The sequence below is a fragment of the Watersipora subatra genome, chromosome 11 (assembly GCF_963576615.1).
Source record: "Watersipora subatra chromosome 11, tzWatSuba1.1, whole genome shotgun sequence".
Lineage (NCBI taxonomy): Eukaryota > Metazoa > Bryozoa > Gymnolaemata > Cheilostomatida > Watersiporidae > Watersipora > Watersipora subatra.
The window spans coordinates 4,181,235-4,253,323 of NC_088718.1; the positions used below are offsets into that span (position 1 = coordinate 4,181,235).

At 34.8% G+C, this 72,089-nt stretch overlaps 3 protein-coding genes across 3 annotated transcripts; all 3 read left to right on the top strand.

Moving 5' to 3' along the window:
* The first annotated feature begins 21,985 nt into the window (after positions 1-21,985).
* Positions 21,986-34,119, top strand: LOC137407738 (elastase-1-like). Its single transcript, XM_068094118.1, has 8 exons — positions 21,986-22,024; positions 22,869-23,115; positions 25,274-25,469; positions 26,383-26,479; positions 27,047-27,221; positions 28,004-28,084; positions 28,864-28,934; positions 33,880-34,119. Exons 1-8 carry the CDS (start codon positions 21,986-21,988, stop codon positions 34,039-34,041), a joined length of 1,068 nt encoding a protein of 355 aa, XP_067950219.1. The 3' UTR covers positions 34,042-34,119.
* A 1,408-nt stretch (positions 34,120-35,527) lies between these two features.
* Positions 35,528-35,974, top strand: LOC137407739 (general transcription factor II-I repeat domain-containing protein 2B-like). Its single transcript, XM_068094119.1, has one exon. The coding sequence runs from the start codon at positions 35,528-35,530 to the stop codon at positions 35,972-35,974; it is 447 nt and encodes a 148-aa protein (XP_067950220.1).
* Positions 35,975-36,055: 81 nt separating this feature from the next.
* LOC137407740 (protein FAM200A-like) lies at positions 36,056-36,840 on the top strand. Its single transcript, XM_068094121.1, has 2 exons — positions 36,056-36,498; positions 36,702-36,840. The coding sequence occupies exons 1-2, from the start codon at positions 36,056-36,058 to the stop codon at positions 36,838-36,840; spliced, it is 582 nt and encodes a 193-aa protein (XP_067950222.1).
* The last annotated feature ends 35,249 nt before the right edge of the window (positions 36,841-72,089 follow it).

Genomic DNA, 72,089 nt, shown 5'->3' on the forward strand with positions numbered 1-72,089 from the left:
GAAGTTCGAGTTATCCATGTTTGACTGTATATCAAGACTGAACCACATGTTTCTACAATGTGGGGTGCCTCTATGCTTACTGTATCTCCACTGCTTATAACTTTTCTAACAGCTAGTACTCCTGTTTGTATGCTTTGTATAATCTTGTGTTTCTAGTATTTGCTATTCTTGTATCTTGTTTACTTTAGAAATTTTGTTTTTGTCTATTGTTTTATCTTTTAAATGATGAGTGTATAGCTTTGTTCATACCAGCCAATTTGCAAACCCAGTTTATGTGGCCGATCTCTGAACGATTTTACGCGAGCTATCAGCAAGATTTTTTTTCTTTACACTTGATCGATTTTGGGCTGAGAGTGGAACATTTGGCCATTTGTTATTTGCAGGGTCAGATAACTTTAGCTGATATATTTTTAGTAGGTCATGCTTTACATTTTGCTTACTTTTTCTCACCAAGTTTTTGGTGAGTGTTTTAGCAAGTTTACTAACTATTTTGAAATGCCCAGGACATCACTAACAGTGCATAACTATAGAGGAACAATATTTAGCTAACATCATCTCAGTTCAGTACTAATAATTGATACCTACAGGCGGATGATCTTTTGCTAGCATAATACGACTCAACTATCATACACTATGTTTCCATGATGCGCAGTGCTTCGGAGATAGCGCAACTCCGAAGCACTGCGCATCATGGAAACATAGTGAATAATTAATGCAGATGCTTCAATGATTATGCTGTTGCTATAGCATGTTGCTGTTGATTGCACCCTTCAGAGGTTATCAACAGAATTATTACTCATGAGTAAAGCTATGACAAAAACCTAGGCAAATGTGAAGAAAAATGTGGCGATAACTTAATATGACAATGTGTGACTTGCGATGACAGCGATTTTATTGGCTACTCAAAGTGGAAATCAGCTTAAAATCAGCCAATGACCTGGCATTGCCCAATAAATTATTTTTCTGAACAAAGTCTGTCTCGGGCTCATATGCTCGGTTAACAAGATACAATTCTCAGTCATGGAAAATTTGATACCAGAGAAATGGCTTCAAATAGGCGGGTGTGAATGCAGTTTTACTCAAACATTTATTTGCAACAATGACCCAAAAAGAGCTGAATTACCAAGCTGTATAACAATGAACAAAATACACATCACAGCTAATGGTTGACTCTCTATATAATCATTCATAATCAATTGGCTCTCAGCTAACATGATCAATTACATAATAAGACAAATACTAACACAAAGGCTATTCCTGATCTACCACCATGTTTCCATGACGCTTATGATGCATATTGGGAGTTGTGAGTAAATGGACAATCACATGTTGCGGATTAACTGCGTCATGGAAACACAGTGATTAATACAGACACTAGCATATAAAGTTCCATTCTTGTTTCTTAAATAATAAAAGTTGATAGAAATATTATGTAACAACTGCAGCATCATTGAAGTCACATGTGTTTTTAAACTTGCCAAAATAATGAAAATTATCATACAACAAAAATATTATTTATGCTAGACTGGTTTAAGGAAAATACCGAGCTTATTTTCCAACATTACACGGGCGCATGATTGTTATAAAGTTTTAGTGGTCTACACATTCTCTTGCAGTAACATTCACATAATCAGAGCCAGGGTTGGTAACAAAATCCCCTTTATTACCCTGATCAATATCATCATTCAGTGTACACATGCCACAAGATTGTTGGTAGTTAGCTATATACTAGTTTAGTTAGTAGTTTAGTAGTTAGCTATATATAGTTAGCTATACTATATATGATATACTATATACTAATTATATATACATATATATACAGAACAGATAGCGCAGTTGGTAAGGTATCGGGACAGTGATCATTAGGTCTTAGGTTCAAACCCCAACAACTGCACTTTTCTGGCCGTCCTTAGACAAAACTCTTGCTTGTATAACGTCTACAACCTCTATGATGAGTGCAATAACTAAAGCACGCTAGTGCATGCCAGCTCGAACGTCGCCCGGTCAGACAAGGTCTGCTCTGCCTGTAGCTGAACCATGACAAGGAAAACATGAAACATGTGCCCTGAATTACCAATAACCACTTAACAACTTGTAGCTCAGAGGAGTAACATAGTCAAGCGGCACCTCATATCGGAACTTGAGGTAGATGAAATTAGGGAACAATTCACCCAGGTAACCTCGACTAATGAGGAGTGCATATCAACACACACTGTCACACATGCACAATCTTGTGTTGACTCACGGGTCTAAGAAGACATGCACTTTGACCTTGACCCAAGGGTGAAAGAGCTTGCGGAAAATATCATCAACAAGATGCTAGCTGCTAATGATTACGGAAGCAGGGTACCACTACGAAGAGTTAGCTAGGCCATACCTAAGAAGCTGTTAGAAGACATTAACTTGGCACTGAAGTCAAGCTCAAATGGATCGATCAGTGAGACTAATGCCTTAATTTACAGTACAGCAACCGTCATCTTTGAGGAGATGGGTATTAAGCCACTGCCAACAAGGCTTCAAACCATTCCATCCTGGCAGCTGAGGCTACAAAATAAGATCAAGGACTTGCGCAAGAAAGTTAGTAGGCTCAGTGAAAGATCTAACCACAGTTTTAAGCGTCCAAAAAGGGAATCCACAATAGACGCTCTAGGATCTGCCAAACAGCAGCTAGTAGCACTTTCGGCACGACTGAAGCAGTACACCAAAGAGCGGGATAATAGGAGAATGAACAAACTGTTCATCAATAATCCATCTAGAGTGTATTCCCAGTTCAAAGGTGAACTGCAGAGGTCAATGTCAGATCCTCCCCGATCCAGCACTTCAAAGTTCTGAAAGGACATCTGGGAGAAAGAGACTACTCATAACACCACTGCCAATTGGCTGAAGAGGCTTAAAGAAAGCCATCAACACACTGTGGCTCAGCAAGGACTCATCGTCAGCGAAGTGGACATCAAATGCAGAGTTCAGCGTATGAAAAACTTGGCAGCACCTAGCCATGACATGATTCAAGCCTTCTGGTTGAAGAAATTTACATCACTTCACACTAGAATGGCTAAGCAGATGGAATGCCTAATAGAACAAGGTGACCATCCACAATGGCTGACCAAAGGACGAACTCTACTTCTTATAAAAGATCCAAAGCAGGGGCCGATTCCCAAAAACTATCGGCCAATAACGTGCTTGCCCACCACCTAGAAACTGCTCTCAGAAATAGTTGCAGATAAACTGGAAGAGCACATGAGTCACTATATGACCAGTGCTAAGAAAGGATTTGGGCGCAACACACAAGGGAGGAGCCAAACATCAGTTACTGGTGGATCAGACGGTCTGTCAAGACAGCAGGAGAAAGCAAACCAATCTTGCCATGGCTTGGATTGACTAGAAAAAGGCCTATGACTCAATTCCCACAGTTGGATACTTGAGTGCCTCAGTGTGTACAATGTTCACCCTGCTCTTGTGGCATTCATCAAGATGTCAATGACCAAATGGAAGACGAAACTGGAGGCGAATGGCAAAAAGCTAGCGAGTGTAAAAATTAAGCGAGGCATCTATCAAGGTGACTCCTTATCACCGCTGCTTTTCTGCATATGCCTAAACCTTCTAAGCAAAATGCTGGAGAAGACTCGATATGGCTAATAGTTTAAGAGTGGCACCAAGATAAACCACCTCTTCTACATGAATGACATCAAACTGTACTCTAACAAAAAAAGGGACATTGATTCGCTAATACCCCTCACTCAGGTATACAGCAAGGACATCGGAATGACCTTCGGTATTGAGAAATGTGGAAAGCTAATTCTTAAGAAAGGCCATTCTATGCTCACAGATGGCCTAAGAATGCCAAATGGTACCATCAAAGATATAGAAGAAGGGTACAAGTACTTGGGGATTATGCAAAGCAACATCAACCACGAAGTCGAGGTATGTCACAAAGCCATTACCAAATACAAAAGACGCCTTCGGCAGGTCCTACGGAGCCAGCTTAATGCCAGAAATCAAGTCATGGCAATAAATACCTACCCACTGCCAGTAATAAGATATCTAGCAGGCATAATAAAGTGGACTGAGGAAGCCATCAAGGAAACAGATAAAGCAACTCGTTAACTGCTGACCATGCATGGAGCACTCTACCCAAAATCTGATACTACTAGATTGTATCTCAATAGGAAAGATGGCGGTAGGGACTCAAAAGCGTACAGCGGGCAGTGAAAGAGGAAAAGCAAAGCATCAAAGCCTATGCAGCCTCCATGGCAATTTCAGATAAGTTGCTAGCTGAATTTCAATCAGCTGCTCTTACAATGGAGCTTCGACCTGATGATGAGGAAATTGACTGGCACACGAAACCTCTTCATGGTGCTTACCACCAAAAATATCTAAGGTTGGCGATTTTCACCAGATATATATGTGGCTGAACAAAAGAAACCTAACGGCCAATACAGAGTCGTTAATCATGGCAGCTCAGGAGCAAGTGCTCCTAAAAAGGCAACTCCAAACAAAAATCTATCATCCTTGAGACGATCCTAAATGCAGACTATGCAAAGATGCATCTGAGACCATCCAACACATCATCAGTGGATTCAAGCAGCTAGCAGGAAACGCATACACTGAGCGACATAATCATGTCGTAAGTGTTGTGTATAGAAGTCTATGTAATGAGTATAGCCTTAATAAACCACAACACTGGTGGGAAACTCCTGGTAAAGTGAATGAAAATGACCGCGCTAAGATCCTCTGGGACTTCTACATCCGGACTGACAAGCATGTCCTAGCAAACCAATCAGATATAGTGGTGGTAGACAAGGAGAACAAGAGGGCTACTATAATAGATATAGCAGTACCCAATGACTACAATATAGCCAGCAAAGAAAAAGCAAAGGTAGAGAAATATCTCCCTCTTGGAGAAGAGATTGAAAAATGCTGGGATGTAAGAACAACTGTAATCCCAGTAGTCATTGGGGCACTGGGCGCAATAACATCGGCGCATAAAATGTGGCTTGCCCAAATACCAACAGCAATCAACTCAGGTGAGTTGCAGAAAAGTGCTCTATTGGGAACAGCTAAGATCTTGAGGCGATTGCTCAAACTCCGAGGTCTCTGGTAGGAGACCCGAGTTAGAGCAGAAATTACTACCCATACGGGTTAACCAGGGTGAAATAAACAATCTTTTTTTACATATATGTATATATATATATATATGTATATATATATATATATATATATATATAAGTTGGTGAAAACTTAGATAATGTACTTGATAGTAAATAGATAGACCCACTTGTTAACTTATACTGCTCCATTCTATGTTGAGCACTCTGACTTTAGTTCTAGATATGATTAAATTCAGTATATAGATATATAGCGGAGTGTCCGGCGTAGCATATACATATCTATGCTAGATATATATATATATATATATATATATATATATATATATATATATATATATATATATATATATATATATAGATATATATGCTCATTAGATATAAAAAAAATTGTTTCCTCACCCCGAATACCCCGGATACCCCGTATGGGTGGTAAATTCTGCTCTAACTCGGGTCTCCTACCAGAGACCTCGGAGTTTGAGCACTCGCCTCAAGATCTTAGCTGTTCCCAATAGCGCACTTTTCTGCAACTCACCTGAGTTGATTGTTGTTGGTATTTGGGCAAGCCACATTTTATGCGCTGGTGTTATTGCGCCCAGTGCCCCAATGACTACTGGGATTACAGTTGTTCTTACATTCCAGCATTTTTCAATTTCTTCTCCAAGAGGGAGATATTTCTCTACCTTTGCTTTTTCTTTGCTGGCTATATTGTAGTCATTGGGTACTGCTATATCTATTATAGTAGCCCTCTTGTTCTCCTTGTCTACCACCACTATATCTGGTTGGTTTGCTAGGACATGCTTGTCAGTCCGGATGTAGAAGTCCCAGAGGATCTTAGCGCGGTCATTTTCATTTACCTTACCAGGTGCTTCCCACCAGTGTTGTGGTTTATTAAGGCCATACTCATCACATAGACTTCTATACACAACACCTGCGACATGATTATGCCGCTCAGTGTATGCGTTTCCTGCTAGCTGCTTGCATCCACTGATGATGTGTTGGATGGTCTCAGGTGCATCTTTGCACAGTCTGCATCTAGGATCATCTCTAGTGTGATAGATTTTCGTTTGGAGTTGCCTTGTTGGGAGCGCTTGCTCCTGGGCTGCCATGATTAGCGACTCTGTATTGGCCGTTAGGTTTCCTTTGTTCAGCCACATATATGTCTGGTGAAGATCGCCAACCTTAGATATTTGTTGGTGGTAAGCACCATGAAGAGGTTTCGTGTGCCAGTCAATTTCCTCATCATCAGGGCATAGGTCCATTGTAAGAGCAGCCGATTGAAATTCAGCTAGCAACTTATCTGAGATAGCCATGGAGGCTGCATATGCTTTGATGCTTTGCTCCTCCTCTTTCACTGTCTACTGTACACTTTTGAGTCCCCTACCGCCATCTTTCCTATCAAGATACAATCTAGTAGTATCAGATTTTGGGTGGAGTGCTCCATGCATGGTCAGCAGTTTACGAGTTGCTATATCTGTTTCTTTGATGGCTTCCTCAGTCCACTTTATTATGCCTGCTGGATATCTTATTACTGGCAGTGCGTAGGTATTTATTGCCATGACTTGGTTCTTGGCATTGAGCTGGCTCCGTAAGACCTGCCGAAGGCGTTTCTTGTATTCGGTAATGGCTTTGTGACGTACCTCGGCTTCGTGGTTGATGTTGCTTTGCATAATCCCCAAGTACTTGTACCCTTCTTCTATATCTTTGATGGTACCATTGAAGAAGTAGATATATATAGATATATATATATATATATACATATATATATATACATATATATATATACATATATATATATATATAATACATGTATATCGCAAAAGTTTGTGGTGCATCTTCCTTTATTATGTTATAAACAAACCAGTTATCTATGCTCAAATATGTGCTTATTCAGAAATTCTTTCAAAGACTTGGAATCTATTATCTAACTATGCAATTATGCTAAAATAACTTACCTTGGCACTCAAATGTCTCATAATGGATGTGAGAGGCACCTTGTTGAGACAAAGTGTTCCAGTTGACAACATTTCCTTCATCTCTACATCTCAACATCTTGATCTCCTCATCACTCATAGCATAGTCCCACATATTGACCCAAGAAATCTTTCCTACCGCAAGTTGTCTGATGTCCAGAGATCCGACTGTTGATATCAAGTCAAGTTGTAAATCCTATCCGTGACTTAGCTGGGAATAGCCCATCGAAACTAACTAACGTTACTATGTGGATTCATTAAATTGATGAGCAATGTTCTGAAGAGAACAAACCAGAGTGCAGACAATTCATAATGCTTAGTATTGTAATTTTGAGTGGCTTCCAATTTTATGGCAGAAAACAAAATATAAAAATAATCATAAATGGAGTTTAGTTTCATAATTGCACGCCATTTTATATTTAACAGAAATCCCCAAATATTTAGAGCTACTGATCATATATCTTCTCAAATTTTGAGATTTTTACAGTGAATTAAAAAGGTCATTAAGTCATTGTAATCATTTTTCTAAATGAATGGTGAGTTTGCTTGTTTAGCTGCGGTAAAACACTTTTGTATCTATGGTGTTTAATAAGGCTATTGCCAATCAAACAGTACTTCTGTAAGCCGTGATTTAGGTAGGCCTGAAAAGATTTTGCCTACCCTGACATATCACACCTGTAATATTTCAGGGTAGGCAAAATCTGATTACACTTCTAACAGCACAGAAAAACCTCAACTAACAATTGCCTGAACATATAAAATTTCAAACGTACCATATATAAACTCAGAAAATATTTAATGCTACAACTCAAATAACTTATATATATATATATATTTCTCAAAGTTTGTGTGTATGTGTGTATGTGTGTCAGTGTGTCTGTGTATCTGTGTGTCTGTCCTTCGATATATCCGATTACAGCTATTCAAATCTTAAAATGAAGAATCTGTATCGACAAAGATTTGATCGCGGATCCTCCCATTCGGCTTACCAATTGAACTACACCCGCTTGATGGATTCCTAAGGCAATATATGTTGTTATATGGATGCAAGTATGCTACCGCTCTCTATTACAGCGCAACGCCATGGAGAACGGTGGCATAATTTTGTGCGTGATCAATCTTGAGAGCAATTCATTAATTCTTATTAGTAAGCTTACTCAAATTAGCCATTGACAATGTGTGAGGCTAATAGGAAGTGGCAGGCCATTACATTAACTCTCATTGTTTATAAGCTGATTTTTAATACCCGTGCAACACCAGAAATTCCACTAGATTTAATAAGCAATGTTTAAAATTGTTTATAGCGTTGCACTTTTGTAAATGAAAATGAAAAAGGTGTTAAAATTAAATGTATAATCTAAAAAATATGAAAGTACGTTGGTAATTGATATTAGTATAAAATTTATTAGTAAATTGTGTTGCAAGAACTCGTGTCACAACTTGTTGTGTCGGTTAATACCAGCACTATCTCCTAACTTACGTTTCACCTACACTTCTTTCTGTATGTCTCTAAAGTAAAAGAACAATGTAAACCGTTTTTTATTGGTTACTATTTTATTACTTTAGTTTTTTCTCACTTAATTTGTCTTTTTACCATGTAAGTTGAGTGAAACAAATCTGGTACAAAGAAGGACACTAAATGTGTCTTTTTATACTAGATTTGATAGCTGTTTGTATGCTAACATTTAGCTGATATACTTAGTTTTTATGTCTTTGTGTTACTGACAGATGCAATTACCTGCAGTATTTTCTAGATAATTAACATAGTTTTTGGGCTAAGAAGTTGCAGTGTATACTTATATGAACAATTGATCCAACATTGACAGCCTCAACATATGAATCAACTGTTTGAACATATTAACTTTATATGTAGAGGGTTGGATGCATCTAAATTTCAAACCTTTAAAAGTGATACTCCTTTTCATGGTCTGTACTGTAAACCTTGTTTTGATTAAATTGTTTTTTGAAGGTCAGAACAGGAACAGGAAACAAGAACAGATCAACAAGATAGTATCTTACAGTGGGCATCTTGCTCTTGCATAAATATCAAAGCTCCTCTTGCGGTAATTGTGTGAGCAGAGATTTCTCCCTTGCTGAACAATTCAAAATTGACAGGTGTGTTTTCCTCCGTATACCACCGAAAAAAAATTCAATTTTTATTTTAAATATTTTTGTAGACATGTAGGTATAGTTTATGAAGCAATTTAAATACTTGCCAACACACTTCAGGTAGGGAGGTACACAATGAATGAGATTGAGAGAGGTTGAGCATAATAGCCAAAAATAAAAAATCAGCTCCTGCCTAGACTTTTACAAGCCTAGACTTTACAAGCTGTACTTAGCAACCTTTTAAATGGCAGTCTATACTTGGGTACCAACTGCTATACTAGTATATACTCAACTTAATGTAATACTAGTCTATACTCTATCTACTGCTGTCCTAGTCTATACTTTACCTACTGCTGTACTAGCCTATACTCATACAACTGCTATACTAGTCTATACTCTACCTACTGCTATCTGAGTCTATAGTCTATCTTCTGCTATTCTATTCTATGCTCTACCTACTGTTATATTAGTCTATACTCATCTTACTGGTATACTAGTCTATACTCTATCTACTGCTATACTAGTCTATACTCAACTTACTGTTATACTAGTATATACTCATCCTACTGCTATACTAGTCTATACTCTACCTTCTGTTGTACTAGTCTATACTCTACCTACTGCTATCTGAGTCTATAGTCTATATACTGTTATGCTAGTCTATGCTCACCTAATATTATACTAGTCTATACTCATCTTACTGGTATACTAGTGTATACTCTACCTACTGTTATACGAGTTTATAGTCTATCTACTGCTGTACAGTGCACCCTCAGAATACGATTACCCTTATATACGACTTTTTCACCTTACAAAGTTGAACATGGTAAGGATTTTACCTCATCATACAAATTTCATTTCATCATACGAATTTTAAAAAAATCTTCGCCCGAGTTCAAATTTGGCAGTTGGTGGGCTTATTACGTACGCCGAAATAACAAAGACGCGGAAATTCGATTCGAAGAAAATATTTTCACAATGTTTGGAAAAGATACGATGACCGATTTCTCTCAGGTCTCTCAGGAAATTTTGTGAAAAGTACCTAAGCGAGAGCAATTATCCATTTTTAGCGTTATATTCATATTTACTACAAACTTTTATTCAGCATACGTATATAACTACAAGTATCTATATTTAATTTGTTAGCTATGAAATCTAAGACCGATCCAAGCATTACAGGATGAGGGAGAAAAATTATTTCCATGACAACAAAATTGGAGATCCTAAATAAATAGGAAGAATGTGCCGTATCGTTAATGTTGCCAAGGAATATGGTCGCAACCAATGAACAATTGCAACTATTATTAAAACCAAAAAATACATTAAAGCAAACACAGAGAAAAGCTTCATGCGCCATGGCATGCGCAGGATCAGCATTCAAAAGGGGTAACAATTTAATGGTGGTGAGAAGGTTAAAGAGACAAAAAACCTACATTGGCAGAAATCAAGGAAGCTATAAGTTGGTATGAAAACTTTACTAGGTTCGTTGAAGATAAACATCTACAGAAAGGTTTTCACAGGCCGTCTTATGGACAATGTTAATAAAAGGTGCATGAGATATTTTAGAGAAATTTGGAAGAGTTGTCAGAAAAAGATTTCATTAGATATATTTTTTTCAAAAAAAGTTTTGAAAAGCACAGATGATAACAGTGAATCTAACAAAAAGCTAGAGATAAAAGCGCGCCTGAAGGAGTGTTATTAGATTAAGTATTTTGAAAAGAATTTTTAATTTCAAGTGTTTACTTTACTGAAGTGAACTTGTACATAAAACAATACTGTACAATGTATGTCTAATATACATCATTATTTTTCCTTTTTTGTGTCATATTTTTTATGTTTTAATCATTTCATTTCGTGTTTTATTTTATTCCATGTTTTATTTTATGTTTTGTTTAATCATGTTTTGGCAGGCGGGCCTGTTTTCTACTATGTAAATACGAATCATTGTATGTATTAAACTTATATATAACTAGCTACTCAAAATAGTTAACGCATCCACATAACCTTCTAGAACTTGCTAAAGCCCTGCCTTCTAGGGTATAGATACGTACAACTTCTGTATGCATGGCTACATTGATTTTTGTGCACATTTCATACAAGACAAACTACAACCTTCTCTGAATCCTTTTTTAAGCGTTAGCTAGCTAGCAATTGTCTGCATTGCACCAGCATTTACAATACATAAGCGAGCATCATCCTCAATAAGTGATCAACTAGGCTATTTTCTATATTGCACCAAGTTAGTTTGTTTTTTTTATCCCTCTCTGCACCAGCAGAAAAGCTGTGTCTTCCTGGCCATTTTTGCTTTTCAAGACCCAAAAGTGGCCAATTCTTGTTTAACTCAGTGGAAAGGTTGGAGTTGCAATCCCTTCGACAGGATTAAACAACTTCTTTTAGACTGCTAAACAATTTCATTTCATTACGTTTTAACTTTATTTTCATAAGTTTACAGTAACAGAATCAGCATTGATAGGTATTTTTGCCTCCTCTCTGCTCTACTCGCTACATGTACCAGCTCAAGTCACATTACTCCAAAAGTATGTACGTACTGTATAGTAAATATAATTTCATTTTTCTTTACGATAACCATTCAATGGTCAAGTGTACGAAGGTTGCGTTTGAGACTTGCTTCGCTTGACCGCACTTGCCAAGTTAGGTTGAAAAAGGTTTTAACCCGACGCGCTAAATGTTATAGTGGAAGCAAAGACAAAAACTGATAAGTGATAAAATTTTAGTGATAAAAAATTTAAATTCAGTAAATTAGTTAAAAATACATACTAAAATTTACTTTTACGTGTGTTTAGTAAGCTAAACTTATTTGAAGTGAATTCAAAGCTTATGTTTACATCTTGAAGGTAAAAACTCTTTACCATAAGTAATGCATTTGGTACACACATTATAATGTTGCATTTTTTGCAGATCGTAACCACTAAATACACTGAATACAATACAGTTACTGTAGGTCACTATAGTTATTAAAGCTAACATACTATTTTGTTACTAATTTTCAATATGTACAACATTTTTATAAACTTTTGACGATTTTTACCAGGGGATGTTTGCTTGTATAATTACAGTGGTTTCTATACTCCTACACATGAATTTTTCATCATACGATACCAACCCTAAAACGAATCAACCTTGTATCCTAAAGGCGCCCCGTACTAGTATATACTCAACTTACTGTTATATTAGTCTATACTCTACCTACAGCTATAATAGTCTACACTCTACCTACTGCTATACTATTCTATATTCTACCTACTGCTGCACTGGTTTATACTCTGCTCACTGCTTTTCTAGTATATATATATACTGCGTATATATATATATATATATATATATATATATATATATATATATATATACATAAATCTCAAATTCTGTTTTCCAGCTATATATCTAATGTAGCTATCGCAATTAAATTCTAGTAACAAAAAACGCATTGCATTGGATTAGAACTCGGAACCACCAGTTCAGCTTGTGTTCTGTCAGTTCAGCCACAAAAGCTGCTTGCAATTCATGGTATTGTAAGATGCTTGTGTGACTTAATCCGTTGAGCCACACACCTATCTTGCGATTCAATGAATTAGATGTGCAAATAGTCATTACTCCGGTTAAACGCATAAAGACGCTGTGTGACACATAACGTCACTGAGTTATCATCACTGAGCTATCAACACTTCATGACATGACACATTGTCTTGAATCATCAGACTTCATGGCCTATTATAGCAAGTCTAGCAATATACATGTACCACCACTAACATACTGATACATATAATTTTTTTCTTATTGATGCATTATGAATCACGATCGCATTAAACTTTTTTTAATTCTGAAGGGATTATCAGATTCACTTATAACAAATTGTCGAATCACGTGCAAGCTTCAATTGCTGCTTTCAAAACCATCTTGAGCATAACCAAAGCCATTTAGCTACAATATTTTCTGCATTATATAGCACAAGAAAAATATAAGATAAGAAAGGAAACACAAATGTAAATTTTATTTTTTTGACACTTAGGTTAGCTACAGCTGAATAAAAAATGTCTGTACTTACCTTAAAATACTCTCCACTCAGCATTGTAAAGCAATTTTTGTGCCAACCAGTAAATAATTTAATAAGATTGCCATCATAAGCATTCTTAGGGTAGTAGAATTTGTCATTACAGTGCATAAAAAACTCATCACTAAATCCAAACATGTAAGCATTATCAAAATCTACAATCAGTAGGAAATAGTCTAAATTCTTCAAAACAAAAACTACTGTAGGGTCTATTCTAATTGAAATAGAAAGTTGGAGGTATCAAATTATAGCATAAAAAAAAAATTAATATGAACGTAAAAAAGTTGAAAAATTAGACATTCAGGATGAGCAATTTGGAGGAAAAATTAGAGGTAGAAAAAGAGCATATAAAATAGTAGGAACCCAAGCTGAATAAATAAAACCTACATATTAAATTCTAAAAGGCAGACACTAGGTTACTGAGTCTAGAAGGGAATGTATGTAATTTTGGTACTATGTTAACAGACTAAGTGTAGAAGGGAAGGTATGTAGATATGGTAGTATGGTAACAGTCTATGTCTAGGAGAGAAGGTATGTAAGTATGGTATTATGTTAACACACTAAGCATAATGATTGTTCTATAATAATGTCCAAGATTGTTCAGGTATGAGTAACTAGATTATGACAGGCTGCTGGATTATGGTCTTCTTTAACCAATTATGAATGATATCCGTGAGAATCAAAAGTTGTTGTACATGTTCTTGTTATTTATCTATATAGTGAAATATTGTTACTTGTAATTATAATATATATATATATATATATATTCTAATTATAATATATATATTCTAATTATAATATATATATTCTAATTATAATATATATATTCTAATTATAATATATATATTCTAATTAGAATATATGTTAAAGACTAGCTGTGCCACCCGGCGTTGCCTGTGTAATAGAAGAGTCTTTGGACAGAAAATTGATTTGTATTTAACATATGACAACATTTGCCATTCTAACTTTCAACCTACATATCATGAGAAAAGTGTTTTGTCTTATAAACAATGAGAAGTAGTGAGAGTTGTTCGCTATTAGCCAGTTTAATAATGTGAGCGAACAGCTTCTCGTGTCATTATGCTATGACCCGCGTCATACGCAAAGCAGTTAGGTTTTGCTCTGATATAATGACATATTGGCAGGCTAGCAATTCGATTATCAGACTGGTGAATGGCTTGGTCCGAGATCGAATCCTCTTCTGTACAGAATATTTATTCGAGGATTTGAAGATCTATAGATGGAAAACCGACGGCGACACACGGACAGACTTTGAGAAATATATAGATGAATAGAATTCTTAGCCTTTTCATTGTAAAAAGTGACTCACTCTATGTGCTGATACTGATGAGATGGTGTGAAGAATATGGATTGAAATTTACTTCCAGGTTTATCCAAAAACAGAAAGTGTTCTGAGACATCTCTGGTAGGTTCTGCTGATAGAGGAACTCATCAGTTGTGTAGCCCTGGGTGTAGACTGGAAGCTTCAGTGACCCAGCATCTATATAAAAAATAATTACATAACTGGTGTTTAAGTACATCGACAATGTTGAAACCAAAGCTTTGTGTGCATTATTAAGCTGGAAATTTAAATGGATTTCTACATAGCCATAGCAAATAGATGTTGTAGGGTGTTTCTAATTTACACAAACATTTTACTTACAGTTGTTTTTTCTTGTTAAATCATTTAGGCATGTTATATATATTTGATATCTATATACATAAATTTCAGTTTCTGTGTTTGTCTGTATTTGTGTGTACTTCGGTATGTCCAGTTATAGCTATTAAAAACTTGGAATTAAAAGCTAGCATTCTGCTGGATTTTAACTCGAATAACGCAACCAAAATTTGATAATTAAATTGTCTAACCACGAGTCTACAAAGGCTCCTACAAATTCATAGCTTCTGCTATATATGATATACACCCTTTTCCTTGATTGTTCGTACTAAATGACAAATTATTTGAAACTCTATCAACTCTATGAAACACTAATTGTTTTTCCGCAAAACGCTATCAACAAATATTTCTTTCGACATTAATTGGGGATTGTATCTCCGTTCAGTATGGTGAAAACAAGTTTGCAAACAGATAAATGATAAAGTTTTCCTAAAATGTATACTTAAATTTTCTTCAAGTTTGTTTTAGTAATCTAAATTTATATAAGTTAGCTTCAGCATTTATGTTACGCGTCTGTTTTAAGGTAAGAACTTTGCACCTAGTATGTTGTAATTTGACATTTTCTTGCAGATCAAAACAGCCAAAAGCACTAAAGTTATTGTAGTGCTTTTGGTGGGTAATACTATACTTAGTAAGGTTAAAACTATTGTTTTGCTACTAACTTTTGATGGGGGATGATTTTGAGGGCTTTTACCAGGCAGTGATTGCATTGGATATTTACTATGGGTTTATACCACTCTATATGTCTATACGATATTTTCGCCTAATGATGCCAACACTAAAAAGAACTAAAGTCGTATAATCATATACCAAATAGTTTCTCATTGTATTTGTAACAGAGCAGACTATATTTAGAAATTACTTGCTAATGTTTTCACATTTACATATAAACACCTTTACAGCTGAATTTTTCCTCCTAGTTTATTTCAACAAGATAAGAAATTTTAAAAATTACAGTTGGCTGAAAAAGTTTGAAAACCTTTACGGTTGTTTTCTTTGTTCTCTTAATTCATTTGAACCGCACAAAAAACACTTTTCCCATGATATGATGTTAAAAAGTTAAAATGTAAAATGCTGTGTATGTTGAATAAAAATAAATTTTCTGTCCAAAGACTTTTTTATTATTTGGGCAATGTCAAGAGTTTACCTAGAATATGCATATATTCAAATGAAAAACCTTGAAACTTGTAAATTTTAAATTCATGGATAGCCAAAAATTTGCCCAGAAATGATGTAATAATAATGCATGCATATACATCAGTATATATGGAAATTGCTATTTATGTAGCTAACTCATATTTAGAAACATTTTGAACACACCTTTTTACTAACCACTTGCTATTATGGGTTCATAAAAATCAGAGAACGTCAAACATGCGGTCGAATAAAGATGACGTTCAAGAAAAGGCTGACACTGTAATTTTTTACCCTTCTCCCATAATGCCAGTCAAGTAGAGGTGGCATTCAATTAAAGATGGCACTCAAATAGAGGATTTACCTTGCATACTATATACATGTATATACTCTAGGTGACACCATCAATAGAACCAACATTTTAAAGAAAGCCTTCAATGAAAAAAAGGCATTAGGGGTATTAAATAAAATATTTAGGCTAACGACTGAGTTTACAAAGGAATTACATAATTACTATTTTTGCATAAACCTAATTTTTTTCACAAATCACTATCACAAAATAAATGATTACCTGGAAACTTTAGCACAGCCACTACAGTCATGAGGTGTAGAAATTCTTTCTTAAATCTTATTTTGAATATTTTACACCATTCCTCCCGTTGTTGGAGACAGAAATGGTTACCAAGAAAATGCAGCTGGGACATTCACTGATTAAAATATATTGATTTTATTTCAAGACTTTAGTAAATGTGTTTTACACAAATATCTTATGAAGTTCTTTGTGAGATGTTTGTATAACTTGTCCACTTTGGAAATTTAAATCGATATTTTAATCAGTAAATGTGTTTGCTTTTAGCTGTTTAATTATAATGATGCCCTGAGTTTGTAGATGATTGTAACAAGTTTGAAATGAGTTTTGTTTAGACAAAGTTGAAAATTTTAAACAACACTTCGTTGCCTGGCTTTTATCTAATTGCAATTTTATCATAGTTTTGACAGGAGTTTTTAAGTATGTATGAACTGCATATTTGAATCTATTCTGTATATTCTGATAAATACGTATGTAACAGACAAGTAAATTCCTATTTAAGTGATGGTGCCTGTTTACAAGAGTTTACAATTGGGAAATTACACTCTAAAAATGTACTTGCACCAAATTTTAGTTGATTCTATCAGAAAGTATTGATATTATTCTACCATTTGTAATTGTTTTTGACGTTTGAGGTGGCCTGACTTCTAAGATGTTTGATGAGTAAAATCAGCAGAACTCTATCATCGTTAAATCACTCAGAAAAAAGAAGACGTGCTCAGACTTGCCCAAAATGGTGTACATAGCTGCGAGGCTGTCAGACTCGCTCATATTTACATCGGCTTTTACTACCAAAGTCAAGAGTTACATGGCTCTATTGGCATATATACTTTAATTTGTAATTGCTCATGATTTTCGGAATACAATTTTTAATCTAGCTACATATATATTGCTATAGGTGTCTCAAATAAGGTAATTAAAATTTGTTCTTGTAGGTTTTGCTAAAGGCTGTGTAAAAATATGAGTAGCCGACCACAATTCTGTCAGTCTATAACAATTACATGTAGGTCGTTGAGTAAACTTTGTTTATTGGGACTTTGCTATCATTGAAGTTCTCAGTAGCTACTCACAAGAGAAACTAGCTACTAGAAAAAAAATAAGCAATTCGCATTTTGAAAAAGAATATGTTCGAATAAATGGTGAAACCATCTGCATTCCTAAAAAATGATGTAGGCCTATTAGGGACTAGTAAAAATTTTCTTTAAATTGATACTAGTAATAATTAGATAACATTGACTATAATAGTCAATGTTATCTAATTATTACTAGTATCAATTTATAGAAAATTTTTACTAGTCACATTTGATTAGTTGATTAAAGCACAAAACAAATGGTTTTTTGAGTTGATCGAAATAGTGAACGCAAAATACAACGTCGATTTTTTGTAAACCAGCTTGCCCACCTTCTATTCAACTCTGACAATAAACTTGTCTCACAACTTGTCTGACAAAGGATTAAAGATTAATAAGGATTAATCAAAGGATTAAGTAAGCCTTCCCTGCACCTGGTTGGTGGTTTGTGGTGTGAGCTCACCTGTTTTCATTCAGTCATGTGAAGCATAAAAATTTCCAATAGCTCTTAATATTTGATCCATTGAAAATGAGTCAAGTTCTGCAAAAGTACCTACCAATACAGCTCTGATTACCCTTCATAAATCAATGTATCAAACAAGATTTGGCACAGGTGGCAACAGGGCTAAGATGTATTTAATATTTTCTGTAAATTGTTTTTTATTCATGATTATGCGACTGATATTCTGCATAATGATTTTTAAGACTTTTTAACATTATTGTTTCATTATATGATTTTTAAAAACCAAAAAATTTTTATCTCAGCAAAAGGTTTTCATCGAAAGCATTCATCCAAGTTGTGGCCAGTCACTTAGTTTCAGCTCATATGATAAGAAAAATTATTCTACTGAAGTAAACTCAAACTTTGTATGTGTCGTATTTGGATATACCTTCTTATTTTTGGTATTAGGATATGAAGCTCTCTCTATGTTGTATAGGCAGGCTGGTAGTGATCAGCACTCTGCTCTTGTGTTTTTGGGTATGCCCAAAAATATCAATGATCTGTAGGTGCATAACTTCTTCTGTCTTTACATACAATGTTCTGCATCTCATGTTCCTGCAGCCTTTCAGATGGTTTCAGACTATCCGCATCTGGATACATGGGTACTAAGAAAATATTAAACTTTCATTATCTTTTGATAACATTGAATGTTACTCTGAAGTTGTATGACATCTAGTGAAATTAGACGCAACAAAAATCCAGTTAGCTACAAAAATTCCCATTGCAGTGTCGGTAGTTTTAATAGGCCACTTTCAAAAGACCTGGTTTTATAAGGTCTGTAATCTCCTGCACTTCTGCAACACACTTGAGACCAGTCATATGTCCTGTATTATGGTGTGTGCAGCATACATCCAAGTCCATCTTTCCCTATGTGTCGCAGTTTCTACACTGACACCACTGCTCCACGAATGTAAGAGCGAATGTAAGAATTATATGTCATTCATAGATATGTCATTATAAAGTGTTTTTAATGTAAGCCATCAATTTGGGAGTTATAAAAATTAAGATTGTAAAATTACACAATTAATATACATGTACTTTTACTAATAGTATAAGTATGCCAAGCCAACAATTCGAAGCTTTGTTTCTGATAGTTACAGATAAGCTTTGATTAATCCATTTTTCTCACTTTTTATAATTGAAAATTGAGCATAAATTCTAATCCTGTATCTAATTAATTAGCTAAAACAGCTAAAAAAATTTGAAGCAAGCATTATAGCTATAGATGAAACAATAACAAAAGTTATGAAACAATGATTAAGGATGAGAAAAAATGTTTTCATTTATTATAATTATGTATTCATAATTAGAAAAATTATTACCTTTAGTTTAGTAAATATATATGCATATATATACACTAAAGTATATTTATGCATATATAATTGATACCATTTATTTTGACCCATATAAAAAAATTTGTGCTGATGATTAGCTAAAGAAGAGATTGTGTTTTCATCGCTCACAGACTCTTGCCATATATGCTGACTATGTATATACATCACAACAAAACTACCCGCTTGATCTGCCAGGTCCAGAAATGATTTCATTTAAGCTCTTGTCTTTGTAGACTAGCCCTGTATTTTTGGACAGAGCTAGTCTACAAAGACAAAGATGACATCAACTTGTAGCTGATCTGTTAGCCTTATATTGCTCTTAATTCCATTTGATCAACTTTTTTTGACGCAATCACATCATTAAACATGTGTGAATATGATTCCTGACAAGTTATAATATATTTTAAAGTGTTTTAGCTAGTTTTAATACATGTCGGACCAATTTTGACCTTCATTCATTTTTTAGTGTGTTGTGATTTTTCTCAGACTAGAAAAATGTCTGAGGGTCAAAATTGGTCCAAAATGTATTAAAACTAGCTAAAATTGTCAGCAGTCATATTCACACATGCTCGGAAAAAACTTCGACCTGTATTTGCTTAAAAATAATTTAAACTCTGAAAGAAAATCACTGGTTTGTTGAGATATTACTTAAATGGTCCAATCACATCTTTGAACATTGAAAATAACACCTTGAAGATTACACATTGGTTTATACCTCTTTAGATCTTGGTATATGTTATATACAACAACTCAATTTAATTTTAGCTTTAGATTTATTTAGATGCTTCATTTTATTTAGTAATAAAAGTGTCGACTTTGTTCAGGTTTAATTAAAATGCTGTTTCCTGAAAGAAACAGCATTTCAGTATTTCAGTATTTATTTTGTAGAAACAGTATTTCAACTTTATACTTTACGCATTTGTATTCTAGCACATAATAAATTCTACAACCGTCCTTCATCCCACCCAGCTTACCCTACTAGACATTCATTACTATCCCTTCCACTGCCGTCTTCTTCTACTAAGTGTGGACATAGACAGGTCTCCTATCAGATGGCATGGACTTGGAACTTATTGCCTGGCAGTCTAGGCTTGATTGCCAATGCTCACAAATTTAAAGTGACTTTGAAACAACATCTGCTTGGATTACTGGGATAGCTTAGGTCTATTGACTTTTAGCTGCTTTGTCTGCTGACTTTGGTTCGGCGCCATGATTAGCTCTGCTATTGCGCATATGAACCTTCATTTTCTACAAATTTCTTATCTTTTATATGTTGTATATTAAAGTAATGAAAGTAAATACATACATACATAGAACATAGATATTTTTATACAATTATAAATTTGAATAGCACATATACGGCTAGAAGTTTTTTGATTAGGTTTACCAAGCACATCTAGAGCTCAGCAGCCCTGAAACAAGGTATGTTAGCAATACAAACCTTTTAGTACTAAAACGTATGGTAAGTTTGTAGTTCGGCACTTGAAAATTTAGACAATTCCTTTCTTTTTTTCTAGGTTCTTTCAATGTAAAAGGAAATAATAACATGAACATCAAGAATCTGAATGCAAAATTAATATATCTCCTTTTGGTATAATTAAATTTAAATCAATTAAAATTGAGTTTTGAATTAAACTCTAAGCTCTGTAAAGAGTTATAAAATATTAGAATTTCTCAATTTCACTAAAAAATACAATCAGTTAGCATATAAGAAAAGTTAAGTTTGCTGTTGTAAGTGTGTACAATGTTACCAACCTTTATAGGAAACAGCTTATTTTTAAATGAACAGCCAACCTTCTAGTTCTCAGCATTTAGAAAGGATAGTGATAGCTTCAATCTATCATGTTGTATAAATACACTGCTGTTCCAGCAGATTTCAATTAGGAACTAACTAGCATGTATTCAGTCTTTGAAGTCTTCTACTAAACAAGAGCAGATGTTCAGGATTTATCAAACGCTGAAAGACACTGGGACTACCATGTAAAGGTTTCCATTTTTAAAGATAAAAATGGAAACCTTTACATGGTAGTCCCAGACCTAATTGTCACCGGCTACACAACAACACTGACTCACTTTACTTCGCTTTAAACTGCTACTAGTAAGACACTTTGTTATAGATTCTAAATTTCATCTCTATAATTCTCCTATGTAGTTAGGCAGCCATTCGTATTACCCAAGCGCTAGCTAGAATTTGTAACACCTTTGCTGTTACGATTCTTATTGTATAATAGTAAAATATTGCAATTGGTTTTTATTGTCTACATCGTAGATTAAAAATGGGGCTGACTTGAAAGTTTCTATTTACTGAATCTAAGTCACACCTTAATTTATTCAGCCTAATTTTTCCATTGGTCAAACCTGTAACAACCCCTGAAGGGTATATACATAGCGCTATGTAAATAAAGTCTTATATTTGTTAGTTATGGATATTAAACGATCGGCATCTAGTTATCCTCCTCAGGTATCTATTGCGGCACTTCAGAAGCCTTCTTCTCAAATCTCCCTGAGCTCATGAACACTTGAGGATTTTAATCTGCATTTGTTTTCTTGACAACAGAAAGCTATTCCTTTTACCTCCCTTAATCTAAAATACATTAAGTTCACAAAGCACTTTGCTTCAGACATAAAAAAATTGAAAGCTGTCTTTTCGAGTTGTTCTTTTAAACTGATAGTGTATCCTTTGGGCTTTACATTCACTGTAAATAAGATTTAAAACTATTTTATTATTATGCTAAATGAAAAGCTCCTTAATTCATTCTTCTCCATTATATTTGCCTCTACATTCCTTATCCTTCGCCTTGAAGCTGCTGTTTTCTAAAAAATCAATTTGCCAGATGAATATTATTCAATTACTATTCTTCCAGTCAGACCCACACTAGTAATAGCTTATAAATTAACTCAGATTATTGGGCTGTAGGTAACCTGTTTTACTTGCTACCAACATGAGTGAGTTGTGTGTATTGTCCAAGTCAAGGTGCCGGTATTTAATGTCTTATCTCTCTCATATCTTCTTTAATCATAAAATTTATTACCTAAACCGCTGCAAGTTTCACATGCTGCTAAAATTATATTGCGATCAGTTTTATCTTGATACATTTCAATAGTATGCAGAGGAGATGATGAGTTGTGGTTTATTTTGTGCAGCAGTTATTCTGCAGCTCACTGTATCAGCTATTACAGGTATATTGGAAAAAAAGTTTGGTCAAGACGAAAGTAGCTTAAAAATTTAAAAGTTGGTTTGTGCTTGAGAAGCTACTTTATATTTCCTATACTATTTGAAAGGATGTCGTGATGATTGCTGTCAGCAAGGTGGGTCATGTGGAGATCCAGTGTTTGATAACTGCGGAGGTTCATGGGACTACCGCACATCATGTAGTCCCAGCTATCAGGTGTGCTGCCTCCCTTTCAACCCTGTAACATCAACTTCTGCCACAGTAGCAGCCGAAACAGTTGTGCACTCCACTGCAGCACCTCCTCGAATGACTGAAAGCACAGTTCCACCAGGACCAAGTCAGCGACCACCAGGACCAAGTCAGAGACCACCAGTAGAAGGTTAGTGAGTACTCCATGTCAACCTAGTATATTGATGATCTTACGATAGAAAAAGTATGCGGTTACTCTATCAACTCTACCCATTTTTCTTACTCAATTTTCTAGGTAGAGAAACTTAGTAAGTGGCAGTAACATTACTCACCACTGTTTATAAACGGCTGCAAACTTTGGGTGAATGTGTAGCATAAGAAGACAGAGACGTTGTTTAACAATCTGCTTTAGCTATGCTTTAAGCTTTCAAACATTTAAATTATGCATCAGTCGTACATGCACAAAAAATAAATAAACACCTTCATTTAGAAGTTACAACGGCAAAAGGTTTTTTATATTGAACGAAATATTTTTTCTGTGCAAAAGATTTTTTGTCACCTGTGCAACCTTGGACATTCACCTATTATTACCTTGTACAAAAATAATGTAAAGTATTAATAAATAATAAGTAAGAGTTTGTATAATAATAGTTATTAATAAAGTTGGTGCTAACCTTGGGAATGCACATGTACAAATTTTGAAAACAATCTATTTAACAATAAGATGTTAGGAAATTCCCAGTAGTTGTACTGACGCAATGAGGTTATTAGTTGTGGTCACTGTCATGATACATCTCCAGCATTACACTCCATTCTTTAGATTTATTTTCATTAATAAAAGAACTGTGGCAGGCTTTTGGTTGACAGATTCTAAAGCTACTTTCACAATTTTAAATTTAAACGCAAAGTAGTATTTTGCCCTTCTCGATGACAAGTGCTACAAAATGTGCTTGCTGATTTCGTACTTGTTGACTGTAGCGTAGCTCGCTGAAGACATAAAGCATCCCCTAAAAAAAGTGAGCAAACTCATTGATTGATTGCCACCTCGATAGCTAACACATAAAGCCTGGTTCCCATATCGATTGCGAGACTCCTGCAGTAACTGGCGCAGCAAAACGTTTGCGACGCTAGGCTCGGCGGCATATGTTCACATATAAGCTGCATCGCTAAACATAATCGCGCAATCAAATAAAATATTCGCTCGCCATACCGTTTCTATAAGGGTGACCTTCACCCGTACAGTGCATTTTGGGAAGGTTTTGCCTGCGGCCTTTTGCAAAATTTGAACAGTGCTAAACTATTGCGATGCCGCCGGCAACTACCGGCGGTCCCCAGCGGTAACCGGCACGTAGGTTACCATTTCACCGCTAATAGCCTGCGATGCTATCACCAGTGCTTTGCAACGTATATGGGAACCAGGCTTAAGTGTGAAAACAAACAGAGATGGTAGACTTCGCGAATGACTCACACGGATATGTTAAATTAAATCTGTCAGTTGAATTAAAATGGCATGTACAGCTTAAACACGCTGTATAGCTGTAACTTAAAAAAAAAACTTCAAAGATTGGGGTTTTGCCTATAAATGGTGGCAGCCTATACACAAGGATTTATGGTAGCTGTTAAACTTAAGGATCATGACCTGACTAGTAAAGTTTCAAGAATATTACATCTTCTGTTACAAGAACTCTCAACAGATAGTGTTATAGTCAAATCTCAAGTGATGGCGGGATAAGTGAGTTACGAGGCCTTTGAACCTGGCCAAGTACTATCAAACACTTACCATAAAGTAAATGCATTCGGCAAATGCTAAAAATAAACTTTCTAGGAAACTTCACAAACAATTGTCCACAGATTATCATCTTTCAAAAGAGTAAGTACCATCTCAAGTGACTATCGTTAAAAGCGCTTATCAAGTGTAGCTTCATGTTCATGGAGTCACTCCCGGTAAGCTCCCATACTATATGTAATAATTGCCCACACCTACATGTATATGGTTACATATGGTGTACTCTCACCATCATTCGATGACAGATATTTGTGACATTTTTTAGTAATCTCAGGGAATTTAGCACCATCTCAAATTTTGAAGAGCTGCTTTTATCTCTAAATTTCAGCTACAAGCTAATGTTATGTTTCATATATCTAGCTAGTTAGTATAAGCATTCTTCGCATACACTATTTGGACAGCTCTTGAATAAAAGATCGCCTAGACTCAAAGACATGCATTTTGAGCATGTTAGTCAACCTTAAGTAATTTACCAATATCGAAGTGTGATCCTTTTCAAGATGCTAGTATCTGCTAATATGCTGATTTTGCTGCTCAGTTCAAGCTGCTGCCATCATTACAGGAGAGTGTGGATACAGAGTAGCTAGTAGTCCACGAATCGTTGCGGGTGATCAAGCTAGGCCACTATCTTGGCCATGGATTGCTCAGCTAGAACGTGATTACTTCGGATGGGGTGGATGGGAGCATTTTTGTGGCTCAACTCTGATATCAAACCGATGGGTGCTGACTGCTGCTCATTGTGTCGCCAAATACAACGAGTAAGTTAGTCTGTCACTTGCTTTTAGATTGTGGGATGCGGGCACCTACAGCTTACGCTTTTGACCCACTTATAGTTGGCGGTGACATGGCAGAACCTCAGAGCTGGCCCTGGCTCGCATCTTTGCAAGAAGATTTTGGTTGGGGCGGCTACATACATTTCTGTGGTGGTACACTCATCTCTAGCAGATTTATTCTTAGCGCCGCACATTGTGTCGGCAGATGGTTAGTAATCTATATATATATATATATATATAGAACCCTCAAAGTCTGTTGTGTGGTCTTTCCAGCATTAGCTAGTAAAATTTAAAAATGAAAGATCTGCATCATGTTGAATTTGATTTCAAAATCTCCCATTCACCAGGCAATAAACTAACCAATCCTTCATTTTTTTGTGACGCCATTTTATTGTTGTCGGCCATCTTTATAGACAACTTTTATTTGGCTGGCGACTACATTACCTCCCACTGTTTATAAGCTGTTTTTTAATACCCGTGCAACGTCAAACATTCATTGAGGCCGGGCATTCAGCTAGTACTGTTATATTAGTTCAACTTCTTTTGTCCTAGTCCTACCTCCAGCTAACAAGTGGTGATAAAACAGGTTTATTTGTGTGTACTAGAAACACAGGCGTCAATGACAAGTACATCAGTAAAATTTATATCTGTGGAATTTCTACTACAAAATGTTAGGCTTATTTCTTTAATATAGCGAAGTACAACTGTAGAAAATGGAAGCTTTTCATTTATCATGAGATAACATAGCGGTAAATTTGACCAATCACAATGCATAATCAGTCGATAATAGACTTTTAGGAACCAAATATGTTTTCATTTTTGTCAGCCAATTTGTGGCTGACACAATGTATCACTTTGAACTGTCATTAAGCTTTTATAAACCTAATTTTATTGGTAGGGCAGAACCATCAATGTTCAGAGTTGTCCTTGGAGAACATGACCGATCCTCAACTTCTGGACATGAGCTTATCATGGCAATCAGTAGGATAATTGTGGTAAGTATATATGGATCTTCTCTTCTTGAAACTGCAATTGTCTCTCGATAGTTCTGCTATTCAAATAACCAAAGAAGAAACAGCTGAATATTAACAGTGGCTCTCATAAGTGGATCCAGTTGAATTAAAAGAAAAGAGAGTTGATAAAACAAAATGTTGGTAATTCATATGCGTGAGCCATGAATGCCTGTCTGCTTATGAACTGATAATTTAATTGATATTTATGAAATGCTAAGTTATTCTATAAAAAAACAAATTCATTATGACTCAAACAACACAAAGCAAACAGCGCATAAAATTTAGTTTAAATTTTATGTGTTGTTTGTTACCAAAACATAAAATTAAAGTAAATAATACCTATGTAACATGAAAAAAGCTCATCGTATATTGAAGCTCGTACATGTATATTGAATGAAATATTTAGCAAATTATCAGAAGTACTTGTTCCATAACTGCTTCATCCTGATAATAGGGCAGTTCTTGACAAGCTCTGCTAGGTGCTGACATTGTTGCAGAAGACAATTGTAATCTATTTAACTTTAGTTATTTCATTGCATTTTCAAACAGCATGAAGACTGGGATCCCGAGGTGAGTGGGTCACCAAGCGACTTGGCACTTTTAGAGTTATCTACGTCCGTACAGTTCAATGACTACATACAGCCAGTCTGCCTGCCATCTTATCAGCATCAAGAATTCTACCCTACGGATGACTGTTGGATTAGTGGCTGGGGTGACACCAAAGGTGTGTTTTATGTTTAATACCTACAATTTGACAAAATCGTAACTCTACTTTTTAACAATTGAGTTTGGTTTTGCTACAGATTCTCCTAGATGTACCCTTGCTAGCAGGGTTAGAGGCAAAGATTTGTATTGGATGCATTAGAAAAATTCGTGTTACAATGTTTCTTTCATTACACTGATGCAATGTACTATAACTTTTTCTAGATGCAATTCTTAATGATGAACATTTGGAGCAAATGAAACAAATCATAGCATTGTGGCTAGAAGTTAAATGTCTGCTGAAATGTCCAAAATAAAAACTGACTGGCTGTTTAAAACTCTTTAATAACAAATGTTAATGCTTAACATACTTTGGCATATCATGCCACTGATTTGAGTGTTAACAACAGCCTTTTTTGAGCAAGGTAGCCTTAGCTTTTAAATAAGAATAGTATCACTTTTTAATTTCATGGATATTTGTAAATTTTCATAGACGACACAACATATTAATGTTAGGGCTTGTTCGTAAACAGCAAGTCAGAGACTAGATATAACTTTACAGGCTCAAATTTAATTTTTTTGCTTTGTGGTCACAACATAAATAGAACATTTAAAATATGCTTTATATAAACGCCAAATGAAATCATATTTGTTTAATTTTTGTTTTTTTCTAAAAGGTGAGTAGTTTTAACAAAAAAGTAAGGCACCAGCTATAAAGGTAACGTCAACCTGCATCATTAAAGGGATCTGATATAGTAGAACTCTCAATTATTCTTCCCTGAAACTTGCTTGTGCCTCTTTTAGGCACTGGAGATAATAATGTGCTTCAGGAAGTCAAGTTGAACATCACATCACATGAGGAGTGTAGACAGAAGTGGCTGACAGGTTAGTGGAACTATTCCAAATGTAATTTTCTTTTGCTAAGGTCTTTCAGTTTTAGAATGGGTTTGTTTTAAGTTTTCATAGTCACTTATTATTGGATTTTGACGACCAGAATTTTTTGAGCTAAAAGTTTGTTTATAAAATAGTACTTTATAACAAAAAATACAACATATTTTTATTACCATCGCATGATGAGCTGTTTTAAGAAGCTAAACATCTTGTTTTTAAACCAACTGTTTGTGCACTCAAAGTAAATGTTTCCTTTTAGTAATACTGAAAGTAAAGGGTTCACTTTAGGGACACTGAAAATAAAGATTTCCCTTTGGCAACACAGAAAATTAAAGTTTCACTTTAGTAACACTGAAAGTAAAGCTTTCATTTTAGTAACACTGAAAGTAAACATTTCACTTTAGTAACACTGAAAGTAAAGGTTTCACTTTTGTAACACTGAAACGAAAAGGTTTCATTTTAGTAACACTCAAAGTAAAGGTTTCACTTTAGTAACACTTAAAGTAAAGGTGTCACTTTCGTAGCACTGAAAGTAAAGGTTTCACTTTAGTATCACTGAAAAGAAAATGTTTCATTTTAGTAACACTGAAAATAAAGGTTTCACTTTAGTAACACTAAAAGTAAAGGCTACTACTGACAGTTGACACTTGCTTCTGCTTTCACTTCGGTTGTTGATTATAATGCTCTGAATGTTCCTTGTAAATGGAATAAGTTTGTGTCACCTGTTAGAGCTTGTCACCATTAAATGGAAAATGCTAACTTCTAATTTTTAGGCACAGGAGGTAAAGATTATGTGAAGACTTCCCATGTCTGTGTTGGCAACGGAGTACCTGGAGCTTGCAATGTAAGAGTTTTCTTCTCGATATAGTTGTTTGTTGCCATGGAAATGTACTAACAAAACAATTCATAGCCAGGTGATCATTAAATCCTAGTTAATTAATGAAAAATATGCCAGTGCTTGTCTATAGTATATATAAATCTCAGCGTTTTTCGTTTGTTGGCCATTTGTTCAACTTGTGTCCAGTTAAAGCGATAAAACCTTTACAAATGAAAATTTGATCGGAGCTCATGGTATGCGGGTCCGCAAACAAGCGTTCTAAACTACTAGGTTATGCAGCTGCATTGCTATACAATAGATCAATAGTGCATATCATACTTATTACATCTGACAGTTTTTAATACCAAATGATTAAATACTCACGTTTCAGTTAGCATGCTTATAGAGCATGACACAATTTTTTCTCTAGTGCCGATAAAAGTTATATTAATGGCTTTTATTATAGTAAGATTACCTACGTAGCTTAGTTTACTCAAATTCATCAGATAAAAAAGCTTAACCAATCAAAAATAAATTTTCTATGCAAAAAACTTTTTTATAATCCACAACGCCAGGCATTCTCTTAGTTTTGCTATAAAATCTAACCTGAATCAAAGCAAATTACTGATTTGATAATTTTAAACTATGGTGAAAACTTAAAGCACATTAATCATATCAGTACTTTGAACATATATTTCAGTACTTCAGAGTCTTGGCTTTCGAATGAGCCTATATTCAATACACAAAGAATAATAGAGCTATGAAAAACAGGGTGTCAAAAGTATGTCCTGCAATAAAAAACAGTTGGTTGTGGTTCCCACAATGTGATGTCATAATTATCATTTAGCCTTAGGTCATCGATTCCTTTCGCTGCCATTGAGGCTGCGCTTTTCTGTGACAATCAGTGCTCTTAAACCCAGAGAGCGCTAATGATAAACTAGGATTCTAGATAATCAATAATGCCCGGGAAACGTGCTAATGCCCAACCAATACAAACACATGTTTTGGGTTAATAGATTTCGGGTGATTGTTAGAGTTTGCTTTTTTCATCCTTTCGCTCATTTTAAAAATTTATACTAATTATTATCACATCGTTTTATATATGATTCTAAATGTTTCCTAAATATGATTATCCTTCATTAAATATACTGTCGTTTCTGAAGGTAATGAAATCACATCGATTAAATTGTGGCCTGCAGTGACGAGGCCCTAGGACTATATGTAAATTGCACTCTCTCTCTCGAGATCATGCAATGCTTGAAATTAATTAGCCTCAGTCGGGCCCTTCAACATCAGAATAAAAAGAAAGAGCTAGTGCATAATATCATCGGGAAAATATAGTATGGTGCTTGGAATCTGAGCTACTTATCATAAAATAAATTTTTACATGGAGAGCTAATGGCACTGATTCCTTTGTCATCTTCATTTGTTTTCTGGAGTTGTCCTACCTTCGCCTGCCACTTGCGTCATTATCGTAGTTGATGAATAAGCGGTAAGAGCACACAACACCAAATTTGAAAATTGTGACTTCATAATTTGCGAGCCTATACCATTAAAATTTTTTGAGGTAAAGCTTTAGGGAAACTCTATAACCACCAACCAATGTCTGTCTCACCACGTCAAACAATGGCTCATTTGAAAGCCAAGATATTGAAGAACCTGAATAAGCTGAAACACTAAGGAAATGAGAGGATATATGTACATGCGGAGCTTCTTTACAGATTGACCTATAAGCTGTTGATATATACACACATTGATAGACCTTTGTGGCTTTCATAGATATTTGTCACTTTGAGCAGTATGAACAAATGTTCTCACCATGAACAGTCAAAATTCGACATATGATCAGATCTATATATGAGTTTTCTAACATGCGACTTAAAATTTGAGCAAATATCTCAACATGCAAAATAATTTCCAAAATATAATGCTCATAATATTTTAGAACTCTAAAGTTTTTAAGAAAAAGTAGAAAAACTGGTAGAAATAAAAATTAAGCAGTATAAACAATCCTAAATCTATTAAATAAGTTAATGTAAGCTATAACTAGTATAAATTAGTGTAACTGTATTTCTATAACTTACTCTCCTACAGAACACAAGCATTGCAGAGCCTACACTTACTTTCTTTAAAATAGTGTAACAATAATAATAATAAAATAGTAACAATAATAATGATTATAATAACTGATTATTATTACTTTATTATCCTTATTTTACTAATCTTGTATTTATATATAATTTAGGTATTTACATTTAGTAATTCTTACATAGTTTTACATTTTGTATTAGTTTTAATGCTTGGTAGTTATTTGAAATATTTATAATTGTTTTTGTGCTCTAGAAAGAATTTGAAAAAATACAAATATAGTTGTATGTTAGCTAGAAATTCCCTTGTCATGCAGCCCACGACCTGATAGTGTAATAAGTGATAGTGGAAAAAAGATAGGGTAGTGCTGGTTGTTGAAAAAGTAGTTGTCAGCAGGAACTGACACGAGTATAGTGTAAATGAGAGTTGTTCGAGATGATATAAAATAAATTTGAGGGAGTTTCTAGGGAGAGAGTTAGAGAGAGTTTTGAAAGAGTTACTAGGGAAATTCTAGTAATCTAGGAATTTGACAGAGGGAACTTGTTGGCACGTATGACATAGTTGTATTTGAGCATTGTATGTCATGAAATGTTTCTCATTACATCGTGAGCTGTACAAAACAAAAGCAAAACAACAACAAATGGCTGTAAAAAAATCACACCTAATCTATTACTATCTCAAACCTATGTTTTACAACAATAAAATGAATATTAATTAAAGCTGTAGGCCTAACCCACTGTAATGTATGTAATTTAACAACAGCAAAAAGGAAATATGTTTATTATATCTCTGAAATGCAATATTAGAAGTAAAATGGCAAGCTGCTGTGGAATATACACAGTTTGAAAGTTGGTTGTGTTGAATGTAGTATGGTTTTGATAGCGATCTAGCAGAAAGCAAGTAATGTACAAGCGTTCACACGTCTGGAAGTTTTCTGCAAACTGGAGCAAAATAAAAAAATGTTTTCGTCATGAAGGGGCGTTGTAGTTCGGCCCTAGCTTGTACATAAGATGTAAAGAATTTTGGCTAACGTTTTAAATAATTTAATGAAACCTTTGGTATTTGAGAAAAACATAGGCTGATAGGCTGTGTACCACAATGTCATACCTGTAAATCGGTCTACGCCTCAAACGGTCTATGTTTATTACAAAAACCTTCGGACAAATAAATTTGAATAATTATTCTTATGATAATTTTATAAGATCAAATAATTATTCTTATAATTAAATATTTTTGCAAGATATTAAAAATGAAAAAATATTAGAAACCTTCGGCAATTAGACAATGCTTTAACTCGTGAAATGTGCACGTTTTTCACGTGAAATGTGCCCTTCTTAATAGTCTTACTATCTGTCGCACGGCTTTATTGGCGTATCGTTGGCTGGTCTTAATTTTGATTAAAAAAGCTTGTCAAGTTTTTTTATTGTGAATTTCAGTCAAATTAATCTGTCCATTTGTGTATAATCCGATTAGATGGGTAAGTTTTAGGATTATGTCGACAATTTTCAAAGACTTGGTAACATATTTAAATAGGTTTATATGTGTTTTGTATCATTATTATACTTAAACAACTTCATTGAAAAATGGTTAAATTTGTTGATGAGATTTTGGTACAAGGGTTTGCGACGGTGTTGATGAATAATTATCATGAGTTGTGTGCACTTGCATTTATCATAAATCTCTCAAACAACCGCTCCGCTCGTGTTTGGTCGTGGGCTTACCCAGTTCCTGCTCTGGTAAGGCAAGGTATATATCAGTATAATTTAGTTTAATGACAGAGTTATTCAGTGTATGGTAGTCCAAGCAGTTTTGTATACTCTAGAGTCAGGTCAGCAGCAAACAGGTTCTCTATAGGCAGCATGATAGTTATACACAGATGTTTATTATAACAGTAGTATATGAGAGACCAAACCCTCTATGACGTTAACTTGTTACTGGCGGCAGCTAGAAAACCACTGGACAACTCAAATAGTAGCAACAGTACTGCATAGTTCAAACGCTAGAATGTGAGATTCGAAGTTGCCTACTCTCTGAGACTGCACTGGCCACTCTGGTTATTCCAAGTAGTAAAGTTTTACCTACGTTCATATAGCTAAATGTTTTTCCTTTTTATTTTTGAAGCCTTAGAAACTGTATTTGTAAACTTTCTTCTGTTTTATTGTATATTACCAATGCTGGGCCCAGGCATTTATTCTACAATGAGATTACTCTATGAATTGATATAGCCTCATTTTTAAAATCATCTTTACACTAAGAGCTGGTCTTAGGACAGCCTCTAGTTTAACATTCTTAAATTTGACTAACATCTGAGTTACAAATTTCAGTACAAAGGGCATATGGATTGTTAACACAACACAATAGAAGGTAGATTGGAGTTATGTTATCATTAGGTACGCTAATGTGGCTAAGGATGTTTTGGGATTTGTGATTGGGCAAATTCATACTAAAATTCTTTCTCATTGGACCTTCTTTTGAAGAGAGATATTTTACTAAGTTTTTATAGAGTGATAGCAACACACCATATAGTGCTACAATAGTCTCATTCTGTCATGATTCAGTGTCACTGTTTGGAAGCAAAACATGAATCAATGCGCTATCTTTCTGCCATTTCAACGGCCTTAGCGACCAACGGCATCAGTATTTAGTCATAATAATAGAAGTCGTCGCACACTTATCATTCTATTATAGCACAATGTGGAAACACCATATCTTTGTCAGCCTGACATAGCATTGACGCAACTAGATGTTGCTGCACTATTAATATATAAAAACTTAGTTATTAATGACACCTTGTGTTCCAATAGTACTGCTACACATAAGACCCCCCAAGTTCATAGTATACAGTGTGTAGACCTAACTCACTCTCATTCTGCTGTTATTTTAGGGTGACTCTGGTGGCCCTCTAGTGTGCGTTAGAGATAACCAGTTTACACTGGTAGGAGCGACTTCATTTGGTGCTGCTGGTTGCCAAGAACTAGACGCTCCTAATGTCTACACCAAAGTGTCTCACTTTCTGCCTTGGATTCTGGAAAAAATATCTATTTAGATTGACATTCACCAAGCATGAGCTCTGCATTGATTAGCTCCTTCTGAATATTGTTAATAAAATAATAGTTCATTCATCCATGATCGTCTTCTCAATTTACCTTTGCTTGATAGATTCATTCCAGCTGGATAAATTTACCTTAGCTTGATAAACTTACTTTGATGAATTTACCATAACTTGATAAACTTACATTTGCTTGATAAACTTACCTTAGCTCAATAAACTTACAATGGCCTAAGAAACTCTCATTAGCTCGATAAACTTACCTTTGCCTAATAAACTTGCTTTAATTTGATCAACTTACCTTAGTTTGATAAACTTACCTTGACTTAATAAACTTACCTTAACTTGATAAACTTACCTTAGCTTGCTAAACCTACCTTAGCTTGATAAGCTTACTTTGGCTTAAGGAACTCTCCTTAGTTTGATAAACTTGCTTTAGCCTATTAAACTTACTTTAGTTTGATAAACTTACCTTAGCTTGATCAACTTACCTTTACTTAATAAACTTACCTTAGCTTGATCAACTTACCTTTGCCTAATAAACTTGCTTTAATTTGATCAACTTACCTTAGTTTGATAAACTTACCTTGACTTAATAAACTTACCTTAACTTGATAAACTTACCTTAGCTTGCTAAACCTACCTTAGCTTGATAAGCTTACTTTGGCTTAAGGAACTCTCCTTAGTTTGATAAACTTGCTTTAGCCTATTAAACTTACTTTAGTTTGATAAACTTACCTTAGCTTGATCAACTTACCTTTACTTAATAAACATACCTTAACTTGCTAAATTTACCTTAGCTTGATGAACTTACATTGGCCTAAGAAGCTTTCCTTAGTTAGATAAACTTACCTTAGCCTAATAAACTTACTTTAATTTGATCAACTTACTTTTGTTTGATAAGCTTACCTTAGCTGCTATACTTACCTTAGCTTGATGAATTTACCTTAGCTTGATGAACTTACATTGGCCTAAAAAGCTTTCCTTAGTTCGATAAACTTACCTTAGCCTAATAAACTTACTTTAATTTGATCAACTTACTTTAGTTTGATAAGCTTACCTTAGCTGCTATACTTACCTTAGCTTGATGAATTTACCTTAGCTTGACTTACCTTGCCGAACACACACTGTACTTTTAAGAAACATTCATCTCGAGCACTCACTATGTTTTACACACATCCAGCACATGTTATAGCTCTCAAAAAAATTGATGGATTTTCATTCAAACTGTTTTGCAATCATCAGTCTATCTAGGAGAAAGATTATTCCAGAGTCAGATTTGAATCTACATGTAGGCTCTCTACAGTAATGCCAAAAGTAAATGATGAGCAACATAGTAAGTAACAAAGGTGTTATATGTGTAATCTGCCAAGCTACAATTGCTGTATTAAAGGAATACAACATCAAATGACATAACACATCAATACATTCAGCCTCGTACGATACCTTGTTAGGCCAAGCTAGATTAGACAAGCTGGAACAGATGACAGTGGCAATTAAGAAGCAACAAGCGGTGTTTAATTCATATAAGAAAGACTCTGAGCTTGTAACCAAGCTTAGCTTCAAAGTCTGTGAGTTACTTGCAGAAAAAGGGAAGCCATTTAGTGATGGAGAATTCGTAAAAAGTTGCTTGGGTATATTCACTGATTTTGCCTGTCCTGAACAAAAACAGTTGTTGCAACAAACCAGTTTGTCTCGTTTTACTGTGGGACGCAGGATTAACCGGCTTTCGGATAACATTGAAGAGACTTTCAAAGAACGAATAAAGAGATGCACATCATATAGCTTGGCTCTTGATGAAAGCACAGATGTTAGTGACACTGCCAAATTGGTTGTTTTCATACGAGGCATCAAAGATAATTTTGACATAATTGAAGAATTTTTAGACATGGCCAGTATGTCTTCAACAACCCCTGGTCAAGAAATTTGAGACCAAGGAGTAAAGCTGATAGATAAGTTTGAACTGGACCCTTCTAGGCTCGCTGGCTTAACAACTGATGGGGCACCATTGATGACAGGGAAAATTAATGGATTCACCAAGAAATTCTTAGATGCCATAGTTTCGCCAGAGGTTGTGGTAAATCACTGTATTATACATCGGGAAAATTTATGCACAAAAATTCTTGGTTTTACTGATGTGATGAAAAGTGTGGTTAAATGTGTGAACTACATTCGTGCTCGAGGACTCAATCATCGCCAATTCAAGGTATTTTTAGAAGAACTCGATTCAGATTACCCAGATGTTGTGTACTTCTCTGCAGTGCGTTGGTTGAGCCGAGCTAGTACGCTAAAAAGATTTTGGAATCTGAGAAAGGAGATTATGACTTTCATGGTTAATAAGCAGCAGGATGTTGCTTGTTTAACTGATGATGACTCCTTAAATGACCTTGCTTTTCTAACTGACATCACACAACATCTTTCAGATTTAAATGTTAAACTACAAGGCAAATTTCAGTTGGTAAACAAGATGTTTGAACACATATGTTTCTTTAAAAAGAAGCTTCAACTGTTTCGGAATCAACTGAGTAAAACACAACTTACTCATTTTCCTTGTTTAGCAGTCAGAAAAGCAGAACTGCCAGGAATAGATTGCTCCAAATATACTGAACAACTTGACAGTTGCATTCTGAATTTTCAATGAGGTTTGCTGAATTTAGGAAATGTGAACCCAAGTTCAAACTATTTTCTCAGCCCTTTAACATGGTACCTGAAGACAGTCCTGACCGCTATCAAATGGAGCTGATAGAATTACAATCAGATGCTGATTTGAGGAGAGCATATACCCAGGAGGGATAACCCAGGAGAGGGTTATCCCTATTATATATTAAACTAATACCCTGGCAGTTTAGTTCACCGGAAAAAATCAGGGGTCTCAATAAAGCACAGATAAGAAGTAGCTGCAAAATTATTCAGTTTAGAGGTTAGAGGTCTACCGATTATACTGAATGTCACAAGTTGGACTATCATTGAAAGCCATATTTTATATAAAACATAAAAAATTTTTACGAAGAAACGGGCAGATAGACTGCGCTCTTATTATATTAAAGTGTTATTTTTGTTTTACTTTGTTTTATATATGTATAACATTTTTAGTGCTTCTCTCTTGCAAAAATGACTTTGTTCTCTAAAATAAAAAAAATTGAGGTAAATTGACATTGAAAGCATGCATTATCCTTAACTCTTTGTGAAATTACCGCAATCATGGACCATGAACTGTGTGAACAGAAAGAGCAAAAGTACAAAAGTTCTCGGTACAAACCAGCAATACCTCTGTTTCGATGGTTATTAAATCAAAAGTTAAGTTTAGTGTTTTTCTTTTTTGAAAGGCCAAACGGGTGAGTCCTGAAAGATCTTAGAACACATTAGACATATTGATTTACACAAGTATATAAATGTTTTTTTTTCAAAATAGCATCAAATTTTGCCAAAACGTTTAAAAATTAAAAGTTGTTTTGTATCCGCAGAAAATAAGAGTTTTACTAAAATGGGCAACCATTGCTGAACATATTTAAACAAGCCCAAGCATAAAATTTTTTTAAAAACCCATCACGTCGTAGCATTGTTTATTATTAGGAAAATACAACAACATTTTTAATTTTAAGATCATTGCTTTGTATGGATAATTATTTTGATGTTGATATTTGACACAAAATGTTATAAGTTTTGACTCAGCAGTAGTGAGTTTTTAAAGATAACATGTTCAATACACTTGGAGACCATAAGACTAGTTATACAGAATTTCATTTGTGCTTGACTACGTTTAATAACCGGCAAGGTCAAGGTTTTGTACCTCATAGTTTTTGATTTTCATCATCAAACGATTAATTTTGTCATAAATCCTAATAAGGCTAAATATAGCCACACTCGACTGCGACTTCAACTCAAATAGTTTAAATTGTAACTTTGAAGTGAATGTAAACTCATCCTCCCTTAGAATGGTCACTTTGTGACTTTGGGCCAAAAACTTGATTCTATGCTGGTTTCAGGTTACTAACCTAAAAAGAGTTTTAGGTTTTAGCAACCAACAGGTGAGCCACCCATAATAGTTTCAAGATTGTAAGAGTAACACTATGACCAAAAGTCATCAGGTTTTAAAACTAGTAAGATTTTTTAAAAGAACTTATTCATTTGATGTTCCAATGTTCTGATTACCAACTGATATAGTAATTTACAAGAGAAATGGAGATCTTGAAGACAAAGTTGGTTACTAACAACAAACAGGAAATGACTCTGTGTAAGATCTCAGGAGCATCTCTGAATGGAGCAATGAACATCAACTCTGAGAGAGTAGACACTCCCACTAGATGTGTCGTTCTTTGTACCAGATCTGACAGTTGTTTGTCAGCTAACTACCAACATTCTTCTGGCATGTGTACACTGAATGATGATATAGACCAGGGTAATGAAGGGGACTTTGTTACTAATCTTGGCTCTGATTATGTGCATTTTACTGCAAGGGAATGTGTAGATGCTTGAGACTACAACAAACAAATCTCCAGAGTTGTTTTCAAAATGTCTAGTCGTGTTGTGTAGACTATTTTTTTCAATAAATTTTGTTGCTTTTGTGATTTAGCAGTGTAACATTTAAAAGCAATTAAAAACATTATTTACCCTGAATAATTTATTTTATGTAAGTGTTTTCTAACATTGCTTGTTTGGTTTGTTCCAAACTTTGTGGATCTTTACCTTATATGATGACTGCATAATTTTTATTGCTGAATAAAAAAAGAATTTGATATAAATTCTGCAGCTAGTTGACAAATAGGAAGACTTGTCAGACATTTTATAGCAGTTATAGTACTAATTAATAAGACAAGAAATGCTAAAGCACTAAAAAAGTAAACTATGTAGGTTGTCATCTTGCGCCTGGATAAATGTGTTGACCTTTGACACATAAGAAAAAACTCGCATGGCATCTCATTAATTGGAAGGCCCTCCAACTTTCTTACTGTTACTATTTTTGTTTCTTTTATTCTTATCTGTAAGCTTTAATAAAAATTCTCTATAGTTATGTCTTCATTTCATATCGGCTGTGATTTTGCAATTATTCATATCAATTTAAGTTTCAATTGGTGCAAATTATTTGGTGAAACTCTTAGCTAGTTTGGTTTTTTCCAGTTTCGCTGCACCTGTTGACACATGCCTTACTTTCATGACACATGCCTTATTGTTGGCTGTTGAATTAGAAGAAAAGAGAGTTAAAAAAACAAAATGTTGGTAATGCATACGCGAGAGCCATAAACATCTGTCTGCTTTTGAAGAAAATGATAAGTTGTTTTATAAAAAGAAGATAATTCAATTTTAACTCGAACAACACAAAGCAAACAACACATAGTTCAGTTTAATTTTATGTGTTATTTATTACCAAAACATCAAATTAAAGTAAATAATACCTATGTAGCATGAAGAATGCTCATTATAAAGTATATTCAATGGGATATTCAGAAAATTATCAGAAGTACTTGTTCCATAACTGCTTAATCCTGATGACAGGGCAGTTTTTCACACGCTCTGCTAGGTGCTGACATTGTAGCAAAATACAATTGTAGTCTATTTGTAATTAACTTCGGTTTTTTTATCTTTCTCTATTATTTTTTGCATCTGCAAACAGCATGAAGACTGAGATCCCGAGGTAAATGGGTCACCGAGTGACTTGGCACTTTTAGAGTTATCTACTTCCGTACAGTTCAAGCATGATACTCAAATTATGTTTAAAAGAATGCAAGTTGAAATAATAACGACGGCGAAACAAATTTTTAAAAAACTTCTGTTATAAACTTCAAATGTTATGAGAAGTTTATAAATGTAATAAGAGAATGTAAATTTATATATCTATATATGTATATATACATATTTCTCAAAGTATGTAAACGTATGTAAATATAAGAAAGTGAAGAATAACTGATTCTTGCAATCTTACACGATAAATCTTACAGTTATCTTACACATGTTTGTTGGAAAATGTGAAACTAATTACAAAAAAAACAATTGGTTTGGTTTAAAAGGAAAGATGTGTAAGCTAATACATCTAGCTGTACAACCCAGCATTGCCCAGGTGATAAAAAGGTCTGTGAACAGAAAATTGAGTTGTATTTAATATATAACAACATTTTCCATTCTACCTAAAACAATTGTATAGGTTTTCAAACTTTGTCAAGCAACTTTTAAACTTCATATCATAAAAAATGTTTCATGCAGGTCAAATAAATTAAAAAATAAAACGGTTATAAAAGGGTTTAGATATAAATGGTATGCTATATGTATGCCATAAGTATGTATATACTGATGAAGGCCAACTTTTACCTTATTTGTTTTGTGTAATTTACTATGTTTAACAAAATATAAATTATTTCTTACAACAGATAAATACTCAGAATAATATTATAAAAACAAAAAATTCAAATGCGTTAGACGTTATCTCACTAAGGAATAAGTTACTGGAAATGGCTGAATTGAGAATCAGTAATGTCCCTAGGTAAATGAACCAAAATATATTTTCAACTTTGAACTTGCTAAACTAGTAAAATATCTGCTAAAATTTTGTTTTCTCATTCAATTAACATAGTATCATCCATTACCAATCATATAAAACATTTTTAAAATTCTTGAAATAGAAAAGCCGGAAATAGAGGTTCACAAAAACGCAAAAAAAGGCATCGTGTTTCTTAGAGTTAATAGAATTTAATCGCCAAATTCTACTATTGAGCGAGTCTATTGTCGATACCGTTTTGCAGAAAACAAATTAGCCTTAATATTACGAGGACAATATGAAGCTAAAAGAATTTCATAGAGTTGTAATTATTACGTCCTTTTGTGTGAAAACGGAAATCGATGAATACGGTAGGTTATGTATAGAGGCGCTCTAACCAGAGATTCCTGTTGATGCACCCTAGCGGTGAAAGAAAAAACCACAGAATAACCGCACCCTTATATAAGCCGCATGGCTCAAACCATCGGAAAAAGTAGCGGCTAATTGTCTGAAAAATATGGTACTCTATACGGTGGACACACACACAACGATTGTCGTTTATATAGTAGATTACCAATAAATTACCAAAATGCTGGACCACAGGCGTTCATTGTACAATGAGATTACTCTATGATTAGATGTAGCCTCATTTTTAAAATCGTCCTCACACTAAGGGCTGGTCTTAGGACAGCCTCCAGTTTAACATTCTTACATTTGACTAACATCTTAGTAACAAATATTAGTACAAAGGGCATGTGGATGGTGAACACATCACAATAGAAGGTAGATTGGAATTATGTAATCACTAGGTACCTTAAAGATGTAGTTGCGTCAAAATTTAAGTTGATCTTCCGCCCACATTATGTCGCCTATTACCTATTGCCTACGTACTAGTTTCTTACTAGTATTCTTACCGAATGCTAAATAATTGAAATAAGCAAGCCACCTCTTTGAAAAGAATATAGACAGGGATAGAGTTTTAAGAATGAGAAGTCTGCTGCAAACTGGATTTGAACTCACATTCTCCAGTTCTGCGGACACCCATATACCATATCCGATTCACTACAATATTCTGCAAATCATGTTTTGCATTATTTTCAACAATATTATTTTATTATATAATTTTTACAAGCAAAAATATTTTCATCTCGGCATAAAGCTTTTATTAAAAATATTCATCAAGTCGTGGCCACTCACATAGTATTAGCTGATACAATAAGACAAATTCATCTACTGCAACAAACTCAAACAAAACATCATCCAGCACGCATTCAAGTCTCGCTTTCTCCTTTATGGCAGTTTCCACACTGACAAAGCTTCTTCGGCTGGTGGGACGACATAAACATTCTGTAATCAGTAAAACAAGTAAATGTAAACAAAGTAGATGCAATAAATATGTCATTCATAGATAAGTCATTCTAAAGCGTATCTATTGACAGCTTCCAAATTGGGAGTTAAATAAATTGCGAGTGTAATTTTAAAAACGAATAAACATTTAATAAAGGCACAAGTACGCCAAGCCAATGATTCGAAGCTTTGGTTCTGGAAATTAAAGATTTGCAATGATCAATCGATTTTACCCACTTCCTACGAGTGAAAATAATTTGTAATCATGACTCTAATTTACCAAAGAAAATTCGAAAAAAATATTATAGCTAGGTAAAACGGCAGATAAGCTATGAAACGATGATTGGAGATAGCAACGAATTATCATTTTATTAATTAGTATATGTATTTATGACTATAAAAAATATTACATTTACTAAAGTATAGAATACTCTAAGTTAATTTACCTCCATTCTGTCTTCTTCTGCAGCAAAACGCTGCTGACGCCTGTCAGCTTTGGCCATAGGCTGTCTACTCTAATCTTTTACTAAAAGTTGCTCAGATAACTCTGAGTAGCGGTCGCTCGAACTTGAAGCCATTTTAAAACTATGTATAACTTAGTAATTGTTGAAACGCGTTGAATCAGTAACGATGAGAATGAATTCTCTAGCGATGAGAATCTTCGAGATCACAGACAACGCGTTTTACGAGTGATAACATTTATTACGGCCTATATAAAAATTTCGCACGCATGATTGGCTAATGAATCGACCTCATATTTATTGCTCGTGGTTTCGTTTCAGATACCTTGCTTGTGACGTCACGAAATAGGCACCCGCTGGAACGTGAGCTTTTTAAAAGAGGGCCTCATTCAAACGCATATATCTCTGGACAGGGTCGGTCTACAAAGACAAAAATGGCATCAAATTGTAGCTGATGTTTTAGCCTTTTATGGGTCCTAATTTCATTTTTGACGCAACTACATCTTTGATGTGCCTAAGGATGTTTTGTGATTTATGATAGTGCAAATTAATACTAGAAGACTTTCTCATTGGACCTTCTTTTGAGGAGAGTCATTTTACTGAGTTTTCATAGAGAGATAATGACACACCATTATATGGAGCTGCAATGACATCATGGAAACAGTCGTGTCAGTCTCATTCTGTCGTGATTCAGTGTCGCCGTTTGGAAATCAAACATAAATCGGTACACCATTTTTTGTCATGGAAATGGACTTAGCGACCAATGGCAACAGTATTTAAATTGAATCAATAATGATGCTATACAAAATATGATGATAATTATTATAGCCTATTTTAGTAACGTAGTTTGATGTGGTAGATACAAAAGCTCTTGATTGGCGAGAAGTAGAAGCAGCAGTGTTTTTTGTCTGATTAATCATATTTTGTCTTTTTTCTCTAATAGATACAACCTTGACAGAAGTCGTCGCACACCTATCGTTCTATTATAGCACAATGTGGAAACACAATAACTTTGTCAGCCTAGCATAGCACTGGCGCAACTAGGTGTCATTACACTATCAATATATAAAGTTATTAATTATTGGCACCTTATGTTCCAATAGCACTGCGACACATAAGACCCCCAAGTTCATAGTATACAGTGTGTAGACCTAGCTCACTCTCATTCTGTTGTTATTTTAGGGTGACTCTGGTGGCCCTCTAGTGTGTTTCAGAGATAACCAGTTTACACTGGTAGGAGCGACTTCATTTGGTGCTGCTGGTTGCCAGGAACTAGACGCGCCTAATGTCTACACCAAAGTTTCTCACTTTCTGCCTTGGATTCTGGAAAAAATATATTTTTAGGTTGACATTTACTAAGCATCAGCTCTGCATTGATTAGCTCCTTCTGAATATTGTTAATAAAATAATAGTTAATTCATCCATGATCATCTTCTCAATTTACCTTGGCTTGATAGACTCATTTTAGCTTAATGAACCTAATCTAGCTCGATAAACTTACATTGATAAAATTACCCTAGCCTGGTAAACTTACATTAGCTTTTAAAACTTACCTTACCTTGATAAACCTACACTGGCTTGTTAAACTTACTTTAGCTTAATAAACTTCCATTGGCTTGATAAACTTACTTTAGCTCAATATACTTACATTTGCTTGATACACTTACATCGCTTGATAAACTTACCATAGCTCAATAAATTTACAATTGATTGATATACTTACCACAGCTCGATTAACTTACATTGATAAATTTACCTTAGCCTGGTAAACTTACACTGGCTTTTTAAACTTACTTTAGCTTGATAAACTTACATTGGCTTGTTAAACTTGCTTTAGCTTAATAAACTTCCATTGGCTTGATAAACTTACTTTAGCTCAATATACTTACATTTGCTTGATACACTTACATCGCTTGATAAACTTACCATAGCTCAATAAATTTACAATTGATTGATATACTTACCACAGCTCGATTAACTTACATTGATAAATTTACCTTAGCCTGGTAAACTTACACTGGCTTTTTAAACTTACATCAGCTTGATAAACTTACCATAGCTCAATGAACTTACAATTGCTTGATAAACTTACCATAGCTCGATAAACTTACAATTGATTGATATACTTACCACAGCTCCATTAACTTACATTGATAAACTTACCTTAGCCTGGTAAACTTTGTTGAATATGTACTAGTTGTTGACATTGACCAGTCATTATCTTGTATTTGTATATAGCCGTTGTCAGACTCTTTGTTCATATTGGCTTACTCATCTGTTATGTAATTCTTATGTAATAATCCTTTTACTCTCTTGTCTCACTTATGTAGTAAGTCAGTTGCTGTTTAGCTTTCAAATATACAAGAATAACAGGTTATGGGCCCAGAAAGGCAACCAAAGAAGCTGTACACGAGTTTGATACCAGAACAAAGACGATCGGCTATTTTACTGACTGACCAATGACTGGTGAACCAGGAGTTAAACAATAATATCAGGAACAGTAAAACAAGGACTACTGAACAAGAACTTAGATTGTATCTCTCATTCTACAATGGATAGTGATAAATGGACAATAGATAAGTTGGACAGTCAGAACTATCAGACATGGAAGTTTCAGATGAAACACATTTGGCTGGTAAAGGATCTGTACGATATCGTGGATGGTACTGAGAAAGCACCAGAAGGTTCGGCTGATCAAGCGCTGAAAACTGCTTTTACATCCAGGTATCACAGGGCTTTCTCAGTAATTGCTCTGTCTGTTAGTACTGAACTTCTCTACTTAATAACAGATACAGAAGAGAAGCACCTGATGTAGCGTGGAAGCGGCTTCAAAACCATTTTGAACGCAATACGCTAGCAAACAAGTTATTTCTTAAGAAACAATATTTCAGAACAGTAATGAAGGAGGGTACCCCTGTAGAACAGCACTCGAAACACATGAAAGGACTTACAGATAAACTCGCCGCTATCGATGCACCAATTTCTGAAGAAGATCAAGTAGTCACGCTCTTAGGCAGCCTTCCAAACAGCTATGCTCATCTTGCAACAGCATTAGAAGCAAGAGTAGACAACTTGAGTCTTGAGTTTGCTCAGCAGTCATTGATAAATGAAGAGTTGAAACGTAATGAGCGAAACTCAAATGAATCTAGTTCTGCCAGTGCATCTGACTCTGCATTGGTGTCAAGAAAGCAGCCTAGAGCCAGAAAACCTATTATTTGCTACAACTGTAATAAACCTGGACACAAGTCACTAGAATGCTCAGAGGACAGACGCCGACCGAACGCACAGTTAGTAAGTGAATGTAGAAAAACTGTATGTGAATGTGACAATGACTGTGTAGGCAATGAATTTACATTTATCACTCATCATGGCAACACATTTTCATTGCACAGTAGCTCACCCTGGCTAATTGACTCTGGAGCATCGTGTCATATGTCACCTAACAGGGAAACTTTTAATAGCTACAAGAAGCTAGAACAGATAGAAATAGTCAGCTTAGGTGATGGTCGAACAGTTGAAGCTGTGGGAGTTGGTACTGTAAAAGTGATGCTAAAGCTCAATCGTAGAGTTCAATGTGCAGCTGTATTTTACAATGTACTTCATGTCCCTCAGCTAGCTAGCAATTTATTTTCAGTTCGAGCTGCCACTCAGAAAGGCTACATCGTTCAGTTCGGCCATTCTCGACGTTGGATTAAAGATGCTAATGGTCGAGTTAGGGCCATGGGATCACTAGCTAATAAGCTGTTCAGTCTAGACTGTGTACAAACTGAAACTCAATATGCAAACACTGCTACCGCAGAGATTCGGCATCAACGTCTAGTACATGTGAATGACTCTAATCTGGAAAAACTGAGCAAAGGAAATATAGTCTGGGCAACAAGCTTATTTGCAATAAACATTTCCTTTTGTGAAAGCTGTGCTGAAGAGAAAATGATTCGTGAACCTGTCAAACCTGTGGGAGATATCAAGGCTACCCGTAAGCTAGAACTAGTACGTTCCGACGTTTGTACAATGGAAACAGAATCAATTGGAGGTAGCAAATATTTTGTTATTTTTATGGACGATTTTTCTAGATGCTGTGCTGTGTATTTTCTTAGAAACAAATCTGAGGTACCTGAGAAGTTCAAAGAGTTTGAAGCATATACAACCAACCAATCTGGAGAAACCATTCAAACACTGAGATCAGATAGAGGTGGTGAATACTTGTCTCAAGAATTTACTGACTATTTGAAATCTAAAGGTATTCATCATGAACTCACATCAGCCTACTCACCAGCACAAAATGGTGTTGCTGAGCAAATGAATAGAACTCTGTGTGAAGCAGCACGTTCAATGTTGTGCCATGCTAAATTGTCAAAGCAATACTGGGCTGAGGCCATTTCTACTGCTGCCTACGTTAGAAATCGGCTTCCTACTTCTTCACAGAAGAATGATCTCACACCGTATGAGAAGTGGTATGAACGCAAACCCAACATAGACAATCTAAGGGTGTTTGGATGTATTGCTTATCCTCATGTTCCAGATCAACTACGACAGAAAATTGACAAGAAGTGCCAGAAGCTAAGGTTTATAGGATACAGCAAACAGTCAAAGGCATACCGCCTGCTTGATGAATCGACTGGTAAAGTCACTACTAGACGAGACGTGGTATTTGATGAAACTAACTTTACAAACACTGTTAAACCATCATGTGACCGATATACAAAGCAGAAATCTATTGTTGTTGAACATTCAGTAAATGAACAGACAACTCCTAACTTCTCTGGGCAATGCATTGGTGAAGGGCAACAGCGACGCTTATCTGCTCGCAAACGTAGACCTCCGGTTCGTTATGGAATTGATGAGTATGTAAACCAGGCTCGACATGTCAAAACTATGTGGGAGTGTTAAATATGTACTAGTTGTTGACATTGACCAGTCATTATCTTGTATTTGTATATAGCCGTTGTCAGACTCTTTGTTCATATTGGCTTACTCATCTGTTATGTAATTCTTATGTAATAATCTTTTTACTCTCTTGTCTCACTTATGTAGTAAGTCAGTTGCTGTTTAGCTTTCAAATATACAAGAATAACAAACTTACACTGGCTTTTTAAACTTACTTTAGCTCGATAAGCTTACATTGACTTGATAAACTTACCATAGCTCAATAAACTTACATTGGCTTGATAAACTTATCATAGCTCGATATACTTACATTTGCTTGATAAACTTACCATAGATCGATATACTTTCATTTGCTTGATAAACTTACCATAGATCGATATACTTACATTTGCTTGGTAAACTTACCATAGCTCCATAAGCTTACATTTGCTTGATAAACTTACCATAGCTCAATAAACCTACATTGGCTTGTTAAACTTATCTAAGCTTGGTATACCTTGGCAAACGCACACTGTAATTTTAGGAAACATTCATCTCGAGCACTCACTATGTTTTACACACATCCAGCACCTGTTATAGCTCTCGAATAAAATGATGGATTTTTATCCAAAATGTTTTGCAGTTACCATCCAGCTAGGAGAAATATTATTTCAGAGTCAGATTTGAACTTACATGTAGGTTCTCTAGAGCAATGCCAAAAGTCAATGTTGAGCAACATAGTAACAATAAAGTACACTATGATAGTGCAAGATATGCAACCGAAAGAAGTGGTTAAAACACTCAGTTCTTGTAAACTAACAGATAAATATATAACATGTTATGCTATTACATATTGTACAGGGTGTGATGTGGCTGTTTATGCTGTTTATACTTGTAGAATGGCACAATGTGATAGAGCGTATTAGTATATTATCTAGCATTGTGCTATAACATAGTAGCGTACATCAGAATTGTAAAATATTCACAAAATTTGTTATTGTTACAAAATTGGGAAATTAATGTCTCCATATGTGTCAGTGTGGTACAAAATGAATACATTATTTATCAATATAAATGTGTGCTATCTTTTAGAATTCAATTTTTTTATCTTAGATAAAAACATCTGCTTTTCAGTATAAAGCCCAAAAGTAAATATATACACGTGAAAATATAAAAAATTTAGAGTTCAACTTTTTTTACTCACATTCAAAAAACGGTTTCATCATAAGCTGATTATTGATTAAATATATGTAGTTAATTAATAATTTCAGAGTTGAACTTTAGCATTCTGACTAGAGCAGTAACTCTTTTGTTCAATATTCTAATGTATTGATACAAACATACATTGGTGGTCAAACCCTGTTTTCATTGGATATTACAGACTATAGCAAATCCTCTGAGGCTAAAAATCAATCGGCCCTATAACATTATTTTAAGTCAGGTATCACCTTACTGCAGTTCCTTCCCTCGATCTCTCTAGTAGGACTGTCTGTTAGCAAAGACTTGGCAAAGCAAGATGAAGTTTGTACTATTGTTTGCTGTTCTAGCTTTACTTTTCTATGTAGGTAAGTAACATATTAATATAATTTATAATGTTTTGGATTAATTTTTCAACAACTTTTTAACTTTTCCATGTTGGTTAAACCTTTTTACACGGCTTGCTATTGTTTGGCAATGGTAGCAATCATTCCTTGATCAATAACTTGGAAAAATTTTCTATATACGTTTTTCTGGAATGTTGGTGTCTTAGTTGCTTGGTATATGGCAATGTATGTAGTTAGGCTAGTATGTAAATATAGTTTGTAGACCATCTCATCAGTGATCACTAAATACTAACTTATAATTTTCTTTGCCATTGTGAAGAAAAAACATCAACAACCAGTTTGGCATCAAGGCATGGCCAAAATCTCAATTGACTTATTAAAATTTTTGTAAAGATCAATAAAATCAGGTGCTTCATCATAATTTACATTTATAAGATAGGAGCACTAGACACAAAGAGATATGAGGAGCAGTGAACATGCAGAAACTCTACAAATGGAAGAAACATGTCATTAATAATTAGCGGACAGACTAAACATGTTGAATGAGACAGAAAATTACTTTAATAAGCACATGGTACTAGGAACACTGAACAAAGCCATATTAGACATTGAGTGTAAAAGTGACCAATAACTTTATAAAAAACACGAGAATTAACACAGACAAGCGCTTTTGATAAAAACAACACATTATATTACCAACATGAAACCTTGTTATGCGTAAAAACCTTTTCCTTAAAAGCCATTATTTTCAATGTGAAACAATGGATGCAACTTGTGATCATTTGTGTGTGTGCGCGCGCGAGTGTGCGTGTGTGTGCGTGCGTGTGTGTGTGCGTGTGTGCGTGTGTGTGCGTGCGTGTGTGCGTGTGTGTGTGTGCGTGTGTGTGTGTGTGTGTGCGTGCGTGCGTACATGCGTGTGCGTGCGTGTGCGTGTGTCTTTTATTTCATCAATGAGTAGAAATATAAAATTAAGCAAAAATAAAGATATAGTTATAATATTGATTAGGTTAAACAAATAATAAACCTTATTTCCTATTGTTAAGGCATGATGAGGCCCACATGCGCAGTAGCACTGCAGCTAGTCGAGGCACTGGGCCCGCAAGAATTGGCAAACTTAAACAGCAGGCCTTCCCTCTAGGAATTTAGGCTTAACAAATAGTTTTTCGTATTAACTCTAAAACTAGTAAATGCAGATATTTTATGTAAGTCTATTGGAAGACTGTTTCATTGTGATGGTACTCTGTATTCGATTGTTTTTTTACCTAAAGCAGTATAAAATAATAGTAAAGGTAGATTGGCTTCTAAAAACTTGATGTTATAGTGTGGATCCTTTTTGGTTTTGTCATCACTTAAATAAAATTCTGAATGAGCTACCAGGAGAATTTTATACTGATAAAGTTTGTCAACAGGCAACACAGACAGCCAAACAAACAGGGGCCGAGATGAAGTTAGTGGTGGTTTATTAAATATTATGCGCATTAAACGTTTTCGTGATATTAGCATTTTTTTAAATAACAAAATGGAGCACTTTTCCATGACTCAAGACAGTAACTGATTTTTGAGTTAATAAACGTGTTGTATATTAGTTTCATAATACCTTTGGGTAAAAATTTAGAACATCTACTAATCAGGCCCAACATAGATCGTATCTGCTTATTTAGTTTATTGATGTGTGTGTCCCATATCAGGTGACTCTGTGTGTGTCCCATATCAGGTGACTCTGTGTATCCCATATCAGGTGACTCTGTGTGTGTCCCATATCAGGTGACTCTGTGTATATCCCATATCAGGTGACTCTGTGTGTATCCCATATCAGGTGACTCTGTGTGTCCCATACCAGGTGACTCTGTGTGTGTCCCATATCAGGTGACTCTGTGTGTCCCATATCAGGTGACTCTGTGTGTCCCATATCAGGTGACTCTGTGTGTGTCCCATATCAGGTGACTCTGTGTATATCCCATATCAGGTGACTCTGTGTGTATCCCATATCAGGTGACTCTGTGTGTGTCCCATATCAGGTGACTCTGTGTATCCCATATCAGGTGACTCTGTGTGTGTCCCATATCAGGTGACTCTGTGTATATCCCATATCAGGTGACTCTGTGTGTATCCCATATCAGGTGACTCTGTGTGTCCCATACCAGGTGACTCTGTGTGTGTCCCATATCAGGTGACTCTGTGTGTCCCATATCAGGTGACTCTGTGTGTCCCATATCAGGTGACTCTGTGTGTGTCCCATATCAGGTGACTCTGTGTATATCCCATATCAGGTGACTCTGTGTGTATCCCATATCAGGTGACTCTGTGTGTGTCCCATATCAGGTGACTCTGTGTATCCCATATCAGGTGACTCTGTGTGTCCCATACCAGGTGACTCTGTGTGTGTCCCATATCAGGTGACTCTGTGTGTCCCATATCAGGTGACTCTGTGTGTCCCATATCAGGTGACTCTGTGTGTGTCCCATATCAGGTGACTCTGTGTGTCCCATATCAGGTGATTCTGTGTGTGCCCCATATCAGGTGATTCTGTGTGTGTCCCATAACAGGTGACTGTCCAAATGAATTTTTAAGAATTTGATTAAAAATGTCTCTTTTAACTCTGAATCAAATAATTTTATAGATTTTTACAATTTAGTTTTCTTTTGATGATTTCTCATTACAATGTGCATTGTTTTGTCCATGTTTACAATTATATTATATGTATTACACCATTGTTCAATTTTTTTAAGTTCATTATTGACTATATCAATGTCATTATTCAAATTGTTGGACTCAAAAAATAAATTCGTGTTGTCAGCATATAGTATAGGTATTAAATGGTTAGCAGATAGCACAAGATCAATAGTTTATATTAAGAAGAAGGTTGGATCCAGGATAGAACCTCAGGCAACGCCGCAATTTATACTTGAAAAACTGCCCGGTTCATCTTTTTACGCAGATGGTGGGTCACTCAAGCTTCCTGTCTACACCCAGGGCTACACAACTGACGAGTTCTTATATCAGCAGAACCTGCCAGAAATGTCTGAACATACTTTGTGTTTCTGGATAAACCTCGGAGCTGATGATGATGGAATGTATAATGACCACCTTTTTAGTATCAGCACAGCAAGTAAAATATTACTTCATAATCAGTTTACTAAAAGTCTCAAACTAAATGTTTATAAAAATATTGATTCAAACCAGTATTCAGGTTAGCGCAAGAAAACCAAAGAAAAGTATTATAGAGAGTTGTCTGCTCATTTTTAAAGGTTGGACTGAAAGAAAGAACATTTGTCCACTTTGTGTTTTATTGCTAGTAATGCATGCACTGTAGTTTTTAATGGTTTGCTAGTCGTTCCCCAAGCTGCTACCTAAATGGCTTAAAACTTGTTTACTGAGCATTAAATCAGCAAGCTGGTAATCTCATTTACATTGTCAGCAGTCAGCTGGAGTGTGCTGGTAGCTACGCTTTGAACTTTTCAGGCTGGTCTCACACTGCTAAGTGTGCGCAGGATAAACTTCTATGAAATGTTCTGGTTGCCTTATAATAAATTATTATGTTGTCTGTCAATATATTTGTTACTCTGTGTTAGTAATCTTTGTACTTGTACAACAAGGTTTGTTCTATCACCTTACAGCTGCCGCTGATGCTTATGTAATGGGATTTAAAAGTTCAGTCTATTTAGAATATGGCAACCTAAAGCTATATCTCACTGCCGCTGGTCAAACAGAAGATGCTGTACGTTTATTCATTGGCTGGCATAAACATTGCTTCGTGTGGAAGAGTGGAAACTACTTCAAGGTAAGAGTTGTACTAAACTTTTGAATAAATGGAAACTTATTTAGTATTCCTCTAACAATTGATCATGTCCTGTGCAACTTGAGGTGTACTTTCCTTTATTCATTTTTATATAAAAGCACTTTTAATATCAAAATATTATATAAATGTCTCCATGCTCATCTTTGCTATAATAAAAGCCATGGTTATCTATCTGAAGCTACGGTAAGGGTTAAAAAATTAATTTAAAAAAATTAATTTGTTATAATAATGTTTTTGTTGTAATAACCATCTTGTTTGTAAGTTATAAATAGCATTCAACGGTTAAATGGGTGTCTGTAATAAAAAAGCATGACGTTTCTACTTATTTTAGTGTTTTGCAAAGACAGATATAAATGGTGATTTTCAGCAAGTTGTGACAATGCCAATTCCCTCATACACTCTTCCTGCTGGAGGTGCGCTTATACTCCTACATGATCAAGATTCTCACTGTAAGTGTTTGAGTTAAATGGTGTATTGGAAGCCAGTAATCTTTTCTCAAACTTTAGACAATTGTGGCATGTTCAACATTATCTTGTCATTATTAAATTCTATTGTTTGAGATAGATCACTTTTTTAAAACAAACTACCCTAGGAGGGTATGTGCGACTATTGTCGAAAAAAGAATCTACTGCAAAATAGTGCACATGATAAGTTTCCACTTAGCGCTATTATTTTCTACACATTTCTCACACAATGTAAATGGTATATTAGAGACTCGCAGACGAATCCAATAAAACATCTTATTAATATGAAGGATGGTACCTCGACTCAGTTTACGCCAACTCGGCGTGACTCGAAACAGCCTGGCTTGGGTCCGCTTGGCACAACTCAAGACGGCGGAGGCAAGCTTGGCCTAGGTCATACATAACGAGGAGGGGCCTCCTAGCAACAATTCGTATAAAAGACACAGGCAAAATGAGAAAGATCAGAGCTCATTTGCGCTTGCTTGTGAACTATTGAATGACTTATTCTATGATCATAAGCGTAGCAAATGCATGTATTACACTCAATTCTCACTGAGTTATGCTTGCATATGGAGCTGGCACAGGTGACAGCACAAATCCTTTACACTGATGGAAGCAGTGGGGTTAGCTGATCCCCAAACTCTACATCCGAAGTCAGACAGAATGCACTTTTTTCCTGCCTTAGAAGTGGCTGCGGAAAGAAACCCACAAACCTTGGAGTCCTGTCTAAAACACGATAGTACAAAACCCGAGCTACAACAAAAGGCTGCCTTAAAAGTGGCTGCCTCAAAAAACACTGCCAAAGGCATGGCAGCACCATAGGCTGTCTCAATTGTGGCAGCCTTATAGAAATGCGAGGCACAGTAGAGACCTGCCTTGATCCCTCGCAGATACTGAAGAATGGCCAACAGATGCCCCAGGCACAGACCGATTGGTCAAAAGCCTGAAATAAGTGTTATTGATGCCAAGACCTCAGGAGCCTGCACAACAGTTTAAAACTTGCCAGTACACTGAGACTAGGAAGATAGTGTACATTGCCACTCATTTTCAAGAAGTAGCTGATGCCAATTGCTGAACAGAAGTCACAATTTGGCTGCATCTAAGGGAAGCACTGAGCGACCATGTTGATGACTTTGAATGGGCCGAAGAACCTGATGCCGTCTTTGATACCCTTAGTGCCCGGTTTGGCTATCTATTTGCCAGACTCAGCGTCGCCTCAGTACCCTGCAACAGAGCGAATGAGGGAATATGCTACGGAGCTGCTACGGTACACGCTACGGAGCTGGAGAGGCTCTTGCGTATTACCCATGAAGGCCTGCCTAACCTACATCAGACAACATGGCTATGGAAAGTTTTAGCAACTCACTCGGCAGCCCTCCTCTGGAATGACATCTTTTGGCAGTGCCGCTTCGACAATGCATTATGATTTGTAATTATCTGCCGTTTTAAGTAACCAAAACATGTAGAGTTACAACTAGTCGAAGATGGGACTAATGAGGAAGATGTATTAGAATGGTGGCCAAGAGAAGAACTCTTGACTCCCATGTGCGCATTAGCTAATAGGCTTTAACATTGGCTGACATTGTAATTCATAAGTCTGTGTTTTCCCAAAAAAATGATCTGCTTGTGTATCAGCACAAAGCTTGCCTCGTAAGTGTTTTTGTTTCGAAACTGTTTTTCTTGTTCTTCCAACATCAAAATCATTGTTGAAAAATAAAATATCATGATTATATTGTCATAAATAGATTTAATTTCAAAATTCTGGCAGTTAGCCCTTTAAGTCTATCTCTATCTTAGAATTGATGGGAGGCCTGAAACCTATTATTTCAGTACACTGAACGTTCTAGTTTGACATTGGTAAGTGCATCAAGCTTCAAAGTCTATGGGAAAACATACACTATTTCATAACAATACTAGCCATATTCCAAATGATTATAAATAACTTCATTTGACATCATGTTAAAAGGCTTTGTTCTTACGTACGTTTAGAAGACATGTTGGTAATTGCCATAGAGATACGACCAAGTAGCTTACAGGCGACTTTTGCAGGCGACATTTTGTCTCATGTTTTCAACAACAAAACTACAGACAAAAAAAGTACTTTGAATATTAGGTAAAGACTTGCTGGTGTAATAATAAAAAGTACTAACAATGATTAAGATCCTTTTTGTTCATTTACTCAGTAAAACACCGAGTCTTGCTTTATATGTTTCAGTTAAACTGAACATAATCTATGTACAAACTCTGTGAACTTTATCTAAAAATGCCAACATTGTTTGTTCACCACGTCTTTCAAACACATTTCAGTATTCTCTGTAGCAATCCATTTTCTGACAGGACCAGCTAAGAATGTTTGTTTTACAGTTGGTAACTTGAACAAATACCAACTTGCGGTAGGAAAGATTGCATGGGTCAACATGTGGGACTATGCTATGAGTGTTGAGGAGATCAAGATGTTGAGATGTAGAGATCAAGGAAATGTTGTCAACTGGAACACTTTGTCTCAACAAGGGCCTTCTCGCATCCATTATGAGACCTTTGAGTGCCAAGGTAACCCATTCTGAATAGTGTTACCATAAACTATCATTGTTTACTATGTTACACAGAACCACTGTACTTTCACATCTTTAGAACTCCTGTATCATTCAGAGAATTGCTTGACAAAAAATGGTGTTACAGACATTGTTTAGAGTTAAAATCTACCAGATTTGTGCTTTTGTTCTGTCAATATTTTGTCCCATCTTTCTCTGAACAACTCGAGATGGATTAATGTTAGTATAAATCTAAAATTATTGTACATTCTAGTATATGGTTCACAATTGAAAGCAATCAGCTTTTGTGTATGGCGAAGCTAACGTTCACCATATACAGTAAACACTCCTATTATGTATCGTCTATATATATATTTCTCAAAGTTTGTCGTTTGTTTGGTTGATTTACCGGCTATTGATCTTAAAATCTTGGAATAAATATTCTGTACCGAAGAAGATTTGAAATCAGGCCCTGCCTTTCGCCAGTTTGACACCTTACCCACTAAACGACAGAAATCGAATTGCAAGCTTGCCAATATAAGTCATTATATCAGAGCAAATACTTAACTGCTTTGGGTATGACGCGTGTCATAGCATAATGTCACGAGAAGCTGTTCGCTCACATTATTAAACTGGCTAATAGCGAGCCACTCTCACTACTTCTCATTGTTTATAAGACAAAATACTTTTCTCATGATATGTAGTTTGAAAGTTAGAATGGCAAATGTTGTTATATGTTAAACAAATCAATATTTTGTCCAAAGACTTTTCTATTAACCGGGCAACGCCGGGTGGCACAGCTATAGTACTTTCTATAGCATAAATTTTACTTATCGTAAAGGATTTATACAGTTTTGGCTTCCTACTACGTAAAAAATTCCATATACTGTAAAGTGTGAAGCGTTACAACTTCTCAAACTTTTTTTTAATAACACGCATTTTGTGTTTATCCTTATAAATATCGCTCTACATCTTGCAGCACTTACGAGAGAAAATGACGTTTAGGGTTATCTCTATTATATATTAAACTAGTACCCTGGCAGTTTAGTTCACTGTGAAAAATCAGGGGTCTCAATAAAGCACAGATAAGAAGTAGCTGAAAATTATTCAGTTTAGAGGTTGGAGCGTCGGTCTACCAATTATACTGAATGCCACAAGTTGGACTATCGTTGAAAGCTATATTTTAAATATAAACTTTTTTACGGAGAAACGGGCAGATAAACTGCGCTCTTATTATATTAAAGTGTTATTTTTGTTTTATTTTATTTTAGATATGCAAAACATTTTTAGTGGTTTTCTCTTGCAAAATAGACTTTGTTCTCTAAAATAGAAAAATCGAGGTAAATTGACGTTGAAAGCATGCATTCTCCTTAACTCTTTGTGAAATTACCGCAATCGTGGGCCATGAACTGTGTGAACAGGAAGAGAAAAAGTACAAAAGTTATCGATACACACACGATAGCAATACCTCTGTTACGACGATTATTAAATTAAAAGTTAAGTTTAGTTTATTTCTTTTTGGAGGAGCCAAGCGGTGAGTCTGGGAAGATCTTAGAACACAGACATATTGATTTACACAAGTATGTAAATGGTCTTTTTTCAAAATAGCATCAAATTTTGCCAAAACGTTTGAAAATGAAAAGTTGTTTTGTATCCGCAGAAAATAAATGTTTTACTTAAATAGGCAACTAGTGCCAAACATATTTAAACAAGTGCAAGCATGAAATTTAGCAGAAAACCCATCATGTTGTAGCATTGTTTATTATTAGTAGAATACGGCAATATTTTTAATTTTAAGATCTTTGCTTCGTGTGGTTAATTATTTTGATGTTGATATTTGCCACAAAATGTTATAAGTTTGGACTCAGCAGTTGTCAGTTTTTAAAGATAACATATTCAATAGACTTGGAGACCGTAAGACTAGTTATACAGCTTTTCATTTATGCTTGACTATGTTTGATAACCGGTAAGGTCAAGGTTTTGTATTTCATAGTTTTTGATTTTAGCATCAGCGATGAATTTTTTCACAAATACGAATAAGGTTAAATATAGCCTTACTCAACTGTGATTTTAACTCAAATAGTTTAAACTGTAACATTGAAGTGAATGTAAACTCATCCTCCTTTAGAATAGTCGCTTTGTGACTTTGGGTCAAAAGATTGATTCTATGCTGGTTTCAGGTTACTAACCTATGAAGGGTTTTAGGTTTAGCAACCAACAGGTCAGCCACCCATAATAGTTTTAAGATTGTAAGAGTAACACTATGACCAAAAGTCATCAGATTTTTAAGGTAGTAAAATTTTGTTTAAAAGAATTTATTAATTTGATGCTCCAATGTTCTGATTACCGATGAATACGGTATTTTATAGGAGAGATGGAAATCTTGAAGACAAAGCTCGTTTCTAACAACAAACAAGAAATGACCTTGTGTAAGATCTCAGGAGCATCTCTGAATGGAGTCATGAACATCAACTCTGAGACAATAGACACTCCCACTAGATGTGTTCTTCTTTGTACCAGATCTGACAGTTGTTTGTCAGCTAACTACCAATATTCTTCTGGCATGTGTACACTAAATGATGATATTGATCAGGATAATGAAGGGGACTTTGTTACTAACCTTGGCTCTAATTACATGCATTTTACTTCCAGAGAATGTGTAGATGTTTGAGACTACAACATACATATTTCTGGAGTTATTTTGAAAATGTTTAGTCGTGTTGTGTAGACTATTTTTTTCAATAATTTTTGTTTCTTTTGTGATTTAGCAGCGTAACATTTGAAAGCAATCAAAAACATTATTTACTTGGAAAAATATTTACTCTGAATAATTTATTTTATGTAAGTGTTGTCTAACATTGCTTGTTTGGTTTGTTTTAAGCTTTGTGGATTTTTGTGTTCTATGGTGACTGCATACATTTGTATTGCTGAATAAACAAAGAAATTGATTCAACCTCTGCAGCTGGTTGATAAATAGGAAGACCTGTCAGAAACGTTGTAGCAGCTATAGTTCAAAGTATTATGACAAGAAACGCTAAAGCATTGAAAAAGTAAACTATGTAGGTCGTCATCTTGTTCCTGAATAAATGTGTTGACCTTTGACACATAACAAAAAACTCGCATAGCATCTCACTAGTTGGAAGGCCCTTCCCACTTTCTTACTTTTACTATTTTTGTTTCTTCCATTCATATTTGTAAGCTTTATATATATATATATAGTACTTTATTGGCAATAGTTTCATTTCACAAATAGAAATGTTTTTCAAATTAGGCCATACAACAATAGTAAAACAAACAAAAAAAGGGAAAAAAAGCAACAGTTAGCCATTAAAATTGAATAAATAGTCTGACAAATAGTGTTTAAAATGCCTTTCTCTGCTAAGAGAACGGATATTTGGTGGAAGATTGTTAAAGCAGCTGGCAATGACACTTTCAAAATGATTGTTAGTGATTGTATGCAATTTGTTCATATCACGTAAGTTGAAATGAGTTAAGAACCTGTAATTGTCATGTAAAAAACGAGGACACAAACCATGAAAAATCTTGAAACATTGAATTGAAGTAAAATAAATATTTAGCATAGGCAGAGTAAGAAGACGCAGAGATTTGGAAAGATCATTTGTTGGAATAATATATGCAGGCATATGATGTAAATTTGCAATGAGTCGAAATGCTCTTTTTTGCAACAAAAATAAATCCTTAGTGACATATTTTGGAGCTAGATTATAATAAATGTGGATACCATAAATAATATGGCAAAATATAAACTGATAATAAAATGCAATAGCAGATTTTGAGTTCATGTATGGCCTGCAAAACTGGAGCAGAGTCAATGACTTCGTGACCTTACTACAAACAGTGTCGACATAATTATTCCAAGAGAGTCGATCTGTCAAAACAAATCCTAACAATTTGGTTTCATGTCTACAAGTGATGGATTGACTATTAAACTTAAGAGTAAAGCTGTTTCGAAGGTTTTCATCAGTATTATAAAGAAGAAAGTGTGATCTTTGTAAATTGATTGTCATATGATTTGCTGTACACCAGTTGCTGATAATTTTCATGATGAGATTGCAGTTCGTCTCAAGAAGTTGCACATCTTTGTGATAACTAACAAAAACAGTATCATCGGCGTAGGCAAAGCCTTTTGGAATAAGTCTAAGAAGATCATTTATATATATTAAAAATAATACTGGCGCAATAAGTGACCCCTGTGGAACACCAACATTTATATCTAGTGTCAATGATTCCTTGTCATTCATTACGACCTTTTGGCGCCTTTTGTGAAAATAGAATTGAAGTATTTGCAACGATTTATTTTTAATAAATCAGCTTTAATTTTTAATAAACAGCTTTAATAAAAATGCTCTACAGTTATGTCTTCATTTCAAATTGGCTGTGATTTTGCAATTATTCATATCAATTTAAGTTTCATTCAGTACAAATTATTTGGTGAAACTCTGAGCTAGTTTGGTTTTTTTCAATTTTGCTGCACCTGCTGACACAAGCCTGCACCTATTGACACATGCCTTACTCTCATGACACATGCCTTATTGTTGACTGTTGAATTAGAAGAAAAGAGAGTTAATAAAACAAAATGTTGGTAATTCATACGCGAGAGCCATAAACACCTGTCTGCTTTTGAATAAAATGTTGTTCTATAAAAAGAAGACAATTCCATTTTAACTCAAACAACACAAAGCAAACAGCACATAAAATTTAGTTTAATTTTATGTGTTGTTTATTACCAAAACATAAAATTAAAGTAAATAATACCTATGTAGCATGAAGAATGCTCATCATAAAGTATATTCAATGGAATATTCAGCAAACTATCAGAAGTACTTGTTCCATAACTGCTTAATCCTGATGACAGGGCAGTTTTTCACAAGCTCTGCTAGGTGCTGACATTGTAGCAAAAGATATTTGAAGTCTATTTGTAATTAATTTCAGTTTTCTTTATTTTCCTTTATTTTTTTGCATCTGCAAACAGCATGAAGACTGGGATCCCGAGGTGAATGGGCCACCAAGCGACTTGGCACTTTTAGAGTTATCTACTTCCGTACAGTTTAGTGACTACATACAACCAGCCTGCCTGCCATCTTGCCAGCATCAGGAATTCTACCCTATACAGATGACTGTTGGATTAGTGGCTGGGGTGACACCAAAGGTGTGTTTTATGTTTAATACTTACAACTTGACATAATTTTTACCCTACTTTTTAATGTGTGAGTTTGGGTTGGCTGCAGATGCTCCCAAATGCACCCTTGTTTTAGTGTTACAACGTTCCTTTCATTACACTGGTGCAATGTACTATAACCTTTTCTAAATACAATACTTAAAGGTTGACTTGCAACAAAATTAATATTACAGTTATTTGATATGAAAAGATTCACCATGTCTTGCTCTGTTGTGTTGTAGGTGCGAAATATGTGGAAAGGTGATTACAAGCTCTTAAAGGCTCAAAAATGAACAGAAAATCGCAGCCACACGAGACCGCCGTAGTTTGGATTCTCTTTCCAAAACAGCTCAAATGTGATGTAGTTGTGAGAGATGGTTTCTGTTTACACTTTCATGCAACCTTATTCGTTGAAATATTTTCACAAATATACTTCACGCAACCAATAAAATTATGTCTTCTGTTCTTACGCGTCTGTTTTATCGTCATCGTAATGCTGTCACTCTTAGCAGTGATATCTTATAACTTACCGTAAAAACTCATTTAATTTTTTAGCCTTAGCTTGAAGGAGTACATATCATTGTCTGATAATTATGACAAACCTGTTGGTCACTTGTGGCAATCGAAAAGTGCTGCAGAAATTATTTGCGAAGTATTTGGTCATATGATTAGATTACGACTTGCCGATTAGAACGAACCGGAACAAAACTGTAAAGTAGCGAGCATCTATATTTGATACTGGGTCTTCGGTAAAACCCAAAGTGTTTGTCGTCAACTAGTGCTACGATAAGTTTTATATTGAGCTTTTTATTGGCCTTTCAATTCACGTGAGGACATCACGTGACAAGACAACCAAATTTCATGACTACGTCATCGAAATATAGAGACTCCAATCTACAGCGGCTTTTCGTTTTTGAGCTTTTAAGAGCTTGTAATCACATTCCCACATATTTTGCACTTACAACACAACAGAGTAAAACATGGTGAATCTTTTGATACCAAATAATTGTAATGTGAATCTTATTGCAAGACAACTTTTAATGATGAGCATTTGGTGCAAGTGAAACAGATCATAACCTTGTGACTAGAAGTAAGCTTAACATACTTTGGCATATCTTGACAATGATTTGAGTGTTGATAACAGCCTTTTTTGAGCAAGGTAGCCTTAGCTCGTAAATAAAAATAGCATCACTTATAAACAGTAAACAGTAAAGATATTTGTAAGTGTTTATTGCCGACACAACATATTAATGTCAGGGCTTGCTCATAAACAGCTACTCAGAAATTAGATGTAACTTTACATGATCATATTTAAATATTATGCTGTGTAGTCACAACAAACATAGAGCTTTTAAAACAAACTTTTTATATAAGCCAAATACAAAACTTACTTTTGAATTTTAAATTTTGTTTGAAACTGTGGAAAAGTTTCAACAAAAAAGTTAAGCACCAGCTGTTAAGATAACGTAGACTTGCCTCGTTAAAGGGATCTGATATAGTATAACTTTAAATATTCATTGTTGAAACTTGCTTGTGCCTCTTTTAGGCACTGGAGATAATAATGTGATTCAAAAAGTCAAGTTAAACATCACATCACATGAGGAGTGTAAGCAGAAGTGGCTGACAGGTTAGTGGAACTATTTCAAATGTAAACTTTTTTTGCCAAGGTCTTACAGTTGTAGAATAGATTTGTTTTGAGTTTTCATAATCACTTGTTATTGGAACTTGACGACCAGAATTTTTTGAGCTGAAAGTTTGTTTATAAAACAGTATTTTATAACAAAAGATACAACATATTTTTATTACCTTCGCATGATGAGCTGTTTTAAGAAGCTAAACATTTTGCTTTTGAACCAACTTTTTGTGCACTCATAGTAAAGGTTTCCTTGTAGTAACACTGATAGTAAAGGTTTCTTTTTAGTAACGCTGAACATAAAGGTTCCACTTTAATAACGCTGAACATAAAGGTTTCACTTTAATAACACTGAACATAAAGGTTTCATTTTAGTGACACTGAAAATAAAGGTTTCCCTATGGCAACACAGAAAATAAAAGCTTTACTTTGGTAACACTGAAAGTAAAGGTTTCACTTTAGTAACATTCAAAATAAAAGTGTCACTTTAGTAACACTGAATGTAAATGTTTCATTTTAGTAACGCTGAAAGTAACGGTTTCACTTTAGTAACACTGAAAGTAAAGGTTTCTTTTTAGTAACACTCAAAGTAAAGGTGTCACTTTAGTAACACTGAAAATAAAAGTTTCACTTTAGTAACACTGAAAGTAAAGGTTTCTTTTTAGTAACACTCAAAGTAAAGGTCTCATTTTAGTAACACTAAAAATAAACGTTTCACTTTAGTAACACTCAAAGTAAAGGTGTCACTTTAGTAACACTGAAAGTAAAGCTTTCATTTTAGTAACACTGAAAGTAAAGGTTTCTTTTTAGTAACACTCAAAGTAAAGGTCTCATTTTAGTAACACTGACAATAAACGTTTCACTTTAGTAACACTCAAAGTAAAGGTGTCACTTTAGTAACACTGAAAGTAAAGGTCTCATTTTAGTAACACTGAAAATAAAGGTTTCACTTTAGTAACACGGAAAGTAAAGGTTTCACTTTAGTAACACTCAAAGTAAAGGTTTCATTTTAGTAACACTGAAAGTAAAGGTGTCATTTTAGTAACACTGAAACGAAAAAGTTTCATTTTAGTAACACTGAAAATAAAGGTTTCACTTTGGTAACTCTAAAAGTTAAGGCTACTACAGTTGACACTTGCTTTTGCTTTCACTTCGGTTGTTCATTATAATGCTTTGAATGTTCCTTGTGAATGGAGAAATTTGTGGCACCTGTTAGAGCTTGTTACCATTAAATGAAAGATGCTAACTTCTAATTTTTTGGCACAGGAGGTAAAGATTATGCGAAGAATTCTCATGTCTGTGTTGGCAACGGAGTACCTGGAGCTTGCAGTGTAAGAGTTTTTTTCTCGATGTAGTTGTTTGTTGCCATGGAGATGTACAAACAAAACAACTCATAGCCAGGTGATCATTAAATCCTAGTTAATTAATGAAAAATATGTCAGTGCTTGTCTATTGCATATATAAATCTCAGCGTTTTTCGTTTGTTGGTCATTTGTTCGACTTGTGTCCAGTTATAGCGATAAAGTTTTATAAACGAAAATTTGATTGGAGCTCATGATACGCGGGTCCGCAAACAAGCGTTCTAAACTACTAGGCTATGCAGCTGAATTGCTATACAATAGATTAATAGTGCATATCATATTTATTACATCTGACAGTCTTTAATACCAAATAATTAAACACTCATGTTTCAGTTAGCACGCTTATAGAACATGACACAACTTTTTTCCTAGGGTTGATATAAGTAATATTAACGGCTTTTATTATAGTAAGATTACCTACGTAGCAAAGTTTACTCAAATTCATCAGATAAAAAAGCTTAGCCAATCAAAAGTAAATTTTCTATGCAAAAAAAATTTTATAATCCCACAACGTCAGACATTTTCTTAGTTTTGCTATAAAATCTAACTTGAATAAAAGCAAATTACTCATTTGATAATTTTTAACAACGGTGGAAACTTAAAATGATTAAATCTAAAATTAGAAAGAGGGTCCCACATCGAACATCACAGATTAACCTAAATACTGTTTATATATACCCCTTGATAGACCTTTGTTGTTTTTATAGATATTTGTCACTCTGAGCGGTATACACAAAAGTTCTCACCATAAACAGTCAAACCTCGACATATGATCAGATCTATATATGAGTTTTTCAACATGCGACTTAAAATTTGAGCAAATATCTCAACATGCAAAATAATTTCCAAAATATAATGCTCATAATATTTTAGAACTTTAAAGTTTTTAAGTAAAAGTAGAAAAACTGGTAGAAATAAAAATTAAGCGGTAAAAACAATCTCAACTCTATGAAATAAGTTAATGTAAGCTATAACTAGTGTAGATTAGTGTAACTGTATTTCTATAACTTACTCTCTTACAGAACACAAGCATTGCATAGCCTACACTTACTTTCTCTAAAATAGTGTAACAATAATAATGATTATGATATTTGATTATTATCACCTTAGTATCATTATGTTATTAATTTTGTATTTATATATAATTTAGGTATTTACATTTAGTATTTCTAACATAGTTTTACATTTTTTAATAGTTTTAATGCTCAGTATTACTTGAAACATTTATAATTGTTTTTGTGCTCTAGAAAGAATTTAACAAAATAGAGATATAATTGTATGCTAATTACCTAGTTTCTGCTCCGGTAAGGCAAGGTTATATTAGTATAATTTAGTTTATTAACAGAGTTACTCAGTGTATGGTAGTCCAAGCAGTTTTGTATACTTTAGAGTCACGTCAGCAGCAAACAGGTTCTCTATAGGCAGCATGATAGTTATACACAGGTGTTCATTATAACAGTAGTATATGAGAGATCAAACTCTCTATTACGCTAAGTATTAGTTGTAATAGTTTTAATTCTCGATAATTACTTGAAATATTTATAATTGTTTTTGTGCTCTAAAAAGAATTTAACAAAATAGAGATATAATTGTATGTTAATTACCTAGTTGCTACTCTAGTAGAGCAAGGTATATATCAGTATCATTTAGTTTGTTAACAGAGTTATTCAGTGTATGATTGTCCAAGCAGTTTTGTATACTCTAGAGTCAGGTCAGCACCAAAGTTCAAACGCTAGTATGTAAGACTTGAAGTTGCCTACTCTCTGAGACTGCACTAGCTACTCCAGTTATCCCATGTAGTACAGTTTTACTCATGTTCATTAGCTAAATGTTTTTCCTCTTCATTTGTGAAGCCTTAGAAACTGTATTTGTGAACCTTGCTCTGTTTTATTGTATACTAGCTGTACTACCTGGTATGGCCTGGGTAGTAAAAAAGTCTTTTGACAGAAAATTGATTTGTATTTAACATATAACAACATTTGCTATTCTAACTTTCAAACTACATATTATGAAAGAAGTGTTTTGTGTAGCTAAAATAAATTAAAAGAGAAAATACAGGCAACTGTAAAGGTTTTCAAACTTTTTCAAACAACTGTAATTTTCAAACTTTATACCATAAGGAAAAGGTTTTGGCAGGACAACTAAATTAAAAAAAAATAAAACAATTGTAGAAGGGATTAGATGTAAATGTAAAATAATTAGCAATTAATAGCTAAATTAAGTCTGCTTTGCAACAATTACAATAAACGATGATACGGTAATGATACAATTAATACAAACTGAGAAAACAAAATAAAATTTGTGAGTATGTTGAGTTAATAATAGCAATCCTTGCATAAAAATGTGTGGGTATAAAAAGGTTACTGTTCCATCAGAAGCTATCCATCGACTCTTTGAATACGACAATACTAAAAAGTATGACAGAATATGGTAGAACTTCGTAGTTGAAATTTTATTAGAACAATGTCTACCAAAAATGGCTGAATAAAAGAATAATATTAATAATAAAGATTGAAAACTAATCAAGTAATAATAACAGTGGTAGGAAAATGAATAATGTTTAAACTTCAAGCACGATACTCAAATTATGTTTAAAAGAATGCAAGTTGAAATAATAACGACGGTGAAACAAATTTTTAAAAAACTTCTATTATAAACTTCAAATGTTATGAGAAGTTTATAAATGTAATAAGAGAATGTAAATTTATATATCTATATATGTATATATATTTCTCAAAGTATGTAAACGTATGTAAATATAAGAAAGTGAGGAATAACTGATTCTTGCAATCTTACACAATAAATCGTACAGTTATCTTACACATGTTTGTTGTAAAATGTGAAACTAATTACGAAAAAATAATTGGTTAGGTTTAAAAGGAAAGATGTGTAAGCTAATACATCTAGCCGTACAACCCAGCATTGCCCAGGTGATAAAAAAGTCTGTGAACAGAAAATTGAGTTGTATTTAATATATAACAACATTTGCCATTCTACCTAAAACAATTGTAAAGGTTTTCAAACTTTATCAAGCAACTTTTAAACTTCATATCATAAAAAAATGTTTCATGCAGGTCAAATAAATTAAAAAATAAAACGGTTATAAAAGGGTTTAGATATAAATGGTATGCTATATGTATGCTATAAGTATGTATATACTGATGAAGGCCAACTTTTACCTTATTCGTTTTGGGCAATTTACTATGTTTAACAAAATATAAATTATTTCTTACAACAGATAAATACTCAGAATAATATTATAAAAACAAAAAATTCAAATGCGTTGGTCGTTATCTCACTAAGGAATAAGTTACTGGAAATGGCTGAATTGAGAATCAGTGATGTGCCGAAGTAAATGAACCAAAATATATTTTCAACTTTGAACTTGCTAAACTAGTAAAAATATCTGATAAAATTTTGTTTTCTCATTCGATTAACATAGTATCATCCATTACCAATCATAGAAAACATTTTTAAAATTCTTAAAATAGAAAAGCCGGAAATAGAGGTTCACAAAAACGCAAAAAAGGCATCGTGTTTCTTAGAGTTAATAGAATTTAATCGCCAAATTCTACTATCGAGCGAGTCTATTGTCGATACCGTTTTGCAGAAAACAAATTAGCCTTAATATTACGAGGACAAAATGAAGCTAAAAGAATTTTATAGAGTTGTAATTATTACGTCATTTTTGTGTGAAAACGGAAATTGGATGGCCTTAACAAGGATGGCCTTCCCGGGCAAAACCAAATCTTGAGTACTCAACATGAAATAACATAAAATAAAATAATGTACATGTCCTATCAGTAGAGACAAGTGTAGAGTAACTCTTTACACAATCATTATTACAGGTTAATATGATTTCTCAAATCATACTATATAAGATCATTTACTCAAGTAAAGTATCGAGTTTTCGCGCTCGCATGGATGTGTAACAGGGATATAACTTGTGCCAGACATCCAGGCACACATGGAGTCAGTGCAATGGTCCGACCCTCGTCGTTTGTTGGTCTCGTGTCCTCCCGTATTGGACCTTGCTGCGCTGCAGGCTTGTCTCGGGTGGGTCTTGGGGCCGGGCACCGCAATCTACACTGACGCACAAATTCAAGGATATTTTAAGAAGACAATCTGTCATTATCATTTATCCCTTAATTACATTTATATCTATATTTTTAAATACTGTTAAGGTCTTTCCTCTGCCTGCAAAAAGAGGCTCTTTGTTTAATTCAATAAAGAAATATATATATAACGGAAATTGAGGAATACGGTAGGTTATGTATAGAGGCGCGCTAACCAGAGATTCCTGTTGATGCACCCTAGCGGTGAGAGAAAAACCACAGAATAACCGCACCCTTATATAAGCTGCATGGCTCAAACCATCGGAAAAAAGTAGCGGCTAATAGTCTGAAAAGTATGGTACTCTATAAGGTGGACACACACACACAACGATTGCCGTTTATATAGTAGATTACCAATGCTGGACCACAGGCGTTCATTGTACAATGAGATTATTCTATGATTAGATGTAGCCTAATTTTTAAAATCATCCTCACACTAAGGGCTGGTCTTAGGACAGCCTCCAGTTTAACATTCTTACATTTGACTAACATCTTAGTAACAAATATTAGTACAAAGGGCATGTGGATGGTGAACACATCACAATAGAAGGTAGATTGGAATTATGTAATCACTAGGTACCTTAATGTGCCTAAGGATGGTTTGTGATTTATGATAGAGCAAACTTTGACTAAAAGACTTTTTCATTTGAACTTCTTTTGAGGAGAGTTATTTTACTGAGTTTTCATAGAGAGATAGTGACACACCATTATATGGAGCTGCAATGACATCATGGAAACAGTCGCGTCAGTCTCATTCTGTCGTGATTCAGTGTCGCCGTTTGGAAATCAAACATAAATCGGTACACCATTTTTTGTCATGGAAATGGACTTAGCGACCAATGGCAACAGTATTTAAATTGAATCAATAATAATGCTATATAAAATATGATGGTAATTATTATAGCCTATTTTAGTAACATAGTTTGATGCGGTAGATACAAAAGCTCTTGATTGGCGAGAAGTAGAAGCAGCAGTGTTTTTTGTCTGATTAATCATATTTTGTCTTTTTTCTCTAATAGATACAACCTTGACAGAAGTCGTCGCACATCTATCGTTCTATTATAGCCCAATGTGGAAACACAATTACTTTGTCAGCCTAGCATAGCACTGGCGCAACTAGGTGTCATTACACTATCAATATATAAAGTTATTAATTATTGGCACCTTATGTTCCAATAGCACTGCGACACATAAGACCCCCCAAGTTCATAGTATACAGTGCGTAGACCTAGCTCACTCTCATTCTGTTGTTATTTTAGGGTGACTCTGGTGGCCCTCTAGTGTGTTTCAGAGATAACCAGTTTACAATGGTAGGAGCGACTTCATTTGGTGCTGCTGGTTGCCAAGAACTAGACGCTCCTAATGTCTACACCAAAGTGTCTCACTTTCTGCCTTGGATTCTGGAAAAAATATATTTTTAGATTGACATTTACTAAGCATCAGCTCTGCATTGATTAGCTCCTTCCGAATATTGTTAATAAAATAATAGTTAATTCATCCATGATCATCTTCTCAATTTACCTTGGCTTGATAGATTCATTTTAGCTTAATGAACCTAATCTAGCTCGATAAACTTACATTGATAAAATTACCCTAGCCTGGTAAACTTACATTAGCTTTTTAAACTTACCTTACCTTGATAAACCTACACTGGCTTGTTAAACTTACTTTAGCTTAATAAACTTACATTGGCTTGATAAACTTACTTTAGCTCGATATACTTACATTTGCTTGATACACTTACATCGCTTGATAAACTTACCATAGCTCAATAAACTTACAATTGATTGATATACTTACCACAGCTCGATTAACTTACATTGATAAATTTACCTTAGTCTGGTAAACTTACACTGGCTTTTTAAACTTACTTTAGCTTGATAAACTTACATTGGCTTGTTAAACTTACTTTAGCTTAATAAACTTACATCTGCTTGATAAACTTGCCATAGCTTGATATACTTGCATGCATTGGCTTGATAAACTTACCATAGCTTGATAAACTTACATTGGCTTGATAAACTTACCATAGCTCGACAAACTTACATTGACTTGATAAACTTACCATAGCTCGATTAAACTTACATTTGCTTGATAAACTTACCATAGCTCAATAAACTTACATCGGCTTGATAAACTTACCATAGCTCAATGAACTTACAATTGCTTGATAAACTTACCATAGCTCGATAAACTTACAATTGATTGATATACTTACCACAGCTCCATTAACTTACATTGATAAATTTACCTTAGCCTGGTAAACTTTGTTGAATATGTACTAGTTGTTGACATTGACCAGTCATTATCTTGTATTTGTATATAGCCATTGTCGACTCTTTGTTCATATTGGCTTACTCATCTGTTATGTAATTCTTATGTAATAATCCTTTTACTCTCTTGTCTCACTTATGTAGTAAGTCAGTTGCTGTTTAGCTTTCAAATATACAAGAATAACAGGTTATGGGCCCAGACAGGCAACCAAAGAAGCTGTACACGAGTTTGATACCAGAACAAAGACGATCGGCTATTTTACTGACTGACCAACGACTGGTGAACCAGGAGTTAAACAATAATATCAGGAACAGTAAAACAAGGACTACTGAACAAGAACTTAGATTGTATCTCTCATTCTACAATGGATAGTGATAAATGGACAATAGATAAGTTGGACAGTCAGAACTATCAGACATGGAAGTTTCAGATGAAACACATTTTGCTGGTAAAGGATCTGTACGATATCGTGGATGGTACTGAGAAAGCACCAGAAGGTTCGGCTGATCAAGCGCTGAAAACTGCTTTTACATCCAGTTATCATAGGGCTTTCTCAGTAATTGCTCTGTCTGTTAGTACTGAACTTCTCTACTTAATAACAGATACAGAAGCACCTGATGTAGCGTGGAAGCGGCTTCAAAACCATTTTGAACGCAATACGCTAGCAAACAAGTTATTTCTTAAGAAACAATATTTCAGAACAGTAATGAAGGAGGGTACCCCTGTAAAACAGCACTCGAAACACATGAAAGGACTTACAGATAAACTCGCCGCTATCGATGCACCAATTTCTGAAGAAGATCAAGTAGTCACGCTCTTAGGCAGCCTTCCAAACAGCTATGCTCATCTTGCAACAGCATTAGAAGCAAGAGTAGACAACTTGAGTCTTGAGTTTGCTCAGCAGTCATTGATAAATGAAGAGTTGAAACGTAATGAGCGAAACTCAAATGAATCTAGTTCTGCCAGTGCATCTGACTCTGCATTGGTGTCAAGAAAGCAGCCTAGAGCCAGAAAACCTATTATTTGCTACAACTGTAATAAACCTGGACACAAGTCACTAGAATGCTCAGAGGACAGACGCCGACCGAACGCACAGTTAGTAAGTGAATGTAGAAAAACTGTATGTGAAAGTGACAATGACTGTGTAGGCAATGAATTTACATTTATCACTCATCATGGCAACACATTTTCATTGCACAGTAGCTCACCCTGGCTAATTGACTCTGGAGCATCGTGTCATATGTCACCTAACAGGGAAACTTTTAATAGCTACAAGAAGCTAGAACAGATAGAAATAGTCAGCTTAGGTGATGGTCGAACAGTTGAAGCTGTGGGAGTTGGTACTGTAAAAGTGATGCTAAAGCTCAATCGTAGAGTTCAATGTGCAGCTGTATTTTACAATGTACTTCATGTCCCTCAGCTAGCTAGCAATTTATTTTCAGTTCGAGCTGCCACTCAGAAAGGCTACATCGTTCAGTTCGGCCATACTCGACGTTGGATTAAAGATGCTAATGGTCGAGTTAGGGCCATGGGATCACTAGCTAATAAGCTGTTCAGTCTAGACTGTGTACAAACTGAAACTCAATATGCAAACACTGCTACCGCAGAGATTCGGCATCAACGTCTAGTACATGTGAATGACTCTAATCTGGAAAAACTGAGCAAAGGAAATATAGTCTGGGCAACAAGCTTATTTGCAATAAACATTTCCTTTTGTGAAAGCTGTGCTGAAGAGAAAATGATTCGTGAACCTTTCAAACCTGTGGGAGATATCAAGGCTACCCGTAAGCTAGAACTAGTACGTTCCGACGTTTGTACAATGGAAACAGAATCAATTGGAGGTAGCAAATATTTTGTTATTTTTATGGACGATTTTTCTAGATGCTGTGCTGTGTATTTTCTTAGAAACAAATCTGAGGTACCTGAGAAGTTCAAAGAGTTTGAAGCATATACAACCAACCAATCTGGAGAAACCATTCAAACACTGAGATCAGATAGAGGT

Coding starts and splice junctions, on each gene's coding strand:
- LOC137407738 (XM_068094118.1), top strand. CDS start 21,986: ATGGATATTAAACGATCGGCATCTAGTTATCCTCCTCAG. Junction 22,025..22,868: donor CATCTAGTTATCCTCCTCAG/GTATCTATTGCG, acceptor GATTGCTGTCAG/CAAGGTGGGTCATGTGGAGA. Junction 26,480..27,046: donor CAATCAGTAGGATAATTGTG/GTAAGTATATAT, acceptor ATTTTCAAACAG/CATGAAGACTGGGATCCCGA.
- LOC137407739 (XM_068094119.1), top strand. CDS start 35,528: ATGACAGTGGCAATTAAGAAGCAACAAGCGGTGTTTAATTCATATAAG.
- LOC137407740 (XM_068094121.1), top strand. CDS start 36,056: ATGACAGGGAAAATTAATGGATTCACCAAGAAATTCTTAGATGCCATA. Junction 36,499..36,701: donor AAACTACAAGGCAAATTTCA/GTTGGTAAACAA, acceptor TGCTGAATTTAG/GAAATGTGAACCCAAGTTCA.